The 72,089-nt window shown below is 38.6% G+C and overlaps 1 protein-coding gene across 5 annotated transcripts; it reads right to left on the minus strand.

Moving 5' to 3' along the window:
* Nucleotides 1-5,643: 5,643 nt before the first annotated feature.
* On the minus strand, nucleotides 5,644-33,528 carry VSTM2A (V-set and transmembrane domain containing 2A). Of its 5 annotated transcripts, XM_010357347.2 has the most exons (6): nucleotides 33,040-33,528; nucleotides 31,058-31,224; nucleotides 28,909-28,959; nucleotides 25,757-26,093; nucleotides 21,810-22,019; nucleotides 5,644-7,590 (listed from the first exon to the last, which is right to left on the minus strand). In XM_010357347.2, exons 1-6 carry the CDS (start codon nucleotides 33,116-33,118, stop codon nucleotides 7,502-7,504), a joined length of 933 nt encoding a protein of 310 aa, XP_010355649.1. In that variant the 5' UTR covers nucleotides 33,119-33,528; the 3' UTR covers nucleotides 5,644-7,501. The 5 variants fall into 5 exon arrangements, with proteins under 5 accessions (XP_010355649.1, XP_010355651.1, XP_010355652.1 ...); XM_010357349.2 differs by lacking the exon at nucleotides 21,810-22,019; XM_010357350.2 differs by lacking the exon at nucleotides 21,810-22,019 and having other exon boundaries at nucleotides 5,644-7,712.
* Between the last annotated feature and the right edge of the window lie 38,561 nt (nucleotides 33,529-72,089).

A 72,089-nucleotide genomic window follows, 5' to 3' on the forward strand; every position in this document is an offset into this window, starting at 1 on the left:
AGTCTTCCTTTTGGTGAATATACTACTTGCTTATATATTCTACTGTTAATGATTGTTATTTATGTTCTTCCCAATTGTGGATTAGTAAAATAATTCTAAGAACAGTTTCACATGGGAGATAGATGTGGGGTAATGGGCATCATTGTTTTGTTCCTCATTTCTGATTATAAAAGGAATAATATTCCATGTGTCATAATTAAGAACAATGTTTGCTAACATTTTTAAAAAATACCCTTTACCAGGGTGTAGATGAATGCTTTTCTGTTCCTATAGTTTTCTAATCATGAATGGATAATGAATTTCATCAAATGCCTTTCCCTCATCTACTGAGATCTATGTATGCTTTTTTCTTTTATTCTGTGAATTGAGCATGTCAATATGTAAGCAAGTCTCCAGCTGCCACCATCTGAAATTCTCCTCCTGAAGACTGTCCTGGAAGCTGCAGAAAACTGTTCTCTCTCCTCATAAGGCAGGCTTGAAGTGCCTGGGTATCAACCTCCAACTTTCTTTTTTCCCTCCCAGGGCCAGCACCCTCAACCGATGACTGACAGGAGCTGGTATTTACATATTCCAGATATTCCTTCGGCTGGGGATAACCCTGAGGTGTGTGTTTCATGCTGTCTGAAACCTCTGTGGGAGTAAACTCCAGTTGCATGCAGTGGTAGCGAGTTTGATAACACATTCTGCCTAAATTTTTTTAATCCTATTTCGTCCTCCTCTACTGGTGGTTCCTGAAACTACTAAATAAATTGATTCGACTCATATTCTTATCTTGTGTCTGCTTCTGGGGGAAATCCAATCTAAGATTGTTGAACATTTTATTGTTGGTTTTTCCAACTTTGCATTCCTGAAATGCAAATAACCATGTTTATTTCAAGTGATATATTGTATATTGCTGGGTTTGTTCTACCATTATTCTGTGGATGATTTTTGCTCCTACATCCATGAGTTAGATTAACCTGTAATGGCCTTTTCTCTCTCAGTCATGGTCAGACCCTCTAGCAAGATAATGCTTGCCTTATAAAATGTATTGGAGAGCATTTCTTGTCTTTCTATTGACTGCAATAGTTGGTGAAAGACTGGAATTATTACTTCCTTGAATGTTTAAAGATATGTTTGGAGCCATCCATGGCTTCACATATTTTACAAAGTTTTTCCATCCTGTTGAATGTGTATATAAATACATAAAGGCCTCTAAGGTGCTGCTTCTTCCTAATCTCCAGATCTCATCAATAGGACATCGTAGGGGATGGTCAGGCTGACTAAATTATGGCTTAGATCTGGAAAATCAATGCAACTTGGAGGCAAAATTATAATGTAAAGGTACTTCCATCCCTTCCAGGTAAACAAATAGAAAACAACAAAAAACACGTCAGACACCTTTTTCTAAAATTCTAACTGCAGTAAGGTAGGAAATTACCAAATTATAGACTACAGGACAGGAGCCAGGAACTCTGCTAATTTGCTCCGGTAAGTAGCCCACATGAGGACCAGCAGCAACCACTGTGCTCAGCATGGAAGCAAGTCTGTGGTGGCCCAGAGTGAGGACTCCGCTGCCCCGGGTGCTACCAAAGAAAGAGGGAGAGCCACGTTTCCTCCAGGGACAAGACACTGCTTTTTACTATTTTGGTAAAGAGGAGAAATTCCTGGTCCTTTCATAAAATTACAGCCTTTACAGGACAGAGAACCAATGCAGACTTTCTTCCATCTTTAAGGTATACCTTTCAACTGTATGTTTAGAAGCTGCAGAAATATTACACGTGGGTATAGTGGTCTCCTAGGGCTTAAGGGGGTCTAAGTACTTGCCGCCTAAATCTTTGACTAAGGCACCTTAGTGACCCCAAGATATAGTATTAGTCCTGAGCCACTGTCTGGTCACACGGCGAGGTATGAGTATTTTTTTTTCTCTAATAGTCTCCAAAAGGCCTCTCTCTTTGGGAGGCTGAGAGTAATACTCCCAGTACACACAGGACATATTATCGTTGGGGCCAATGCGCTCTTCAGTTATGGTGCTCTAGGCTTATAAACTCTGCTGGTGGGTTTAGATCAGGGGGTGTGACTTTATTGTGGTGGTCCATAACTCTGCTTTCAAGAACTGAAGAACCATTCTTATGAGCGTATCTTCAAGAAGGTTGTCCTTCTCTTTCTTCCCTAGTAGCCCCATGGGCCATGTACCATTCAAAGTTGGTCAGACTAGTGATTACTCAGAACTTCATCAAAGTCTGCTCACTCTCTGGGTACTGGGGATAGCACAGGTGGACTCACGGGCTGGCATGCTATTCTCCAGTGCGTTCCTCAAGCTTTGAAGAAGGAAATGTCTTCTGGAAGACCCCATGAGTTGTCACTAGGGGTTGGGGATAACTCAAAATAGGAAGGAGTTCAGAGGATGATAAGCCAGAAAAGAAAGAAAGAAACCTGAAACAACAGGCAAAGACCACAGACATGAAAATCAGCCCCATCGCCTCCCAATGCCAACAAGAGTCACAACCACTTATAGCAGGGGGCAAATAATGCATTTTTTTTTTCTTTGAATCATTTCTGACTTCCTGGCTTTTAATAACATAATAAGAGTGTAAAACTAAAGTTATCATTTTCTATGATATATTCTCAATTATGTTTGCTATTGGTATTCTATTTTGGAATAAATACATCTGTGACTTTTATTTCAAATTGTAGGTTGCAAAACCAATTTAATGTTTTGTGTCAAGCATGAACAAAAAAAGAGACAGAACAAAATAGAAAATATGATAATGCACTGCATATACAAAATAAGGGTATTATTTTATGAAACTTTTGTTTCTTTTCACATACAGTGAGATACAATAAAATACTGAACCATTCTTTAGATTTAACACAATCTGGTGGACAGTTTATATTATGCCTATTTATTTTCAACCTCACCTTTGATTCCTATCTTAGCTGGGGCATAAAGCCAACATAGATTTCAAGACGAGTAAATACATGCCATTCTCCTCTGAGCTTCAACTACCTCAAAATGGTCTGTTTATTTCTTTAACAATGAAAACATAGCTAAGTATGCAATGATTTTATCACAATATTTCTCCAAGACTGTAATTTGTCCTCTAGGGTTTGTATTGTGGGGTCTAAGATCTAGTTTTTTGAATATCTGATAACATGTGAGGTGTACATATTGTAGCTTCTTTTCTTTCTTTACCTTTTTAATTACACTGCTTTCTCAGCACCTGTCTAGGAGTCAGTCTCTTCTTTCTGTCCACCTACCCTTTCCATTCATATACTCATGCTTTTATTTTGAATTGCATTTGTAGTTATTACAACGAGTTCAGTGCCACATCCACTCAAAGTGGTCCCAATCTTTCACTCTTTGCTTTGGCCCCTCAAAGTGATCAACTGTAAAGCAGAAGTACCGATTGCCTTCAAGCTTTGGGTTATAGGACCTTAGGCTGGGAGCTGATGGCCCTACATAACTGATCTTCTGGTTTTGTAATGAGAGAACATGGAAGAATCTCTCTGGAAGGAAATTGAACACTTTAATAGTTCTGCCTATCTTTCTTTGCCAGATCAATTGTAAATCAGCATAGAATGTCTCTAGTAATTCGAGAGACACTGTAACTCTAGAAAGTTAGTCTCTACTGCCTCCTGTATCCCTGCAATGTCAATACAAAGGGGCAGCCTGGCTGGAAGACTCAGTGCTGTGCCCCAAGGAGTTTTGCTAACAAGTTAGTTAAGCACCAGAAGAGGTCAGGCTGGGCGGGGAGCCTGTGTCCTGATTTTGCAAGTCATTCATGTTGGAATTTCCACACACTCCTGCTCTGTCCTGTGCCCTCCCCTTGGCGTGGTCTTGTCTAAGGCGCCCTTGCCTGATGATCTTGCCTCTCGCCACTCTCCCCACACTTAATGCTCTTATCCTCTTTCTCGACCTTGAGCAAGCCTAGATGGACTTCGCCTCTGGGGTTTTCCACAAGTCCTTCCCTTTCCCTGGAAGGCTAGGCTCCCAGATCTCTTGCCTGGCTTCCTATCATTCAGATTTGCATAAATGTCACCTCCTGGGAGCAGCCTCCTCTGACCTCCCTGAGATACAGGGTCACACCCCTATGTATCATCCTACTGGGTTTTCTTCTTAGAATGTATCAGTATCTTACATGTTCTTGCTTTTGAATGTTTATTGTCTATCTCTCCCTAGATCTAGGGAAGAGCCTTATCAATTTCATTGCTGAAACCCTGAAGTCTTAACACTTCCTGAAACACTGAGTGCTCCCATAATTAATGAGCAGTTCTGAAAATAAAATTACTTGGGCCTAATGTTTGAAATTATGTGCACACATATTTTTTTAGCTTCATAGTCTCAACTCCAAAATATAATCATCAGAGTTTTATGTGTTACCTCAGACAGGTTGCATTGACCTCCTGCAATTATTTTTTCTTATACAAACTAAGTTATGTTTACTATTTTCACTTTAAAAAAATATAGGATAAATAACAGAACCATTCATTTGAATGGCATCTACGTATCCATTGCAAAATTACATTACTATTCCTGAAAATTCAGCCAACATCCTCCTGTATCATTAGTCCATGCTGTTAACAAATTGCAATAATTTTTTTTCTGAACTTAAAAATGTGTTTTTTTGTCCCCCCTGCACTCACCCACACATATGAGTGCCTTAGCATATCTTCCTAAATTATATATAGGCAAACCAGTTCAAAATGATAATTAGGTTTTCTTAGATGCTCAAAATCATCTAAACATTCTTCTTTTAGGCCAGCAAATCATAATCAAATCATTCAGAATCAATGAATTGATTCTGGCCATATGAAAGACCATCTCCATAAAACAGATTTGCAAAAATATACATGGAATTTCAGTGGGTTCACGAACTCCACTAAGCTTATTTACTAACCCCGTCTAGCGGCTTTTGCTTTAAATAATTTTTATCTTATTTTATTATTTTATCCTCATCTGTTTTCATTTGCATTATTTTATTGCAAGCAATTTATAAGTCTTTAAGAAAGAACAAAAGCATTCAACTTAAGTTCAAGTAAGCAATTTTAATATTTTAGGATTCTCTCATGATAAACATTACATAATCTTGGAAACAAGGTTGAGAATGCTAACTTATTTTTAAATCTTTATTCATATTCATAGTTATGGTTATTTACAAAGTTATAGTTGCAGAGACAAAATATAAGGTTAAAATCTCTGAAAGATCTCCTTAATTTGTTTTAGTTTCTGTTCCAGTTTTTAAGGTTCCATATTAACTTTTTAAGTTTGAAGCAAATAGTGCACCATGTTCTTTCTCAAAATGGCCAGTGAGTTGGACTCTTGGTGGCACAGTGACAGATAAATCTTCATTATTTTGGACACTGATACAATGAGCCAGTAGCTCATTCCAAACTAGCATATGTCTTTGATTATGAGCATGGCAAACATTGCTGATACAGGTACAAGTCTTTGTTGCTTTAGAAATGACCAATCTCATGACCTAAATTTTGAGTAAAAGTACATTACATGTAGATTTTTCCCAATTTGACTGAATTTGAAACAGTATACTTATGCTTTAATATATGCAATCTTTAAGGCCCAGATAAACTTAATAGATGGTATATATCTTACCATTATTTTATGCATTTTTAAGTATTAAACTTTGAAAGAAAATACATTTCTAGATTAATAAAATAGCGCAATCAAAACTTTTATTAATTTTTCTCATTAAACTGAAATGATAAACCAAATGAATGAGAAAAATGGCAGTAAAAGATTTAGCATGAAATATTATTTCTCAGGTAATGTCAAGAATATTATGGAAATATATACTTGCTTATAACTGAATCAAAGAAAATGAATTTACCTTTGAAAAGCAGAGGTACTGATTGCCTTCAAGCTTCGGGTTATAGGACCTTAGGCTGGGAGCTGATGGCCCCACATGGCTGATCTTCTGGTTTTGTAATGAGAGAAAATGGAAGAATCTCTCTGGAAGGAAAACTTAGGTCATTTATCTCTCAAGCTATATCTATTCCATAATGTATATGGAACACTTTAATAGTTCTGCCTATCTTTCTTTGCCAGAGTAGAAAACAGGTTCAAAATAAAATAGTCTGAATTATCATAAAGCCAAAAATAAGAATGGAATATTTAAAATTATAATTCACTTAACCAGTGAAAACTGAACACATTAATCTTATTTAGTCAGGGACCTGCCATCATCTTTTGCATATTGTATTTAGCCAACAACCAAATTTTAATTTTTAATTAGGCGACATTAAAATATAATTAGCAGCAAATAACAGAATGACAAAGGTACAGAAATTCATAAAGGTCAAAGGAAGCAGCATTTTTAGCCATAGCAAGAAATGTTCTAACATGAATATTGGGAATTATGGTGAGAGCTTCACCTTCCCCACATTCACCTCCAAGGCAAATTTTCTAGAAGTAACATTTCTATTTGACAAGAGTATAATGATGATAATACAGAAATAGCTGTCAAAACCAGAGAGTGTACATTCTTCCGAGTCAAGAGACTCTCAAACCTCAATAAACCTTTATCCCATGTATAAAGGAACATAGCAAATTCCAACTTAGCACAGACGTAACAAAATTAATTAATCGATCAGAGACTGATACAATTTTGAATATGCACTTTCCAGAATGAAGCAGAGGACAACAGAGACCATCTGCAGCTGTCAAACCTGTGGAAGTGAAACAATGGATTACAAAATTCACGCAGTGTATGAATTATCAACGAAAAACAAACACTTGGTCAAAAAAAGTTGGTCAGTGGCCCAACACGTAGATATTCTTAAGTATATATTTATATATATAATGATAAAAATTAGCTTGCATGAGGGTCGCAGTACATCTACTTTGAAGTTATAGCACATATACTATAAGCAATTTACAGAATTTGTCAGGTTTGCATATACAGGGATTGCAAAATGAATTAAAATACATTGAAATATAGAACACTCAAAATGTAGTTCTATAAACCTCCTAGGATTGACGGAGATTGGCCATAACCAGCACTTGCCACCATTGAACAAGAACTGTAATCAAGGAAAAGAAGAAAAATCCAAGAAAAAAGGGGAAAATAAAAAAAAAAAATTCTCTCTTGTGTTACTCCTTATTTAAAGTAATGTCCTCCTTGTTGACTTGCAGTGTTGATAGTTTTGTTCCTGCCCTAAAAAAGGGGGTTTTGTTTGATGATAGCTTCTGTTCTGTAGCCTTTCGATCTCTGTTTGCTTCCTGAAGATACTGGATCCTTTAGTAGGAAATCAGTGATATCCATAGTAAATATTCCCTATCCTGATGACATTCAGGCCAACCCTCGAGCAGTCAGTGAGATGATTTTAGTCGCCGAAAGAAAAGGGAAAAAAATAGATCTTGCTATTAAAAAACGTTCTATCGCTTCACACTAATTCTCTTAAAATAAAAGATCAGTGTTTTGCCAAAGAAAATATGATCAACAAAGCATGTGATAGCCTCTTCATTTATGCTTCCGGAAGCAGGCGCTCCTTGTGTAGTGAATTAGAGTACAGTGGGTGCAGGGTGGTGCTTGGAGTTTAGGGTCAACTTTGCTGTCCGCTCCGTAGATTTTACAGGCGATTTGCTCTTTGCTTTAAGAAGAGAAAGTGATATTGGAAAAAAGTCAGCACTTTAGATTAAAGCAAAGCACCCTTCACAAAGCCACAAACAAGAAGCAGGACAGAAAGTCCATGGCTTGTAGCTATCCTCGCACCTGCGGAAGAAGTTATAAGATATTCGCTCATCTTGAAGATTTCCAACGCTCCTTATTAGGCTGTTTTAAACACATACATATATATATTTAATTAGCTCGCCAGCTTGGCTCTGGTGCTCATGAATGTCTTGGCATGCACTGCAAACAACAACACATACAAAGGATTTCAGTCCCAGGAAGTTGGTGTTGTTTGTTTTGTCTGTTTTCAAACAATGCCATCCCATGGCTGGGAACACTGAGAGGGGCAAATCCAGATACTTTTCCCTCAAGTAATTCCTTGAGGATCATTCCCTAAAGTCATCTGGTTCTTCCTATAATGGTACCTTAAAACACATCCCTTTTTTTTCCTACTGCGTGAGCATAAATCCACAGGGCATATGACACAACCTGAGAACAGCAGGTTCCTCAACGAAGGGGGAACTTGTTCTAGGGTGGGTGCATTTGGGCATTTACTTTTAGAGTGAGTTTTTTTTTCCTCGAAATCTTGGAGAAAGTTAGTGCTATCAAGAATTGGAAACTCCCGAAAGAGCTCCAAGATTATCTCAGGGAAGAAATTGTAGTTTTGCATTTTTTTCTTCATATATTTTATTCAATAAGCTTCTAGCTACAAATGACATATTGAATACATTTATTAGTAAAGAACAAAAATGTGATGAGGATCAAAGCATTACCTTCTTTCATCTTTAACTGGACAAAGATTAAATGTGTGTGAAGGGGGTAAGCGTGGGGAAATGCAATCTTTTGAATACTTCATCTAAATCATGTTTGTGTCCACATTAGCAATGATAAAAATTGTGGCAGAACCCCTTTTTCTCTAAAAGTCACTGTATGTAGAATAAATATTTGGGGCTTCCAAAGTAGCCATTTAGTAAACTCACATTACTATATTTCTGCTAGGTTACCTTAGTGTTGTCATTGATTTGCCTTACTGGTAGGAGGGCTATGTATTTACCAGTATACAGTATCTGCTCACAGAAACCTAGTGACTGGAGGAAGACTCAGAGGTTAGTAGTGGGGCTCTGCAGAATGGTCCTCTATTCAAGTTGGGTGACAAGTTTCAAAAAATGCAACTGTGATAGCTCAGTTCACATGCAGTTCTAAGTACAGAGATTTTACAAGGAAAATGTACACAATCTATGTAGAACCAATAACATCAGAGCTTTCCAAAATTAAACACGTATTCTCATTATCTTTTGAAGAGAAACTCTTTGACAGGGATTCATTTAATGAAAAAAAAAAAGAAAGAAAAATAAATTATTAAATGCTTCCCCAAATAGGTAATGGTTCTTGATTTCACACAAAGTATGTCTGGTATTGAATACAAGTTTTAAAATGATGAAAACAAATATAACTTGGTAAAATAATTCACTATTTAAAATGTATTTTGTGAAATAATGGTTTTCTTTTCAACATGGGCGTTGCAGATTGGCTCGAATTTGTTGAAACTGCACCATAACTTATGTCGTCCCTTTTCTTAATTAATCAACCCTTCATAGGACATGCCCGATCCCATTAGCCCAGTGAGATATTATGGAAACAACTGCTTCATTTTGACCCACCATTTCCTATCATACTATATCCAGCATGTGCAAGTTAAAGCGTAATTTACATGAGTATTATAACTAAAAAGAAACCCAATGATGTAGTGTAAAGAATATTTTGAGCCTACTAAAATTTTGAACTTCCATCAGACATGTAATAAACTATTGAAGCATGGTACTTTTGTTTTCAGATTGTAATCATTCAGCCACTCTAGGTGCATAGCATATTTTTAATTAAATGCAATTCATTTTCACTAGGAAAATTACAAAGATTTTTTCCTATATAGTGAATTCTAAAGCAAATGTGTATTGTCATCAAATCACTGACTGTGTTTCTCTCCTTTCTGTTTTTTATGTCTTGAATGAAAAGATATGTACTTCTTTATCTTTGTATGCCCAAAGACTTTTAGAAGTGACATCTGAGAATATAAAATGCTATAATTTGTCCTGTGTAATTTTAACAAATAATCATCATAGTCATTTTCATTCAGATTTATGCTAATTACATAATGCCATTACTTCTTATCAAACATGCTATGGTTTATTGTATGGAAATATTAACTTTTATGTAACAAGTAAACTTTGGCCACTCTGTGCTCATTTTACAGATAGAAATGCTTTACTTTTGTGAAATACTCAGAGCCAGGGTTGCCATCAGGACCCCTGAGTTCTGATTTCCTCTGCTGCCACTCACTTTTGAGATCTTAAATGAGATACTATTTCCCCATGTTTCCTAAAGTGAGCATAATAACTGTGTAGAATTGTCTTATTCTCATCATATTAGTATGCCAGGTATTGTGTTGTGATAGGACTGCCTGTTTTGTTTTATTTGATTTCTTTTGTTCTCTGCTGAGGCCAAGCAGGATAATCTGTTATCCCCTTAATACAGTCACACGTTTAAGCAACTATTGCCCTCAGATAATTGCCTGTCCATTTGTCTGTTCCTAGTAGCTAGTTGTAATCTCTCCCTCCTCTGAACTTCAGCAGTATTTTCTTTTGCTAGGTTCTTTACCAGGCCTACACTGTGTGTAATTAATCATATTTGTCTTACCTCACTGATTATGCTATTAGCTCATTAAAAGCAAGGAGTAAAATTTTTTGCAATTTTAAAAATTACTTATGTGTAAAGCAAGGCCTTGAGAGTTTTCAAACTTTACCCCCAACATAAAATGCTCTGTGAAGAAGAAAGGAAGATGCTATTATCTAAATTATGTGAAGAAAATTTACAGGCAGTAGGCTTAGATGAAGATAGGCCTAATAGGACCTAGAGGTTTCTCTTGGACACAGACTGCCATTTCATAATGTCCTTCGACATCTGTTTAATCATGATGCCTTTCATTTGCTTTGTTTCTATGCTTAAAGATTTTCATAGTGCTCTCGCAAGTGTAATTCCCCCATCTTTGTAAGGCGGAGGAGGTGTTTTCTTCATTTTGTAAACGGAAGAGTCTGAGAAGTCTTAGAAGTCTAAGCAGGGCAGAAACTTGGCTTCCATTTCTCATCCTTTTCTCTTCCTCATGCAAGAGTGGTGTGGGCCTTGCCTCTCCTGAGATGCAGTAGGCAAGCATTTCTCAAGAGAGTGTGACAAACGAAAGCCCGACCGAGGAGAAACATGGAAAAAACCTTCCAGGTATTAACTTCACTATGGTTATGATTTCAGAGAATAACAGAAATTCCATATATTTCATTACCAAAAGAAAGTAAAATTAAAAACAATCAAAGCATAGTAGTTGAGACCTTGGCAGCCTCAGCAGTCCGGCGGAAACGGTGTGGGGCTGCTCCCCTCAAGTGGACTGCCTGTTGCCAGCCAGAGAGGGTCACTGCCTGGAGAGGTCAGGGTCTGCTTCTGCGTCACTGCCTGAGTGCCACCAGCTCCTGTTCTCATGCCTCTTGCCCTTCCATGCCCCCTCATATGTCCGCCAGGTAGAAGTGCGTGGCTGCCTTTCAGCACCTTCCTTTTCAGTTTAGACCTCCGTCTGTGCTACCATTTTTTCCCTGCGTCTGCAGTCACCAGGCTGGGAGACAGTGGGCAGGCTGAACGGTGCTGCATCTCTCCACGTGCCCACATCTTACCCTCCAAAACGGCTGAAACTATTGGGGACCCGCTAGGTGCCAGGCAACATGCAGGTAGGCACTGTGCCTCCATCATATTGGTTAATCCTCACAACAACCCTGTGTGACAAATATGCAGATCAGGAATATGTAACCCAGCAATGTGAAATAACTCATCCTAGCAGGGAGCGATGCAAAGACACAGAAATGAAGAAACAGCAGTGTGGTCCATCAGCACAGAGCAGAAATCTACCGCTTTCTGAAACCCCCTGGGGCAAGCAACCTTGCTCCAATATCCCGCATTTGTTAAATTGAGATGCGCAGCTGTCATTTGAATGTATACTCATCTTTTCAGAGGAAATGCACCGCATATAACATAGTTTGCATATAACATACTTCATACTTGATATAAAACTTAACTTTTCCCCAACTCTGAACTGATAAATATTGAATATGAAAACATTACCAGCCTCTTGGTTTTTCTATGCATTAATAAAACGTAAAGCTTGTTTGTTCTTCGCAATGTACCAAATTTCTTATGATATAACAATATTTTGAACTTTTCATAGCATAGACTTTTACAGCTTACAAAGGTTCCTCTGAATTTATTTAAATATTCATTTAATACCTGGCTCCACTATTATTCTAGCATTCCTTCTTCTTTTCAGAAACCTCTTTTCCAAGCTTTTTATTCAAATTTGGTAGTCTGGGCCCAGGAAAGGTTACATTGATGGATCAAAGTACTATCATTAGTTAGTGGCAGGTGGGGGATGAGAACCAGACTTCTGGGCTCCAAGAAAGATCCCAGAAGGGGATGTGGGTATTTAATTCAAAGTGCTGAGTGAAGAAAATGAAATAAACAACTTATTCCATGTACATTTGACCAGTTCTCCAAATATCCACTTTCTCTTGGCTTTGAATATTTTCTGATGGATTAATTTCCTATGTAAATACAAGTTTAGTTGGCTTAGATATGGGGTACCATAAGTATTTTCAGGGCATTGTTCTGCAGAGTTAGGCCTGATTCCTGATTGGCTTTTCTTTTCTTTCTCTTCTTGTTTGGGTATCTAATGGAATCCAAAGGAGCAAGGAAAAAGAAAGAAAACATTTTCTACTCCCACCCGCCACCCCACTGTGACTGCGTGGTCTGACTCCAGAATCCTTGTTTTGTAAAAGTGAATATGAGTGAGGGTCATAACAACAAACTTAAAAATAGAAATCCTCCAACAGTAAAAGTAGCAACAGTCAAATACTTTTCTGTCTGTGAAGAAGTCCAGCTTATGAGGAACTGAGTGTCCATTACAGCTCTTCGAGTACACAGGCCCCTTCAACATATTTCTCATTTATTACAGGTGCCAGCTTCAGAAATGAAAATCGCTGTGTGAGAAAAACTGAGCTAGCTTCTAATGCAATTTTTATTCAGGTTTGAACATACTAAATCGCTGTTTAAGGGGAAAGGTCAAACAATAGAATGATTTTATCCCATAATTTTTTGAGAAGAATATCTTTTTATTAGAATGCTTATGCGTCCGGTGCCAATTTCTTCCAGAAATCTGTTTTTTAAAAGAAATGTGCTTCACTTTGACCTAATACATAAATTGCCTATTTAATGTGCTCCGGCATGCTGGTAGCAGCTGTTTAAATTTCCTTTCTTGCTTTCCTTTAGTCAGCAAATTTACAGCTCTGTTCTAGTTATGAGGGCTCTTACTGTAGCTGAGGGAGAGTGCAGTTGCCCATGAATGCAGGTCTACAGGACAGGGTGCATGGGTGCCACTCCATTCACCAAAGACCATTCTCTTCTGTTGCTTAGAATCCTCCTCTGCAGCTGGCAGGCCTTTCTACCTCCTGCAGCAACTGAAGAGTGGATGTGTGCAAGCAATGCTGCCTTCTTCCTGCTGGGGACACGGCACATCTGAAAACAGTACATTTTCATGGTAGCACACCCATACAAGCAAGAACTGATTTTGTGCAGATGGGATGATGGTTATGATAGAAGCTGCCAATAATTTTGAACACTTATGATTTCTTTACCTCTGGCTATGATCCCAGGAGTTAACCATAATCATTTTACTGATAGGGAACTGAAGCCGAAGGAGATTATGTAACTTACTGGAGTTTATTCAACTAGTAGGTGGTACAGGTGAGACTCAAATCCGGATTTTGTTTGACTATAGAGCTAAGATGGTACAAATATTTGCATCATAATTTCATATGGCAATTCCTCACATCTGAAAACTTTATACTTTTCCAATTCTGCCTATTAAAAATATATAGAGATATGAATGGCTTTGGCAAAATGTAAAGGAGAACAATATAAATTGGTGGAAAAACAAACAGAAACCTTTCCAAGAATGAAATTCTAATACTGCATATATTTAATAACTGCTTTAATGCGTAAATAAGAATGATTTATAATTAGCGCTCTATTTACTGGTATATAGACAAATGTTGCTAAAATGCTTGAAACTATTTAGTCACAGAGTTTAAAAATGCTTCCTGCCTGTCTGCTTTCATTATTCATTAGCATTCTCTTTATTAATCATGTATAGGTAGCTATTAATCCAGGATTTATTTGAAAAATCACAAATTTCATATTAGGAATTCCACATGTGGTTTTGTTGCCCTGATCATGAATGGTGCTAAATTTGACTAAGGGTTTCAGAAAGTATATTCAAGATGGGGAATGCAATAGAGACAAATGGCATCCATGTGCACTGGCATCCTTTCAGCGATTGTGCACCCAGAGCCCTTCCCTGGCTCAGTGAGGACAGCTTGCCCTGAATTAGGAAGCCAACAGAAGTGCATCACAGCTAGTATTGTTGACTACTAACTGAAAAGTTCAGAGAAAAGAATAACTCGTGAGTTGAGGAAACAGGGATCAGTTTGGCTGAATATCTGAGAAATCGCTCATCAGTTGGTGAAATAAAGAATACCTCTCCTTATCCACGTCCTCTTTGAATGTTGCTATAGACCTCCACCGCCAATATTGTCAGAGAAAAATCTCTCATCAAAGCAGGAAAAACATTTCATATTTTTAAAGAAATGGCAACTGAGGAACTCAGAGTGAAAAAAATAGAAGAAAAAGAAAGAAGGAAAGAAACATAGCTGCAAATATGTGATTTTGTTTCCCATATATCTTCTTAGATAAATTGAAAAATAAAGATATAGCCATGATTTATAAATATAAAAACTAAAGACCAGGAGCGGTAGCTCACCCTTGTAATCCCAGCACTTTGGGAGGCCGAGGCAGGCAGATCACGAGGTCTAGAGATCAAGAACATCCTGGCCAACATGGTGAAACCCCGTCTCTACTAAAAATACAAAAATTAGCTGGGCACATGCCTGTAGTCCCAGCTACTTGGGAGGCTGACACAAGAGAATTGTTTGAACCCGGGAGGTGGAGGTTGCAGTGAGCTGAGATCATGCCACTGCACTCCAGCCTGGGTGACAGAGTGAGACTCTGTCTCAAAAACAAAAAAACAAACCAAAAAACTAAAAAACGAATTTTTATGGTTCATTAATGTCTGACTTTGAGGAAGGAATTATTGGAGGACCTAATGTCAATAGGACCTAAAAAAGCATAAATTATATGGCTTCAGAAAACATACCTGTTTTAACACAAGGAAAATGTCTTAAGATTTTACCCATATTTTTTCGAAGTTTGAGCCAGTGGCTTTACCCTTTTCCTTAGTCTAGCCATTTCAAGTTTTCTTAATTAGAATGCTTTATTAATTGCCTTCATTAGTAGAAGTTATCTTCTTAGCTATCAGCATTAAGTAATTAGAAATATTTGAAGCAAGATTTTAAAAATTCACATCTCATTTGTCAAGATATACAAATAAAAGGACAGAAGTAAGCCATTGCCTGGGATTTGTTCATCAAACTTCCCAGACATAATTTGTCATTAAATATCATTTTAAATAAATTAATATTATCATCATGAATATGTAATGAAGGATAGTCCAAGGGATGTTTTTTAATCTTTTCTGATCACTGCTACATAGGCAGTCTTGAGTTGTTTTCTTAAACATTCACCAAATTACATTAAACTTCAAGTATATTCTTAGCAGTGGTATTATCCTCAGAAGTGTTTTGCACTATACATAAACCAAAACGTAATTTTCTATCCCTAAACATTTAACTCTAAGTACATGCTAAACATAATGCTAGATGCTGCAATAACACCTAAAGTTCAAGACACAATTCCTATCTTCACAACCTTTATAATATTTTCAGATAGTTTGAAATAGAGTGGGGTTTTAAATTCTAAAGTTTTTTTTTCTATTTAGTGGTTGTGATTCTATTGCTCAATCCCTAAATGTTGGATTTTTCAACTTAACTATTTACAATGCTAGAAGTTAGAAAATTGCCTTCATAGCATATGAATTTGTTTAATCAGAAAAACTAAAGGTAAAAGATTATATGCATGGCTGAAGAACAGGCTCCTCAGGGTGTGTCTGTAACAGAAGCATCAAAATGAAGCAAGAAAAACACTGATCTCATAACAGAGCCCTTCACTGCACAGTGCTTGATACCTTTACATTTGAACATTTGAAGTATTTCACTGCATTATTTAACTTCATTAAAATGTTTCTCTTTGAAGATAATAATAAAATTGCTAGACTCAATTTCATCTTTAAAATTTTCTCTACAGCTTCATATTTGTCAGCTTCAGGGACTAAGAAACCACAACTCCTAGATTTTACTATTTGCTTTAATTCAAGCACTGTTTAACCTATATCAGGTATGTTTTATACCTATAGGATTCTGAATTCATGCAAAAATGCTCTCTCAGAGTCTGTTTTGAAGCAGTTGCATTAAGTAAAACATAATACTCATTTATAAATCTTCCTGTGTCCAATTTCCCTTGATACTCCCAATGACAATGCATTGCTCCTCACTTTGATCTTCCTTGGAATTGGGGGCTGTGTGAATCATCTCATTGACAGGAAAAACGATTGCATGATATTTTATTTACTTGTATGTGTTTGATTTATTTAATCAATATGAATTCATCAAGATCACACCTATTTGCTTAGAAAAACAAGACTAACTTGATGGTCAGATTCTCCACCCAGATTCCAGGAAATAAGATATAATAAAATACAAAGTTCCTAATTTCAATGCGTTTTCTGAGTAGACCATTTTCACAACAGTACTTTAGGTACATATATGTACATGTCTAGATATTTTTAAGATTTTTGTCATGAACTCTATAATTATACACCATTATTTTACTTTGCTTCACTTTGTTGAAATATTTTATGTGTTTGCTAATTTATTTTCTCTCTCATGAGACAACTGTTTACCATTTTTTAATTGGAAAAAATTTAAATTTTCTTTTTCTACTTATAACAAAGTAATATGTTATCATTGTACAATGTTATAAACAAGCAAAACAATAAAAAATTAAAAATAATAACATATTGACTGCTGTACATTTTCTTTTTTTCTTTTATTTTTCTGTGCACATGGCTCAGACTGATTTAAAGCTTTGTACGCTACATTTTTTCACTTTAAAGTTTTGTATCCTATATTTTTTCATGTGATGTTATGTACTGAGTCCTTTCTAATGTCTCTAAACATTCTTTGAGAATATGATTCTCGAAACTGCTTAATGTTCAATGTATGCTTTAACACATTCAGTAGGTAACTTGCCTTTTGGTCATCTGTGTATTTTCAGGTGTATGAAAAACTCCGTGATAAGCATTGCACTTCATGACTCACTATGATATCCTTGGAATTTCCTCCTGGAAGTATAATTTCAGGGACATATGGGCTGCATAATCTAAAGCCTCGTGACGACTCTTCCCTGACAAATTTTCCCTCACAAGGGAAGTACTGATTCACCACGCCAATGGCAATGTAGCAGAATGTCTGATTCACTGTAACCTTTATGATGCTTGTTGATTTAGAAAACTTTTGCCAAGATTATATCTGTCAATTTTTTTTAATGACAAAGGGTTTTGACTGGGACTGCATCAAATCTATAAATACTTCTGAAAAACCTGAGATGCTTGCAATTCTGAGATGGGCCATCCAAAAACAAAGCATTGTAACTCATTTATTCAAACCTAAACTCTCTCAATGAAGTGTTTTAGTGGTCATCATATTCATACTACTGATTTGCAGCCATACTTTTTCAAAAAATGATTATATATTTTATATCTTTTACTTGTTGCTACTATTGAGGATTCAATATTATTCCTAAAATTATTTTCTACTTTGGTGTTGGAGTTATGTAGAAGGTTGACCTAAGTTTATACTTTTATCTTAATTTTATTCATATTATATGATCACTTTTAATATCTCTAAGTGACTAAGAGTGGGTTATAAAATCATAGCATCTGTAAATATTGACATTTATTATTTTCCTAAGTATGACACAAATATTTCCTTGTTTGATGCTTTACTTTTTAGTTACATATTATTTAGTTAAATAAAAATTTAAAGTTATAGCTAAATATTTTCACTTGCAAATTATTTTGTAACTTTTAACCTCCAAAGTCACAAGTATCTTATTTTATGTTAATCTTCCTATATTTGATTTTTATTTTCTGCTTACCTTTTTAACTGGTGTTCATTTGGATATATATTGTAAACTGTGATTATATGTCTCCTTTTGGCATTATTAATTAAATAAATCCTTCATTAATTGTTACATTTTAAAATTCATTAGATATTATTTTGTATAATTTCCGAGCTTTCCAAGTTTGTTTTTATTTGCTTTAATCTCTATTCATATTTCTGTTTCTTTATTGTCCTCTTAAATAATAGTTATTTTGTAGCATATTTTCCTATCTGGTAGGTAAAGAGATAGAGAACTAGGGCATTGCTGAGCTCACTCACGTGCTAGGTTTACTCTGCTAGATTTTTAAAATTCAATATTTCATTTAATGCTAAAAATGATCCTTGGCAGATAAGTATTACCATATCAGTTTTATACATAAGATTTTGAGGTTCAGAGAGATTTTGTGAGCAGCTCACCCAAAGTAACATGCTGGCAGATAGCAAATCTAGGAATCAAATCTATAGCTACCTGGTACCATAAACTATGAAATTTTTATTATTAATTTATATTCCTATTTCATTTTTGTCTCTTTTTAAGTCTTTAAATAATACTCTAACTTGTTTATGTTTTCAGATGTATTACTAATTACTTTGTGATTTTAAAAACTCAGAAAACCTTTTTTGAAAACTTGAATTTAATTAAGATGAGCACCAGTTTGTATAATTATGGCTTTAGAATACTTGTTATTTTTTCAGGTTGCAGTTTAAATTCTTAAAAATACTTTGGAATTTTATCATGTTTTATAATAAAGATCTAGTTACAACCTTGGGCAAGACAGCTGGTGGCTAATATGTTGTGTTTCTTTAGAGGAAAATTTATCATCAATTAATGGCATTGTGACAGAAGAAAAAAAAGAAAGCTCTGAAATTATAAACCACAAAACATAAGCCAGAAATGGAGATCTAGTCTTCCTTCCTTAACCCATCACTTCCACACACTCAGGAAGGAAAATATTTGCCTAGAAGAACCAGGTGGTAAAAACCATTAACTCTAATAATTTCATTGCTGATAATGGTACATAAGCATATGCAATAATAGTCATATTTTTACAGCAACTAGCCACCGTTTATTCAGGGATTATTAAATGCCAATCTTCATATGTACATTGGCAAATTCTGTTTCATGTCTCCTTAACTACAGAGGAACTAGTAGTCACAAGCAAGCCTTCTTGTGGCCAGTTATGAATGGAAAAGCCCATCCAACCTACAGCTAGGCCTTGATATTCTAGGCCCAAATAGTTCTGAACTTCAATGAGTAAAATTAAATATGGTTTGCAGGAGAATTTAACCAGTATAGAATCTTAATCTACATAATTCTGGTTCAAATACAGCCCTAGCAGATTCTTTGGCCTGTATTATCCAAATCATTCCCTCATATCTATTTTTCGTCTTATTCATAGACACTTGATTTACATAGTTGCCATTTATATGATAGAATTACAATGATCAAATTAATTTAACCTGTGTAAGCAGCCAAGTTGGATCATTTAAACAAAAATCAGCAGTAAGGGCTGAATTATATGACTGACTCTACCTCAAAGCAGTGCATCATTTACTCACATATTAAATGAGACAAGCAATCTTCCTGCAAAGACCCTCAGCCCCTCATCTCCCTCCTCCCAATGGCGTTGACATCCCGTGTTAAGATGAATCCTGCTGAATGTGGCCACTCTGGGCTCCTTAACAGTCAGGTTCATATCACGGTGAACACACAATAATTGTATTTCGGAGTTCAGAGAATCAGCATTCCTGCTGAACTACTACAGACTCCACACATGGAGACACAAGTACCACCTTCACTGCAGCCAGTTTCCTTACAAATATCAGCTGTTGATCACAGGAGTGAACAGATTCACAAAAGTCCACCCCAACACTGGAAACAATAAGAGCAACAGAGCAGAGCCTCTAAAAAAAGAATTTTGTAGCATGACACAGATAGATATACAGATATATATCTCATAGTAAATGATAAGAAGAAATATTTTTTACTCTGAAAAACTTCAAAAAGCCAATGATTCTTTTAACTTTTGGAACATAGCATGCTTATTTCTGGTTCTACAATGATGCTGGTTCAGTAGGCACTGGGTGGAGTCCTGGAATATGAATTTTTAATAAGGTCCCTGACAAGTCTGGCATAGGTAGGCTGCACGACTCACTTTCAGAAACACTGTTTGGGAGTCTTGATCAGTTCTGGAGTAGTGGCAAAATTATCTAATTTCGAAAACATAATTATACAAAAAAAAAAAAAAAAAAGAACATCAGCCCCACTTGTTCAGGGCACATAGAGGAACTGCAAAAGCAAGTCACGATGTTTGTAGCCAAGAAGTTATAGTTAGGGTGATCAACTGTCCCGGTTTGCTTAAAACTAAGAGGTTTTCCAGAATGTGTGACTTTCAGCACTAAAGGTTCAACAATATAAGGCACAGTGAGGGCTTCAAAGTAAGTATAAACAAATTGCTGAGAACTTGATGAGTAACCAATTCTGACAAAGAGAAAAGGGGAAAGCTTTAATAAAGGAGTTTTCATTTTTGTAGGAACTCAGCAAATAGGGAAAGGAAACAGCATTTGCAAAGCCGTAGAGGTAACAAAATATCTGAAAACATTCCTGCAATACCAAATGGAAAGACTGAATGAGATTAGTAACCCAGAAGAAACAAGGCTGGAGTTAGACTACAAAAACTAATGTTGGCACTTTGAAAATAATAATCATTTCATACATGCTCTGTTGTGATATGTCCCTTGTATTAGAGTTAAAACAAGAAATTCTTATTGGAATAGATTGGATTAGATTAGGAAAATGAAAAGAGCCTGTGTTGACAATAGACCAGTATTGGTTAGAACAGAAAAGATGCAGTTTCTCAAGGATGTTTTAGGGAGACAATTACTAGGACAATTCAGTGTGTCAACTGACAGAAGAGATGAGAACATTTTCAAGGCTTCCTCAAGACCAATGACTGTGATGAATGCTATTAAAACAGTTTGGGGTCATAGGAGGAAGAACATTTCTTTTTAGTGAGAAAGCTAAGATAAATTCAGTTTTGAATATTTGAGTTTTAGATGTCTTATCTGAGTATCTACCAAGAAACAAACCTCACTACAACCTAGTGCCTTAAAATGACAGGAGATCATCATCTGTCTCTGTTCTGCGTATTGTCTGTGCTTAGCTGGGCAATGCTCACTTGGGCTCCCTCATGCTGCAATGAGACAGTCACTGGAGCTGTGACTGGAGGAAGGCTGGAATGGCTGGATACCCAAGGTTGCTTCCAGGCTTGCACACCAAGGGCCATGGCTGAGCTTCACTCAGTAAGGTGGCTGCACTGCCTCCACAGTGGCTGGCCTCCAGGAGGGCTCAGCAGGTACTGCCTGCCCCTGTAAAGGATAGGTCTATAATTGGCACAGCTCACTTCTTCATACTTTATTGGGCAGAGTGGTCACAGGCCAGCCAATGCTCAGGGGAAGGAAAATAGGCTTCATTGGGTGAGATGGAGACAAGTGTGCAGACATTCTTACTCTGCCACAGTTCTTGCAGGACATATATGTAGATGCTTTGGGGTCAAGAGTGAATATGAGTCTGGATCTACAGAAATGAGTCAGAAGTACAAAGGTGAATGGAACAATTTTCTAAGAAAATTTAGCAGTCAAAACCATGGAAGTGGATGAGAACATCAGGGAGTTGACAATGGGAAAAGAACTATATTTAAGAGAGGAATTTAGTGGGGGAGGCCAGTAAAGGAGAGAGGGCAATGCTAGGAGCCAGTAAATAGGGGACCAGCCAGCAAAGAGAAGAGAGGTAAGAGTGTCAGGAAAGAGTGATCAAGGGAGAAAGGTCACCTAGAGACTGGGAAGGCTGAGATGTGAGAGGGCGGGGAATTGGAAGCAGGAGACACCAGTGACTTGCATGACAGCGTTGGGAGTACAAGTGACCTGGGCAATTGACCTGGAGGAGTCAGCATGCAGCTCTGCACGCCAGGGGTTGATCCACGGCCAGGTTGGGGAGGAGGAGCAGGAAGCTGCTTCACAGTTCTGTGTGACCTTGGGAAGGTGGGGAAGGGGTCAGTAGAAAAAAATGAAGACAGAGAGAAGAAAGGAAGGACTGGTAGAGGTGGTCTGTGGAGGAGATGTTTGACTTCTGGAAGGATTGGAGACACTGGATGAGACAGGAAGAAACAAGTAGAGAATGGCTTAGTATATTGGGGTATTTGGGGGCACAGTGGAGTGGCATTGAGTCCTCTGTGCTCTGCAAAGAGGAACCTAAACCACCCCATCCTGGTCAAGATCCTGGGACTTCCACAGTCAGTTATGCTTGGTGCCACCCTCCTCTCCGAAAGGTCTTTCTTCACCATATTTGCTTGTGTGAGCTCTCCCTGTTCTCCAAGCCCCTTCATCCAGGTTGCCCTCCCTGACTCCTCCAGCAAGAAGCAAGAATTCACCTTCTCAGAACATCTATAGAACATTTCTTCTGCTTCTAACTTTATGTATTGCTTTCCTGATAACATCATATTTATTGGCATCCTCTCTTGATAAGCTTCTTGCAAATAGAGCCAAAAAAAGTGGGCAGAGGGGAATAGGTTTGATATGATCTAAGTTGGTCATGGTACACAAAACCAGAGAGTGTTCAGAACAATTGAAGACGGCAAACTTTAAAGGGATTGCAACAGCCAAGTTTTGTTTATCTGTTTGCCTAACCATTTTGCTTCAATATTTTGTTTTAACTGTTGATCACAAAGTGGAGGTAGAATTCAAATAATTTTACAAGTAAAGGATTCACAAAGATAAAAAAGAAATAATTTTAAGTGGGAGGGGAAAGTCACATGCTCAAAAACTGTTGGAAAATACCTTAAATAATAGTTAGCTTTATCTTGTGATAGGTAGGTAGACATAGACTATCTTTTCCATCTTCCTCTATTCATGTAAATCTCTGCTCTAGAAAAACTGGTTAAATTAATTGTATGAAAATTTGAAGATTTTATATAAAATTATTTTCAGCTAATATGTTTTCCTTCATAAAACAGAAATTCGACAGAAAAATAGTATCAATTAAGAGGTAAGTGCTTCAGTTTAAATAATTTAGTCAACTAAGTCAAAGATTATGATGAAAAATAAAGGGTCAAACAGGCCAGCTTTTTGTGACAGAGGTTGACTATGACAGTGTCCCATATACCATAGATGAAGGATGCCTCTTTGTGTCAAACAATAAAAGATAAAAGGCTAGTACAATATAGCTATTGACTTCCAAAAGTAAGATTTTGATTTTTGTGCCTTCACCACATCTTGCCTTTCACAGAATAATGAAATAAAGATGCATGATAAATGGAATGTACAAATATTTTGTTTTCTTGCAAACTAAAATACAAACTCCTTGAGGAGAAGAAGTGTGTCTTCCATGTTTGCGTCCCTATGCTTGGTATGTGAGTTCCTGGGAGGGATGGAAAGTGAATAAATGAATGAATAAATGAAACATGGGTATTGAAATAAGCTTTATTTGAATATAATCTGAAAATTTTAAGGCAAAAATCATAAATCAGGATGTGGGTATTACAGTGAATATAATATATAAATATCCACCTCAGATACTGAATTATATATAATAATTGTGCAAGTATAGGAACTTACACATAAGTCAGTGGCTGGGCTGCCCCAGCTTCTGAAATAGAAATTAGAAAATGTCGATAGAAGTATATAAAAATATTATCCAGTATTCACTGGTTGGAAATATTGAAATTAAATATTTTGAGATATTTCAGGTTACTCTTTGATACAAGCAGATACTTTTAGTGAACAGGACTTTTAATGAATATAAACTTCATGAGTCATTTGTTTCTCTCCTTCTATCTTTAACTCTGGAAAAAGCAATTTTGTATCTAACAGCAAGGCTGGTAATGGGATGAGAAAAGAGCAGTAATTTTCATTTGAAAATTGTTAGAAGAGATCTAGAGTTTATCATTTAGCACTAATCACAGCGCTAAGAGATATTAAAATAAAATAAATAGATAGTTTTAGATTGCATTATTAAACCCCAAAAGCTAAGAAAATATTCTAGAAATAGATAAAGCATTTCACTGTACCCTTGGAATTCTTCACTTGGAATAGATAAGCTGTTTGATTTTATTCTGCCGAACAGATTGATGACATCTAACTTGGAACAGTCTATGTAGGGTAATATTAATAATTTCACTTCCATGATTGGAGTTCTTGCTAATTAGGTTGTAAACTGTCTGCTTAGTCTACTCTGTAATTTTGCCTGTAGTGTCTAACTTCTTTTCTGATAATGTGAAGAAATCTTCCTGAAATAATAGTCACAAAGTTGTAACCATCATTTGGTTACCATTATAATTTAGCATATACCTGTGTGTTTTGTGTGTATGGATACACACACATATGTTCCAGCTATATTAGTTTGTCCTTTAATTTGGGAAAGAGAAAAGATGATAAAGAAAAAAAATTAGACAAATCCACACACATTGGGCTTCACAGAGGCTAAGCCATCTATTCATCAGACTGACATAAATTGCAATGACCAAGGCATGCCAGGAGAGTTGCTCATCTACATTATAAGGCAGGGCAAACTCAGAGAACCCTAATCCAAGTGCCCTACAAATATGCAAATCACATCCATTAGGAAGTAAAGCATTAACAGAAAACCTATTTTGGCATACAGTATTTTAAAAACATTTAAAAGCATTGTTCACAAGCAAGGACTTAAAGATACAAACCTGTATGTATTTCTACATGTATATATATTTGATATATATATTAAAGTCTGTATTTGATTAGGATGATTTCTGAGATGTGTGTGTGTACGTATTCAGGATGATATGAGATGAGATCTCAGAAATCATCCTGGTGAAGTAATGTGTGTGTGTGTGTGTGTGTGTGTGTGTACGTATTCACGATGATATGAGATGAGATCTCAGAAATCATCCTGGTGAAGTAATCAGACTTTTTAATTTAATGACTGAAGAGGTCTTAAATAATACTAGCAATGTAATTTTCCATTACTGATGGTAGCATCAATACTTCTTCAGTGATAAAATATAAAGGGAAAAACCTAAAGAAGGATGAAGTCGGTATGTTTGTGCTCCCTTCATCCCACGTCATGTGTTTGAGGAAAGCGTGATGGCCGCGGGGTTGTGCAGGGTTCTGCTCATTCCACGAAGCCTTTATCCCACATCAAGGTTAAAACTTCTATGCATTTCCATTGGCTGAATGACTGCATACATTAATGCCATTCAGAACAGCTTTAACTTGCACAGCTGCCTTCAGAATCCTGTGACTAAGCTTCTAAATTGGCCTGGAAGGCACATTCACAGGAGTTGCCTTATCTTTGCACCACCTACTGTCTTCAACCCCCCTCTGTCCTTCCATTATCATCATCACAGGCAGCTGAGGTTTCTCCTTCAAAATCAAATAGTCCTGCTTGGAGGACTTGGAGAATAGTCCTGCTTAGAGCTATGGGTCGCTGAAAATGCATGATATGGCATGTCTCTCTCATTTACATTTTGATTAAGTGAAAGCCTCTTAATTTGGGTCATTATCGATACATAAATCTGTAGAGAAAATGAACATGCATTTGTAATGTAACCAACATTACATGATTTATTGTTCTTATAATGTGTAAATACAGAAAGGAAAAAAAACCAGAGTCCAGCTCTCAGATGCCCTGGAAATGCAGCACCACTAGGGGACTCACGGGGCGCACCCACATGCTTTGAGCTCTGAGTGAATCGGTGCAGGCTCAGCAGTCACCTCTCATAATCACTTGCACTGAACTAGGTCTCCGATTTTAAAAACCATCATTCACAAATCTGTCTACTCTATGCAACTGACCTTTCTGTGGAGGGTTTGTGAATGGTAAAATAAAAGGCTCAAAATGGGTTTCCATACCTGATTGTGGACTTTGTTTGGGCATTTTGGCTACCGCTTGAGGGCTGGAGGTGGAGTGCGTTCGTTGGTTGGCAGAGCCATGGATGCTGCTGGGGACAGCTGCGGAGACGTTCTTGCGGGGCTTCATATCCTGCAGCCACATTGGAGAGGCTTCGAAGGCCTGCATTCTGCGGGCATGGCTGTTGGCATTGACTTTCAGATAGGCCTGGGCCTTGTGTTCCTGAAGCTCCCCGTAGTTGGCATCAGTCACCCTGCACTCGTATAAGCCTTCATCCTTTTTCCTCACTTTGGAAATCTGAAGCTTGTGGGAGATGTCATTGCCTTGGACTTTCACTGTCTGAAAAATTGCAGGTAAAAAAAAAATAAAGTGCTGCATCAAATGATTTTGTTCCCATTTTTTTCCCCTGAGCTTGCTAACATTGGAAAGCTAAAGGGTCTTAATGGCCCCATAGCCATAGTGAAGGAACTTTTTATTTCCTTAACATCACATCCGAAGGCCTTGGTTATCCTATTCCACCAACCACTGCACTTGCAGACTCAGGGGATAATTAGTTCAATGCAGCCAGTGCCAGATTCTGTCAGCCATATGCCCCCCATTGTCCACATGCCAATAGCAGCTCTGTCATTTTTCCATCATGGGATTGGCCTTTCCCTGCTTAACTCAGTTCAATGAAGCACAAACCGGTAAGGCCAACTCTATAGGTGAAACAACCTCTTTCCTTCCCTGTGGGCTATAAACTAACCCCCTCAACTCTGAGACATCAAAAAAATATTTTGTTGGTCATGGGTTTGAATGAGAATGCACTTGTATCCCCATACTGGGATGACTACTAAAGGTGTTGTTAATGAACTTGGATATTAATATTTTTTCTTCTTAAATTTTATATGCAGTCTTGCCTCTAGTCATGGGGTGGCATGACTTGGGGATACAGCTTCCTATTACCTGAAGTCTTGTTGCTCAAAGTATGTATCCCATGCCATTATAGGGACTTTATGCTACAGAGACTTGGGATGCCATCGATAAAACATTGGCTTGATTTTCAAAATTGAAATTGGCTTTCTTATTTCTTCTAATAAGTTTTATTCCAGATTAATAGCAAGATCAGATATCTGGTAGATATACTAGATATAATATATGATTTTCTATTATATATCATATATTATATATATAAGCATCTTTGTCAGAACAGTTAGGTTTAATACATAATCACGTGTTCTTCATAACTGAGACAATTATAGGTTTCATAAGACATTTGGGTTTCAAGAATTTGGTTGATTTTGAAAGATACAGAAAAGAAATGAAGGAGGCTGAAAGTTATTTTTTCTGCTAATGGCCACTACACTACCCTTTCAAACAGCCATAAATTATTAGAAAAACCTGAGAAGCACTCATCTGTTTTTACATATAGAGGTATATATACAAATAATTTCCAACAATTGAACCCTATGGGTTTAAGTGTATATAAAATTACATATAAATACACTAATACTATAAAAATGGAAATGAATACTTCCACATTTATTCTGGGTTAAATCTCCTAATAAAGTTTGAGGTAGCTAGAGTCTTTATATTATTATCCCATTTTATAGTTGAGTAAACTGAGGCTTGGGGTGTTTGGGTCAGTGATTTTCAACACTGAGTGTACATTAGAATCACCTGGGGTGCTGTTAAAAATACTGTCACGTGGAGTAATACAGAAATATTAAGTCTGCACCTCTAGAGGGTGGAGCTTATATCAGTAGTTTATAACAACTCTCCTGGGAATTCAAAGTTAATAACTGTTGGTTGAGAACATATGTTCAAGGTCACACAGTGGGTAAACAGGGAACAAACTACTTTCTGCCTCAGTTTGTGTCTAAAACTCTCTTCCACTCATTAACTTTTATGCACTATTGGCATAGGTAATACCATCAACAGTTGTGTGTGTAATCATGTTTCTCATTGTATGCATCAGAGGTCAGGATGTATGAGCCTATTTTTGTTACTGGCCTTTAGATGATAGGGGGACGGGTGAAGGCTGAAGGAAGAATAGTCACCAAGCAATCTATCTAGTTATATATGTATGTGAAAAATAAAATAATTAAGAAAAAACTAGATTTCACCAATAAAGCTTTTCTAATATTGTAGGAAAACAACAGTTTCTGTGATATAAGAATAATTGAAGTATTCTAAAAAGTCAGTAATTTTATGAGTTTTAAATCAGAGTTTATGGTTGATATTTCATCTTTGTCATTTTTTCTTCCATGTTGAGATTACACATTTAGATCTCAGAATTAGATACTATGTACAATATATTTGTACATTTTTAGTTATGATGCAACTCCAATCTTCTACCACTTTATGCTATTGTAAGAGCCTTAAAATACATTTTCTTTTAAAGATTTCTAAAAACAAATAATAACGATATGTTTATGCTTAACAGATTTCTTCCTTTTGTATTACATAACTATTTCGTTTCTATTTATCAAATGAAGCAGTATTATTAATATTAACTGATGCTATATGGCTTCATTTGAGGTAGAGTAAAAAAATAAGACTTTCATTTTTTAAATTTTACACACACTTATTAAAAGTAATAAGCAATAGAGTGGAACTGTAAGTTTACATTTTCAATAGGTCAAGCTCCTATAATAATGGTTTTACATTTATATTGGCTTTTGGCATTATATTTATATGATTCTGAATAACAGCACTGGAAATACATTCCATACATTAAAGTGACATTCAAAATTTAGTTGCTTAATTTAATCACAATTTCAGTATCCTGTTGGATGCTTTATATTTTTCTCCCTAAAAGTATTTTCCTCTGCTAGTGTTTTACTTTCTACTGAAATATAATTATTTCCATAATTTGAATAGATGTTAGCATTGTATTTACTCTTACTGTTAGGTAAGTTACAAAAAGCAATGAAAGTGTCACACAACTTCTCTGGATAGCAAACGATTCTCTAGAATGTTTAGATATTTACGTGACTAAAATATGTAATTTTCTTTAGGGACTCTAAACGTGCTTCCATTTGTATGTATCTAGTGAGGCAAGCAAGGGGCACCCGGCTGTCCTGCAGCGCTGGCAAGCTGCCTTCTCGGGGACAGGGAAGGGCTGTGCGTCCCGGGCCTGGGCCCGCGGCCCCCGGCGCGCCCCCGCACTCACGCTGATCTTGGTCCCGTCGCTGTCCCGGTCTCTGTCTGGCAAGAGCTCCACCTGCGGGCAAGGAGCGAACGCTCAGTCCCGCGCCAGGCCCGCCTGACCGCCTGCCCCAACGCGAGCACAGCCTTCGCGGCTCCGGGCAGGGCCGTCAGGATGACATGGGGACAGGGGAGCGACCAGGGGCGTGGTCACCCTCGTCCAGGCCCCTACCGCACCGCCCCCACGCTGTCCCCGGCGTGCCCTACGCTGTCCCCGCGCCGTCCCCATGCTGTCCCCTGCGCCCTCCTGGCGCTGTCCCCGGAACCGTCCCGGCGCTGTCCCCGCCGCTCGGAGGCTGCGCTCCGAAGGCTGGGCCGGGAGCCGCAGGGTCTTTTTCGCTGGCTGACCCGTGCGGACGCTGGCCCGGAGGTGGCGCAGGCGCCGGGGGTGGGGCGCCGGCGTGAGTGAGGGTGAAGTGCCCCGGGACGAATTTCCGCGCCTTTGCCCCGGCTGCCATCCCGCTCGCCGTCCCGCCCCGGGGTCCTGGCCGCAGATTCTCTTGCTGGCTCGCAGGGGCTCCGGCTCTCGCTCAACTACGTCTCCCTTCTCGCCCGGACCCCCTTCCCTTCTCCCCTCCTCCCACTATTTTCCTTTTCCTCTTCTCCTCCTTTCTCCCCCTCCTTTCCCACCTCCGCACCCTCTCTCCTGCCTCTTCCCAAGTCACCCTCCCTCCCCTCCATGCTCCCCACTCCAGTAGTCCCTTCTCTCCTGCTTCCTGTCTTCTCTTCTTTCCCTTCTCCACTCTCCTCCTTCTCTCTTCTCTCTGCCCCTTCTCTACTCCCTCTCCCTTCTCTCCCTCTCTTCCTTTCCATCCCTCTCCTTTCCCTCTCCCTCCTTCTGTCCCTTCCCTCTCCCTCCCTCTTTCCCTTTCCTCTCCCGCCCTCTCTCCCTTCCCTCTCCCTCCCTCTCTCCCTTCTGTGCCCTGTCTCCCCCATCTCTCTCCGTCTCTTCCTCCCCGCTTCCACCTCTCATTCTCTCTCCTCTCCCACCCCTTCCCCCTCTCTTACCTTTCTCCCTCTCTCCCCCTTCTTTCTCCCTCTACCCCTTTCTTTCTCTTCTTTCTACCTCAATCCTCTCTCCCTTCCTTTCCCCTCCCCTTCTCTCTCTCCCTCTCCCTCCCCCGCCTCCTTTTCCCCTACCCTCTCTCCCTCTCTTCTTTCTCTCTCCCTCCCCTCTTTCCCTTCCCTCTCCCTTTTCCCCCCTTCCCGTTCTCTTTCCCTTCCCTCTCCCTTTTCCCCCTTCCCTCTCTCTCTTTCCTCTTCACTCTCTCTTCCCGTCTCCCCTTCCGTTTCCCACCCCTTCCCCCTCCCCCCTTTCTTTCTTCCTCTCCTCCTCTCCTTCTCCCCTCCCCACTCCAATTCGCCCTTCCCTCCTTCCCCTTTCCCTTCTCTCTCTCCCTCTCCTCACTCCCTCTCTCCCTCTTTTTCCCCTTCCCTCTCTCCTCTTCTACCTTCTTTCTCCCTCCCTTCTCTTTCCCTTCCCTCTCTTCCCTTTTTCCCCCCTCCCTCTCTCAGTCTCTTTCTCCGTCTCTGTGCTTCTCCCGGTCTCCCCCTTTCTTCTCTCCCTCTCTCCCTCCTCCATTTTCCCCTTTCCTTCTCTCTCCCTCTCTTCCCGACACCCCACGTATCTGTTAGATTTGGAGGTGAGAGGAGCTGGCCGCTCTGGTTCTCTGGTTGTTCAGCCCGGGAACTGGGGTCCCAGATGGTGCCTTGTGCCCCGAGAAGGGAGAGGGGGTGGGGCGGGGGGTGGAGGCCGCCCACCGATTCCCTTCCCCCTCCTTCCGTCCTGGAAAGGGGCTCGCGGATGTCCCAGGAAGTGGCAGCGCGGTAGGGGCAAGGCGGGCATCTTCCTAAGAACCAGAACTTATAGGAGGAGGCGCTTACCAGTTTAACAGGAAGAAAATGGGCAGCAGGACTTCCTTCTGGGTTTTAACTTCGCGTCCCCAGGACAAATTCCCTCTCCCTCCCTGGAAGCCCTGGGGGTCACTCGCTTCCACAGAACCCCGGCGGATCCCCAGGGGTGCCCAGGCAGCACCTCGGCCCTCAGTCCCGGGCCGGACACCCTGAGGACCCGGCAAACGAAGGGGAGACGCGGGGTCGGCGGGCTCCGCTACCTGCGCGCCGGCCCCCTCGGCCCCGGGCTCCATTTCCTCCGGCCCCCGCAGGAACCACCACTGGATCTCCAGATACACCGAGGCGGAGCCGCTCTGGAAGGCGCAGGACATCTCCACATTCTGCCCCTCGGTCGCCGTCACGTTCCGCGGAAACTCGGTAAATTTTGCTGCAAAACAGAAAGGCATCCTTTTGGAATATCCACACCCCTCTTGCCAGAGTCTCTTTCCTTGAGAGCTCGCTGCATTTTTCCTGGACTTAAATAACAACAAAACCCCTCTCTTACATCCTCGGCTTCGTCTGGTTCCCCCAGCCCCCTTCCTTTGCCTCTTTCCTGTCTAACTTTTGGTATCATACCTAAATCACTATGTTGTTGATCAAATCCAGATAATGGAAAGGTTAACAAGCTTGCCAATAACTCTGTTAGCCAAGATCCCCGCAGGTAGATCCAAATACCTTTTGTCAGATTGCAATATTCCGCAAAATTTACTGAGTTAGTGAGATACAATTTAGACAATCTGTCAAGTTGATATATGAGGAGAGTCTCTTGCCTCTAAGTTTCTAAACAATCTACCACTAACTGGATGTTTCATTTAACAGAGTAGATCATGATTATCTGTCAAAATGCACATTCCTGATACAGCAAAGCAGTTATTAGCAATACCAGTGAAACATGCCTGCAGCAGTGAAACAAGTTGCACACTTTATAAACTGTGTATGTTTCCTTCTCTCCAAATTAACCTTTATTTGTTCCCATCAAGTCACTATATTTCGGACTGCCATACATCCTAGGATGTAATGATCACACATCTAGGCTGAGTTCAGATTAAATATTATTTAGAAGTCACTATGGCGATGTTTCTCAGCCTTTTCATTACCAACCTTGACACTGCTAGTTTGCATGATTCATGAAACCATGGTGAAACTCACAAAAATATAATGTTTCCTTCCCCCTAAAGGCATTTCTTGAACATGCATTGCTCTTATCTTGTTACCAACATGGTTGTTCTTATCTTATCTAAGGGGCACTTTGCAAAGAGCTGATGGTTCCCTAAAAGTAGTCTTGGAAAGATTTGTATGGCCAATGGAAATGCACAACCACAATGCACACTTACGGAGAGGAGGGCTGTGAGGACTGCAGAAATGATTTGGGGTGGATGCACTCCTCCCCCCGCTCACCTCACCCCGGTTTTAAAGAGAGACGTGGTCTCTTTTCAACATTTTATGAAATCCCAAAAATAATCTCTAGTGATATGAAACTGTATTTATACCTAAAACAGGGAAGCTATTAAGGAGACATTCTGATCGGAAAAGGACTTTTCTATTCTAGCTGGCAGAAGGAGTATGGCATTTCTGCTTGCAGAAGTGATGCAGTCTTTTGGCAGCAGAGATGTGATCTGTTCATGGTGCTGAAACGACCACTGCAGCCCACGAAGTCCTGAACAATCGGGTTCAGCAGACTGCTGCTGCTTGTCATGCAAGTTGTGGCTTTTTATGGGTCCTCAGAGGAGTCTGTTCTTTGATAAACACACATACAAAAGGAGTCACAGGGACCTAGAAAAGGGAAACTCTAAGCCCAGTCTGACTACACAAGGAAGAGGCACTGGTAATGGAGAGTCCCCATATCCAGCCTTGTGTGTGTTTGTGATGATTATGTATGCATGAGTGGCTACCCTGTGCATGCACACAGATAGAAAGCGCACACACACACGCGCACACACACACACCACATCGACCCTGTGTTTGTGCTCACCGAGGAGCCCACCTCATTGTCAGGCACCAGCTAGATTTTCTCTCCAGCCTGGCTTGTCTACAGTTTAATAAACTTTAAAGAAAATCGTCAAACAGAACACTATTTATACAGCCTAAGCCCACTGTTACTTGCTAGGAAGCTTATTCTATCTGCCTGTCCATTCTTTTTGAGTGTAAGAAACACACACACACACGCGAGCAAATGTATATTTGCCATTGAGCACAGACTTACCGTGAGAAGAAAGCCCTTGTTGTACATATAAAACGGAAAAGAAAACAAATCCAACATACGCCAAAAAGATCCCCATCATTCCAAAAAGGGAGGTGGGGGGGTCACATCAGTGTAGCCAACAGCCGAAAAGCCCTGAAAGAAAGGCGTGCGAGTGGATGGCAGGCTCTGTCTCAGAGCCCTGGGCGAGACACTGCAAACATCCTGCTGCTTGCTCGGCGAGGGCTGGCTGTGGGGAGAAGGGACTGCGATTCTGGAAGGTTAGAACCAGCTGGCTGGGATTCAGCGAGGCTTCCAGCGGAGCCCAGGCTGGAATCGCTGCGAAGTGTCTCGGCTGCCTGGCTGCCTGCTTCCAGCTACCTGGCAGCTCGTCCAACGTCAGCCCGCCGCTCCGGCTTGCGTGATCACTGCCCTCCCTAAACACGGAGCCGGTTTGGGAAGTGGGGAGTGGGCAAGTGGGGCGGGCTGAGGACTTCGCCGGGCTCGCGGCGCCGCAACTTTTCCCTCTAATGGCTGCGATGATGCCTTTAACTCTGTGCGCGCTGGACAGCGCCCCGCCCGGGAGCTCAAGCCGGGCGGCCGCGGAGGGCTCAGGGCACAGCGGCTCCGCCGGGGTCTCCCTTCTGAAGAGCAGGGACGTCGGTTTTTTTCCACTTTGCTTCTCTCCCCCATCGGGTGTCTTTCTGGCTCGGCGGATCAGATCGCTCGGTGCCGAGGAGGACAATACAGTGGCGGGATTGCGGCGCTGGCGGGGGGCTCAGAGAGAGAGGTTCCGGGAGGGAGTTGGGGCATTGCTGAGGACCGGGGAGCAATGGGATGGGGGAGAGACGGCTGGGCCGAGGAAAACAGCCATTTAGGGAAATGCCGCTTAACCAGTTATTAACTGCTCCAACCAGGAGCATCACATGCTACGATTTCACACGAATTTCTTGCTGAACAGCCTTCAGTACAAGCAGCTCATGCAGGAGCCATATCGCTCCAGCTGGCAGACGGAGAAGAGAAAAAGTACAAAAAGTCACGCATTAAGGGAATTTTCTCGAAACAAAAGCCCACCATACTATGTTTACTTTTTAAAAAATTATATACCTCCTGCCTTCGTTTCCTTCATCTTCCATGTATTTTGGAGGGGGGAGGGGTTTTACATACCGTTAAGGTCTTCATTACGTGATTGATTTTGTTTTGTTTATTTGCTTTTCGTTTGCATAGCACAATAATTATGTAATGTTCCCTGGGACTAAGTGAATAAAGAATCTTATTTTAGACACAAAAAATCACAGTAAGTTTCAGAATGTGGAAGAAATCTACTTATCTGCCTTGGTGAAGATTTGAGATGTACATTCTATTTTTTATTAAGAACTGAAACAACAATGTATATTATGTTAACAACTCAACTATTACTGGATTTAAATCTTTTTAGCAAAATTAATAGCATTTACCATCTAAGAAGAGTATACATTTCTTTATTCCCATTATTATTTCTATGCAACTATACCACAAATTTTCAGTATTAGTTGGAAATATGAATTAGTTTTAACAATGCTATCAGGAAGCCAGTGTAGGGTATGTATTTTCATTTTACAGATAAAGAATTTGTAGTTGCCTAATACCTTTACTCGTCAGGAAAAAATTAACATAGTGGTTGCATTTTAAATCACTTATCTTCTATTGCTGAATGCAGCAATAACTTAAAGCTCAGAAAACTAAAGACACAATAACTTCATCACAATATTGTTTATTTTCTGAAAATATATTTATTTTTCACTGTAAGTAGGGTCAGAATATGGGATTTGGAGACAATCATGGGAGATATTTTGTATCTGTTCATGTTTAGGCCAACCAGACTCTGTATCCTCCTTGTATTTAGCAAGGGATTTTGAAGTTTATCATTCTAAGAAAAGGAATCTCTTTATGTTCAAACATTCATGGACAATGAGTTCAGAACACAGAAACATAATCCAAGTTAACACACCTGAACCATACTAAGCACTACTTGGAAAGTAAACAACAAAACCTTGTATATGCTTTAAATGTTATGCCTAACAGGATGTTTTCAATGTGCTAGCATGATTTTGGCTTTATTTCAACCTTTAGCATAAACATGAGTATAATATGTCATGGAAATGACCTGACCTCAAGGTTATCTGCTGTTAAAACAGTTCTCAATATAAAGGGCATTTATTTTAAGTAAGAGGAGTTCTAAATTAATTTAGAAAAGCATTTCAACTATTTTTAAGAAGTACTTGATCAAGAAGTATTTTTATTGAACAATAAAAGTTCAATAAAAATAAGCTTAAGAGTGTGAAAAATAAAGTGTGAGAAAGCTTTTTTAGTAAAATAAACCATTGAATTACTTTAAAAGAAAGTTATAAGCATTTAAGCTATGAAGGAAACAAAGAAGAAAGGAGGGAAGAAAGAAAGGAAGGAGAAAGATGATATTGGAAAAACCTTTTGTTCTCCTTATGAAAAGTGCCTGATAGATATTTTAGTTTTGCCAATGTAGACCAACACTTTTTTCTTAAATATCTGTTATAGCATCTCAAGGACTGTAAATAGTGCTAAAAAGCATGTCATTTGCCTTGTTAACGATAAACTGTCTCTATATTAACAGTTTGAAATGAGAAAATTTAATTAAGAAGTAAATATATTCAATATATCACATGATCACAGTTCTGAGACTAGGTCCAATTCTTTGTACAAGTCCTTGTAAAACACTGTACTCTCCCACAAGATTGGAAGTAAATTATCAGGAAAGAAAATTTGTCTGCATCCAGATAAAAGAGAAATATTTCCTGCCCATTTCTCCTTTGCCAAAATGATTGCTGATGCCTTATCCTATAATAATAATTGCAAATCTCTTCTTAAAAAATACCTATTGATAGTGCTCCAACAATCAAAGTCTGCCATCTCACTTTTTGATTGCTTTCTTGCCCTGTTAATTAGCTTTTGATCATTATTTTGCTTCTTAAAAATTCAGACATTTTCCCCCAAAACCTAAAATAGAAATGTTTATTTGAATATGCTCTTTCCTTGAGCATAATACAATCTGTTGGAGATCATTCCATTGTGTTCCTTTGGCATCATATTTAGATTATATTTATTCCTTTTTTTTTTACATATTCAAACTTGGTTAACTTACTCTTTCAAACACTGTTTCTTTGTGATGTCTGTAGGCTTCTACATAAACTTTCAGAGCAATTGATCCACGTAACAGCTAAACTGGCGAGGGGGAGGGTCTTTATATTTTGTGGCTATGCCCTTTTCTCCTAAGGATTCGGGACATTTTTCCATCTTAAAGTTGAAGGAGATCACTGTATTTCACTCCCATAGGCTCATGATAGAAAGGTTTTCCATATCACACTTTCAAAATTTGTCCTAAGTTGAGGCTTAAGGGCCAAATGTAAACTTTAAAAGTTTTTCATAAGTAACTGGAAGATACAAAATTAGATATTTCCTTTAGAAATAACTTCTAAAATGGCCATCTAAAGAACTGGAAGACAATCCTCACTGGGTTAGATGAGCTGTTCCTGTCCATGCCCTGCGATGTGTATCCTACTGTGTTCTTGAACGCTTTCTTTGCAGATGATCAAAACTGCATAAGAAAGAATATTTCAGGGTATTGAGAAACATTTTCACTCACAATCTCATTCCTGGATTAAATTCTTTTCTCACTTCAGGAAATAAAAGGAAATAGTACAGAGTCTTTAAATGTTGAAGCAATATAAAAAATATCCACAAAGAAATTCTATTTCAGTTGAAGAAAATAAGAGTGCAGGAGAAAGCTGCTAGCTCATACTAACCAAAGATGAGCTTTTCATATTTGCTTTCCACTTAATTATACCAGTCAATGCTTTGGCCTGCTGGATGTATCAGTCTCTCCCTGTTGCAGTTTAAAAGACACAAGAGAGTCTGTCATGTGATAATGACGAAGAAGCAGCATGAATAATGCCTCTTTCCATATGTGTACAGTGTCTTCACAGCATGTGTGAATTTCAGAATTGGAATAGAATTTAATAAGCAATTAATACAAACCACTCATTCTACATATAAGGAACCTGCCATAATTAGTCACTTGTGTCACAGAAGCAAATCAATACTTTATTTCTTCAGGATCCTAAGATCTAAAATGCTTTCAAGGTAGGGTAAAACATTAAGTATTTTGAGGCAAGCAAGTAAAAGTTGTTGTTTACTAAGAAAAGTACCACATAAAACAAAATTAATTACACCCAAACTCTTTTCTAGACACTGGTAAACAAGTCTTTTAAGATTCTAGAATCCTAGATAGTCCCTACATCTCAACACAACTTGTTTTCTCAGAATTTGTGTTTTATAAAGTAGACAATCTGTAGAGAGAGAATAACTGCTGGCCACTGGAGGTGTCAAACATTTTAAAGAGGCAGGTGACCTATGTGGACACTAACTGCCCATTAGGTGGCTACTGTTGGTTTTAATCTTCCAGATGGCACTTCTCCTTTTATCTCTTCCTTTTATACATGACTAAAATGTAAATTACTTACATCTGGCTTTCATTCTGTGGAACTCACTGTAACTTTGTAATTGGAGTTCACGAAGTTAGACCTCAAATTATTCATGAGGTCATGTTATGTCATTTTAAATCGTAATGTCTGGCCTAGAAGCAACATCCAGGAAAGGCAAAGGGAAGCCTCAATATCACAATCTGCTTAGATGCCCTGTACAAAACTCATGGTCACTTATATTCATTTTTCTTTTCTCTTATGAGAAATTAAAATGGGCTCGTGATCAAAACTAAGCTGTGCCTCTGAATTTCTTCATTAGCAGCCCAGTTAGCATCAATATTATGTGTCCATTCCTTTGTGAAAAATATCTTCAGCTGGGGGCCACCAGATAAGAAAAGCTGAGGATGTTGTGGCTGAATGTACTGTCTCAGGAATGCTCCTTCCTGTTTCAGAATTATGCTGTAGTTAAAGCTCAGGATTTGTGATATTTAATAATTTCAATATATGTGTTTCTCATTAAAAATTCTGTTATGGATTTTTAGCATAAATAACCAAGTAACCGCCTTCCTAATCTATTTTTGTGCAGCAGGATAATTATTTAGAGAGAGAAAACAAAACTATGAGAAAAGCAACAATTTTTTATAAAGTCTATAATTTCTAAGTTTGTCTATGGTTCTATACCTTTATTTACAGTTTGAATGAATGTAAATAATGACTTAAAACAATGCTTGTGAAAATCTTTCAAGAAACAAAACAAGTTATAAACATTTAGCTAGCCTTACATTTTTAGGTATACACATTCTCAGTTAAAAGTGGTTTCTGGGCCAGGCATGGTGGCTCACACCTGTAATCTCAGCACTTTGGGAGTCTGAGGCAGGCAGATCATAAGGTCAGGAGTTCGAGACCAGTCTTCCAACATGCAGAAACCCTGTCTCTACTAAAAATACAAAAATTAGCCAGGTGTGGTGGTACATGCCTGTAATCCCAGCTACTCGGGAGGCCGAGGCAGGAGAATCGCTTGAAACTGGAAGGCGGAGGTTGTAGTGACCTGAGAGCATGCCATTGCACTCTAGCCTGGGTGACAGAGCGAGACTCCATCTCTAAAAAAAATTAGTGGTTTCTGAGTTCTAGCAACCTGGGGTTAAATTTCCTCTCAGTATTTATTATCTATATGTTCTTAAGCAAGTGACTTACCCTTCCTAGACCTCACTCTCCCTGTCAATAATAGTTCCTGTTTTATATTTTGTGCAGATCCAGTGAGATAATGCATGCAAATGCTTGATCACACTGTCAGGTATACAGTAGTGTTCAATAAAAGTTAACTTATTTTTATCATCATTTATCCCTATCTTTGACGCATGAACCTGAGGCTTTGTAAAATTCAGATGGAATGAAAAGGGAAGTCTCATTAAACCTTATAGTGATATTTTTAGGAAAATGCATGGGAATATTCTGAGCTCCTGAGGCAAACTGTGGTAAGTATACTCTGTGGATATTGAGGAATTAAGAACTAATATTTAAAAGAAAAGCTGAAATTAGTTCAAAACAAGACTACATAAAAAATATACTAAGGCCTTGAGACTATATTTATGAGATATGCTTGAGAAGAGGGCCAGGGCAACAGTCTGGAGTTCTATATTTGATTTAGCAGTGTTCTAGCAGAGTTATTTTGGGAAAAGAGTTTTGGTATGACTCCAGTATGTATGGAGCTTCCATCCATCCTAAAGTAAACCGAGCCAGATATGTTATTAAATGGTGATGAAGTGATTCTTTATAATAATAAACTTGATTGGAGCTAATTGGGTCACAGTAGGAAGGGCTCAGTGACTTAGGTAAGGGATCCTAGTCATCACAGAGCTCTGTGTAGTCCCTGGACTCTTAGAATCCTGAGAATCAGCGGAGCATCATGGAAATCCTAGGTTGGTTAAAAATGTGACACAACTAGAATGGTCCTAGTTTATGCCAGTTGTCCCATTGTAATTACTAACAGCACACACTTTTATTACACTGTCAAAAGCTGTGCCTTTTGGATGGTAAATGAGAAGACTACCCTAGCTGAAGAGTAACATGAAGGCCTTAGATCTGATATCAAGTTAGGAATCATGACTGGGTAAGTGTCAAGGTACAAGATGAAAGATCATTTAAGAGTCTCACAGGCTGGGTGCGGTAGCTCCTGCCTGTAATCCCAGCACTTTGGGAGGCTGAGGTGGGCGGATCATGACGTCAGGAGTTCGAGACCAGCATGACCAACATGGTGAAACCCTGTCTTTACTAAAAATACAAAAATTAGCTGGGCGTAGTGGCACGCACCTGTAATCCCAGCTACTCAGGAGGCTGAAGCAGGAGAATTGCTTGAACCCAAGAGGTGGAGGTTGCAGTGAGCCGAGATCGCGCCATTGCACTCCAGCCTGGGCAACAGAGCCATACTCCGTCTCAAATAAAATAAAATAAAATAAAATAAAATAAAATAAAATAAAATAAAATAAAATAAAATAAAAGAGTAGTATAATAGTCAGAATTTATTTGGGAGATTATTTGAGGTGGATAAAAGAAAATTTTGATCCCAAGTCAGAGTGTTCTAAATTCAGAGAGTAGGACTCGGCTCACTTTCTCTTTGGAGAGACCTATAGGTCCTGTGGGAGTGACCCCAATGGCTGGGCAGGATCACCAATTAGTCTTGGTAATTGCTAAGACTGGGCAAAGACACTTTAGATGTAAGGAAACGTGGGTACAGGAAACTATACTTTGGAAACTGCACTGCAATTTAAGAAGCAGAAAATAAAAAGATAAAGCAATTCTTCAAAATTTCCTGGGATTTGTGCTATATTCAGAGGGCTTGGTTACTAATTGTGAATATCGTGTTTGCTGCTCCATACTGAGAATGGCGGATGTGTATGTTGTGTGCATGAATGCACGTGCACAGGCATGGTGTGCTGTGACAGTGAATTTCAGGGGTGTGATAGAACTGGGGAGACAATGTAAATGTAAGATTAAAGGGAAAACTAGCTGGCACTCTTAGTTGCAATCTTTTAGCTAGACAATATGATTGGACCACATGTGCTAGATACCCTCATTCTCCAAGCGAAATGTACCAGCCTTCTGTACTCTGCGGGGCCCTCTCTTTTCCATACTGCTCCAGACCTTCTCCAGTTCTCTCCATTGCATCTTAGAGTTATCTCTTCTTCTTCTTTTATTCTTTTTTTTGAGATGATGTCTCACTCTGTGGTCCAGGCTAGAGTGTAGTGGCACGATCTTGGCTCACTGCAACCTCTACCTCCTGGGTTCAAGTGATTCTCCTGCCTCAGCCTCCCGAGTAGCTGGGACTACAGGCATAGTGCCACCACAATCGGCTAATTTTTTTTTTTTCTTTTAATAGAGATGGGGTTTTGCCATGCTGGTCAGGTTGGTCTTGAACTCCTGACCTCAGGTGATCCCCCTGCCTTGGCCTCCCAAAGTGCTAGGATTACAGGCCTAAGCTACCATTCCCAGCCTGGAGTTCTCTCTTCTAAGATTAGAGACATAGAGAAACTTCTCTATGAAGTTTCTAGATCTAAAGTTTCCAGATCTAAAGTCTTTTATGTTTTTTCCCAGTTGCATATATTGAGTAATACTATGTATCAGTAGTTACCTATTTATTTTCTAGGTTCATCGTGATTAATGGGCCACAAACAGAGATCATACAGATTAAATTGGCTTATTACCATACTTTTGTGCTTAGTTAAATGTTTAAGTGCTGCCGTGAAGAAGTCATCCCCATCAAAAAAGGAGCCCATTACAATGCTGCACTACAGAAGGCTGACCCTACAGAGCTGGCTTTATGGAAGCTAGTGATGCTTCACTGATACTTGGTAATGTCTTAGCGAATAGAGTGTCTTCTGAGCCCTCCCAGGGAACAGTGGGAATGTAAACATGTTTCACATAATAAATACATACAGCACTCCTATCTTCCTGAATCTTTGGTATCTTTCTCCATATTATACTATGGAAGTTAATAATTTTAACTTCCTTAAATTTAAACCATCTTTAAATCCAAGTTTCAGTTACCCAGCCAAGCAAACTCTTAGAACCACTTTCAACTTCTAATGCTAGTATGGTAAATCTTGGATCTCATTTAGTGAACCACTTTAAGAAGTTAATGAAAATGTAATAAAATTAAATAACCATTTGTGATTATTATTTTAAAAATTTCTTAACACAAAAATATAAGAACTGTCTTAATATTAAGAAGGACATCTATTACATATCAAAATCAAATATCACATTTAACAGCAAAATGTTGGTGTGTGCCTCTGAGTTTGGGACTTAGAGAGAATGCCCACAACCTTCAGAACCATTCGACATTGTACTGGACGTACTAGCTAACAGCACATTAAGTCAAGAATAATGAATAAAATATGTAAGAATCAAAAAAGCTGAAATAAAACTGATAAAATTTACAGTTGATATGATTATATATGTAGAAAATTCAAAACCTAAAGATAAATTGTCAGAATTTATACATAAATTTAGAAAACATTGTTGCATATAAGGTCAATGTATCAAATCAATTGTATTTCCATATCCTAGCAACAAAGGTTGACTATTAAAGTCATTTAAAAAGATAAAATTTACAAAAGAATAAAGTTATCAAACACTTGTGAATAAATCCAATGAAAAAGTGCAGGATCTCTATATAGAAAACTATTAATGTGTTGAGAGAAATATAAGAATATTTAAATAAAATGAGGGTGTTTTCATCTTCATTGACTGGAAGACACACGAGTTTATGTATTTACACAATCTAATAAAAATCTCAAGAGGTCATTTGTGGTGATTGACAAGCAATTTTACATTTCTTCTGGAAATTTTTGAGGATAAAGAATAGCAATTTTTTTTTTAAAGAAGAGATATTGCCTTAGTCAATATGGGCTGCTACAACAGAATACCACAAGGCTGGGTGGCTTATAAACAACAGAAATTTATTCCCCATAATTCTGGAGGCTGGGAAATCCAAGATGAAGGCACTGGCAGATGGTGAGGGTGCACTTCCCGATTAATAGATTGTTGTCTTCTCACTGTGTCTTTGCCTGAATATATATGGTGAAAGAGCTCTCTGGGGCTTCTTTTATAAGGACACCAATTCCATTCATGAGGTGTTCACTTTCATAACCCCATCATCTTCTCAAAGCCCCACCTCCAAATGCCATCGCATTGGGGATTAGACTGTAACATATGAATTTTGTAGAGGACATAAATATTCAGACTATAGCAGCTATGAAGCCTTGATCTACTAGGTATTAAGACAATATAAAGAATTGCTAGGACATTGTCATATTAGCATGAGGTTAGAGAAATGAACAAATGATATTAAAGGAGAGAATTTAGGCATCTGAAGGTGTATACATGGACTTTTATATATGATAAAGGTGAGATTGGAGGTCAATAATCAAAGGAAGATATTTTCTATAAATAATGGTTGGTCATTTGGATGGCTGCATGGAAACAACGGAAAATATGATTCCTAACTTCAAACTCTGTTCAGAAAAAAATCTAGGTTTAATATGATCGAAATGAGAACACCAAAACATTAAAGTTCCTAACAATAACATAGAGGAAAATACTCTTGATTTTGGTATAGGGAAGTATTGCTTAAACGGGGCTAAAAATACCACCCATAAAGGAAAAAATTGACTAACTGAACTCCATTAAAATTAAGTTCTGTTCACCAAAAGACACTATTAATCAAGAATGAAAGATGTAGAGTAGAATAGAAAAGCTCATATTCAGAATATACTAAAAATTTCTATAGGTCAATAAGAAAAGGCAAACTATTTTTTAAAATCAGCAAAACACTTTACACTCACTTCACAAAAGAGAATATCTAAAAGGTGAATATAAATACATGAAGACATTTCATCTCTTTAGTAGCAACTCAAATGTAAATGAAAGCACAGTGAGATAGTATGCTCCCATTAGAATCGCCAGATTTAGAAGATTGTTATTTTCAAGTATTATTTCAAGTATTGACCTGTGAAGGAATATGTGAAGCAATATAGGAAGGCTCATGCAATGTGGTGGGAATACCACCAAATTAGTACTAGTACTTTGGAACACAGTTTAACATGTCTGCTAAGTGTAGGATGTACTTACACTATGAACTCGAATTCCATTCCTAGGTATATATGCAGTAGGAATTTGTGTATCTGTACACTAAGAAACTTACGCAATAATATCACAATAATTACCTGGCATAATCCATGATAATTATATTTAAGTGGTCAAAACTGTAAGTAACCCTAATGTCTATCTACAGCTTAATAAGTTGTCACATATTCATATAATTAAATATCAGACATCAAAGAAAATCAGTAAGTATACCTATAGACAACAAAATTGGTAAGTCTCATAAATGTATTGAACACAGGAAGTTAGACACAGAAGAGTACATACTCTATGGTACCATTCAATAAAGTTTTAAAACCAGGTAGAGCTATACTATGGTGATAGAAATAAATACTGGAAAAGCGAAAGGGGTGTCATGTGGGTAGAGGCCCAGCAGGTCTCATCATATTCTATTTCTTGACCTGGGAACTTGTTCTATGGGTGTTCTCTGTGTTGATTTGTTGATCTGCACATTTATGTTTTCTTTAATTAAAAAAAAAGAAATTCAAAACCATTACCATTAAACTGATATCATGAAACACTCATTCTTAGTAGTCTCATATGGGCCCGTGGTGTTGCTTGTAACACTATTATTTTCATAGCAATAATTATAAATCTATTAACTATTATTTTCAAAGTAATAATTATAAATCTAATAATCCCTTACTTGGTTCACTCTCCACTCTCCACAGTTACTATTTCATACTCTTGCCAGCTACCTCTTCCTTCAGCCTCAAGAGCTCTCCTTTTGCGATATAAAGACACCCAAGACACCCACTATTGCTGCTCTAAATATTCGATAGACTATGGAAGGAAAGCTCCTTCAGCTTTCTGTCACCAGACACACAAACTTACCTGCAGGAGTGAAGCTAGCACTGTAAGAAAGCAGGTTTATTAGTAAGAATTAAATTATGTTCAAAGTGACGAAACCCCCCAAATAACACCTTAAGCAAGACTGAACTTCATTTCCCTTTCACACGTACAATGTCTGGAGGTCAGAGAGATTCAAGGCTTTTCTGACATTCTGCTCTCTGAAGTCTGAGAGAGGCTGAATGTGGTCCTCGTCTTTGTGGTTCAATGTGGCCACATCTACATTCCAGACAGCAGGCCTGGAGAAGGGAAAGGACAAAGGACCAACCTGACAATGGTCACAGGACTCAAGGCAGCTGATGCAGGTTCCCCAGGGCTGGTTTCCAGCTGTTCTGTTGCCCTGTGGCTCACTCCACACAGACTCTGTTGGTGTCGCCTTATTCCCCAGATGGTCTTTATGGGCCGAATTTAGGCTGGTTCTCAGATGGCTTTCCCTTTTATAATACATCCATTTTCCATTCATGACTTAATCCAGTGTAATCAGGATTGAGCCAACAGAAATTCACTGAAACTTATTTCACCAAGTTGACTAAAAACGTTCTTGCAAAATAAACCAGTGGACATTTTTCATGTCTTACCTAATTGGACCTCTCAACGTAATTTAATTCTGATGACCAACTTATGCATCTAAAACTTTATTTTCTCTTGATTTTTAAGCATCACAATCTTCTATTTCTTTTCCTATTTCCTTGGCTGTCCCCAGTACCTTTTTACCAAGGCCCTCTTTTTCAACCCTTCATTCTATACTAGTACTTCTAAGAACTATGTCCTATGCCATATCCTTTTCATTCTTTACCCAAGTCTTAACAATCTCAGCTATTTCAATTTCAGTTACATCATTGAGAATCTCCAGGCCTACGTCTTTAATTCAAAACTTCTCTTCTGAGATCTAGGACCTTCTGACTATTGAAAATATTCACTTTAATATTTCCCAGGCACATCAAACTCAACATGGCCAGGACTTATCTTGTGATCTTCCCAAATCTGTACTTACTTTGCTGTTTACTAACACAGCAATGGCATTATATTGTAATCATTCTGCAATTAAGAGAGCTTCAAGTCATCTTGCTTTCTTCTTTTTCCCCCAATTTCCAATGAATCAACAAGTCCTGTTGATTTATCCTGTTATTACTACTTGAATTTCAACTCTTAACATCAACACCAGGCTACCTAGATTACCACACAACCTTTGAATGTGATTTTCTGTCTTTACTGTTGCTTTACTCTATATCTTTTCCACCCTGCAGTAATAACGAGTTTCCAAAACTGCAAATCAAATATTGTCTCTCTTCCAACATCATCACTGGAATAATAGCTGTAATATTTTGGGTTGCTATTCCTGCCTAGCTCTTTAGCTTTACCTCTTGCCACTGACACATTTAATTTTATCTTTCATTTTTATCTGGTAAAAAATAATCTATGCTTTGTCAGTACGAAAGATGTTTCTCTCCAAGAACAACGTTTCTACCTCCACCTCTCCCGTTTCAAGTTTTCACAAGGATCACTCTGAATCAACATAAAGATAACACTTGAATATCGCTTCAAAAGATTCTTTCTGATCACTCTATGCTATAGCACACCTTTTCTGCACTTCCAATCACCTGCATTTCTTTTATACAACTTGTCACTCTGTGGTAATTGCTTACTAATATTCTATTTTTCATTACAGACTGTTAGCTCTGTTTGTTCATAATTTGAGTTACTTTGCTCAATATTTTTCCTTTAGTACACAGTTTAGTGTCTGTCAGAAAAAAAAAAAAAAAAAAAACTGTCCCTGAGAAGGAGATGATGTTGGAAGAGAGGTAATATTTGATTTGCAGTTTTGGAAGCTCCTTATTACTGCAGGGTGGAAAAGATGTGGAGTAAAGCAACGGTAAAGATAGAAAATCACATTCAAGGGAGTAGTGAACACAACAAAAATGAATACTTAGAAACTGTATGTACTTTTGTTCAATGCCAAGACCATTGGTGAGATGAACAATTGCTTATTTACAATGACCTGAGATTGCACCACTGCACTCCAGTCTGGGCAATGGAGCAAGGCTCTATCTTAAAAAAAAAAAATTATTTAGGGTGGTGAAACTATTCTGTATTACACTGTAATGGTGGATACATAAATAATGTACCTTTGAAAACCAACTTTACAGCATAAAGACTGAACTTTAGTTATACACATTTCAAAAATTTAATTATGAGTTTCCAGGATGGAAATCAGAATATGAAGAAATATTCTAACTCTACTGCAAATGTTAGAAACAACTTCACTGAATGGGGTGAGGAATAGGTGCTGACTTAAGTTAATTTAGAAATAAATAGTCTATAGGATTAAAAGGAAAGGAAATATGCATAAGGACTATTTTCAACTAAAGACTTGAAAAAGTTGTTTCTATGGGACTTAATGATTTTGAAACCACTACATATATACTGGAATTAAACAAATAAATGGATAGAAGATGGTTGGAAGCTAGGTTTCTCACTGTTAGAGTGGAAAATTGCAAATAAGCAAGAGAGAAAACCAGAATGATCCATGTGATAATGGATTACAGTTGGAAGCATCCAATAAATTTGTTTAAATTGGTACAAAAACAGTTGGTTACACATAGAAATAAATAGATATATGTGTGTAGAAATTGTTAGTATACACTTATATATATGTCTTTGCAGTTGAGAAATCCTAGATGCAAAAGTAACACTGTAGCAATGAGCATAGCTACCTCTCAGAAGTTAGTTTCTAATACCATTCTTCAATAAAATTAATAGGGGCCTCTTGGAGAAATTCTAGGACTGGAGAAAAAGTACGCAAGTTAAGCCTGGAGCGTCTTGTAGTACCAGCAGAGAGTGAAGAAGTGCTTAAAACAGTAAGAACGATGAAGACATGTCAAAGGGACACAGGAGCCAACTGAAATAATTCTCAATTGTCAAAACTGAAAAAATTTAACAAAAATTAAGCAAAGTAGTGTTGTGTTATAACCCTAAGTATAAAATAAGTGTATTTGATTCCATACTTTCATAGATCCTTGATATGGTGTGATGAGAATGTTTTCATACTTCTGTGATCTTCTTCCACTAAGTCTATAACCTAAGTCTATTATGAGAAAATTATCACATTATTGTCTACTGAGAGACATTTTACAATTGCCTGACATTAGTATTCAAAACTGTGAAGGTCATAAAAAATAAGGAAAGTCTGAAAAATTACAACCTAAGAAAATATGATGAATAAATGCATTGTGGTATACTGAATTGGATCCTGAAAAAAAAATAAAATTAGGTAAAAACCAAGGAAATCTGAATAAAATATAAACTCTACCAAAAGATAATTTATCAACATTTGTTTATTAAATGTAACCAAATAATTATACTAATGTAAGATGTTAATTGTAAGATAACTAGGTGTGGGGTATATATATGAGTTTTCTTCACCAACTGCATTTTTTCTGTAAATCTAAATCTGTTTCAAAATTAAAAATGTTTACTTAAAAATATGCAAAGAGTGATGTAAACAAGATGGTGAAACAGGAGTTTCTTGTACTTGTCCCCTCAAAGTAACATCATTTGGAAAAGGCACCCATGCATGAAAATATCTTCAAAAGAGCAAAAGAATTCCAGTGAGTGACTACAGCATCTGGGTGGAGCACGGAAATGAGAAGAGACACATTGAAGAGGGTAGGAAGCACAGTTTCACATTATTCATGTCACCTCTCCCCTACGACCACAAAGCCACAGCACAGAGATCCTTCCATGATTGAGAAGGATAGTGAAGTGAGCCCCCAGTTTCACTGTAGACCCTGGCACCAAGCCAGCCTCTGTGGATCCAAGTTCCAAGCCTGCACCTGTAGACCAAGGCTCTAGGCTTGCCCTAGCATCAGGCTAGCCCCTAAAGAACTGTGGTTTAGGCACACCCTGTACCGTGCTGGCCCCCAATCTAGACTCAAGGACTGCCCCAGCTCCAGGTCAGTTCTCATAGACCCAGGCTTCAGGCAGGTTGGTTCCACAGACCCAGGCCCTACTCCACTCCCACAGACTTAGGGTTCAGAACTTCCCTTGCAGATCCAGGCACCAGGGCCCACCACAGAGAACTCTGGCACCAGATACTTCCTCATGGACTCAGGACCTAGGCCTGTACCCACAGACTCAGGATCAAGGTCTGCCCTCAGGCCAAGCCCTCCTTTCCCTCGACCCAGGAATCAGGAAAACTTATTCAAGGGCTATCTTCTGCAGCAAGCTCAACCATAGGCCTCACTAATCAGCCTGCCAGGAATCTCTGGATTGGCTGACTACTAGAGGGTTTTCCCTGCCAAATTCAGTTGTAAATACTGGAAGAGGTGCCTACTTCTTTAAATGTACAGGAACTGGCACAAAGACATGAGGGGTCATAAATAAACAGGGAAACATGACACCACTAAAGGAACAAAACAGGACTTCCGGTGGATCATGGCATACGGGAGGCAGGACTAGATTGCAGCTGCAACTTGGACTGACAGAGCACTGTGTGGAGACTCCCATCATGAACTTTTGCTCCAGAACAACTGCAGGAATACATGAGGAAACCTGAGAGGAACCACAGATTCCCTGAAGGAAGCAGATTGTTTCTGCAGGACCTGGAAAACACTCCAAATACTGTGAGTGCCCAAACTCTGGAAGGGGGAAGGGGAGATCGTCTGCCCCGGAGCATACACCCCCACTGGGGAAACTGACAGCCTAGATTCTGGGAGAAGATTCTGACCTTACCTGAAGCTGAGTTAATTTAGAAAGCCGAGTGAAATATGGGGGTAGAGGAAGCAGCGTGAAAAGCCCTGAGAGCTTGCTGGGCTCCCTAGCCAGCCGTTTTTGCCTGGCCTCACAGGGGTCCTTTGTGAGGACAGCCAGAGGCACTGGGAAAAGACCACAGGGAGAACAGAATTTCCAGCTGAACTTTGTGACAATTTGAACTGTTGAGAAACCTCCTGGCCAGAACTTGGGTGAGGGTGTGAATCCTGTGTGCAGACTCCACAGGTGGGGGAAGAAGGAAAGTCACAGCTGGGAGGTAGGTGGCCTGGGAAAGTTCTCAGTCCTGCTTGCTCACTGCCTGGAAACAGACTTGGTGCTGCTGTGGGGAGCACGGTAGAAGTAAGACCGACCCTTTGGATTGTGTGAAAGCTAGGTGAGGCCTGTGGTTGCCAGTTTTCACCCACTTCCCTGACAACCTGCATGACAGGGTAGGGGCAGCCTTAATCCTCCAAGGATTATGGAGTTGTGCAACTTCAGTGACCTGAGAACCTCACCACCATCCCCAACAGCAGTTGTAGCAAACCTCACCGAAGGAGAGTCAGAGCTCAGACATGCCTAACCCTGCCCCAGTCTGATGGTCCTTCCCTACCCACCCTGGTAGCTGAAGACAAAGGGCATGTAATCTTGGGAGTTTTAAGGCCCTGCCGATTACCTGTTCCTCCCCATAGCACCACAGCTGATGCTCTCCAGAAAGTGCTGCCTTCTGGCAGGAGGCCAACCAGCACAAAAATACTGAATTAAACCACCAAAGCTAAGAACCCTCACAGAGTCCATTTTACCCGCCTCCACCTCTGCTGGAGCAGGTGCTGGTATTCATGCTGAGAGACACATAGATGGTTCACATCATAGGACTCTGTGCAGACAACCCCCAGTACTGGCCCAGAGCTGGATAGACTTGCTGAGTGGCTAGATCCAGAAGAGAGATGACAATCACTACAGCTCGGCTCCAAGGAAGGCACATCCATAGGAAAAGGGAGGCAAGTACTACATCAAGGAAACACCCTGTGGGACAAAAGAATCTAAACAACAGCCTTCAGCTCTAGACCTTCCCTTTGACAGAGCCCACCCAAATGAGAAGGAACCAGAAAACAAACTCTGGTAATATGACAAAATGAGTTTCTTTAACACCTCCAAAAAATCACATTAGCTCACCAGCAATGAACCCAAACCAAGAAGAAATCCCTGATTTACCCAAAAAAGAATTCAGGAAGTTAGTTATTAAGCTAATCAGGGAGGTACCAGGGAAAAGCGAAGCCCAGTGTAAGGAAATTAGAAATACATATATATAAGAATTGAAGGGAGAAATATTCAAAGAAACAGATAGCATAAATAAGAAACATTCAAAACTTTGGGAAACAATGAACACACTTATAGAAATGCAAAATGCTCTGGAAAGTCTCAGTAATAGAATTGAACAAGAAGAAGAAAGAAATTCAGAGCTCAAAGACAAGGTCTTTGAATTAATCTGATCCAACAAAGACAAGGAAAAAAGAAAAAAATATATGAACAAAGCCTCCAAGAAGTCTGGGATTATGTTAAATGACCAAATGTAGGAATAATCAGTATTCCTGAGGAAAAATAGGAATATAAAAGTTTGGAAAACATATTTGGGAGAATAATCAAGGAAAACTTCCCAGGCCTTGCTAGAGGCCAAGATATCCAAATACAAGAAGCGCAAAGAACACCTGGGAAATTCATCACAAGAAGATCATTGCCTAGAGACATTGTCATCAAGTTATCTAAAGTTAAGATTATGGAAAGCATCTTATGAGTTGTGAGACAAAATCACTAGGTAACCTCTGAAGGAAAATCTATCAGATTAACAGCAGATTTATCAGCAGAAACCCTGCAAGCTAGAAGGGATAGGAGCCTTATCTTCAGCCTCCTCAAACAAAACAATTATCAGCCAAGAATTTTGTATGCAGTGAAAGTGAGTTTCATATAGAAAGAAAAGATACAGTCTTTTTCAGACAAACAAACTCTGAGAGAATTCACTACTACTAAGCCACCACTACAAGAACTGCTAAAAGGAGCTCTAAATCTTGAAACAAATCTTGGAAACACATCAAAACAGAACCTCTTTAAAGCATAAATCTCACAGGACCTATAAAACAAAAATACAGTAAAAAAACAAAGAACACAAAAACCAAAGTATACAGGCAACAAACAGCTCAACGAATGGAATGGTACCTCACATCTCAATACTAACATTGAATGTACATGGCCTAAATGCTCTGCTTAAAAGATACAGAGTAGAAGAATGGGAAGGAATTCACCAAGGAACTCTCTGGTGCCTTCAAGAGACTAAGGACTTGCATAAACTTAAGGTGAAGGAGGGGTGGGGGGCGGTGAGGGAATACATTTCATGCGAATGGACACCAAAAGTGAGCAGGAGTATATCAGACAAAACAAACTTTAAAGCAACAGCAGTTAAAAAAAAGAGAGACATCATATAATGATAGAAAGACCTTGTGCAACAGGAAAATATCACAGTCCTAAACATATATGCACCTAACATTGGAGCTCCCAAATGTATAAAACAATTACTAATAGACCTCAGAAATGAGATAGACAGCAGCACAATAATAGTGTGGGACTTCAATTCACTGACAGCACTAGACAGGTGATCAAGACAGAAAGCCAACAAAGAAAGAATGGATTTAAACTCTACCCTGGAACAAATGGACTTAACAGATATATACACAACATTCCACCCAGAACTGCAGAATATACATTCTATTCAACAGTGCATGGAACTTTCTCCAAGATAGACCATATGATAGGTCACAAAAACGAGCCTCAATAAATTTAAGAAAATTGAAATTATATCAAGCACTCTCTCAGATCATAGTGAAATAAAACTGGAAATCAACTCCAAAAGGAGCCTTCAAATCCATGCAAATACATGGAAATTAAATACCCTGTTCCTGAATGAGCATTGGGTCAAAAATTAAATCAAGATGGAAATAAGAAAATTATTCAACCTGAACAACAATAGTGACACAATCTATCAAAACTTCTGGGACACAGCAAAAGCATTGCTAAGAGGAAAGTTAATAGCCCTAAATGCTTACATCAAAAAGTCTGAAAGAGCACAAACAGACAATCTAAGGTCACACCTCAAGAAACTATCAAACCCAAACTCAGCAGAAGAAAGGAAATAACCAAGATCACAGCAGAACTAAGTGAAATTGAAACAAGAAAATACAAAAGATAAATGAAATAAAAAGCTGGTTCTTTGAAAAGATACAACTGATAAACAATTAGCAAGATTAACCAAGAAAAGAAGATAGAAAATCCAAATAAGCTCAATAAGAAATGAAATGGGAGACATTACAGCTGACATCACAGAAATACAAAAGATCATTCAAGGGTACTATAAACACCTTTATGCACATAAACTAGAAAACCATATTCCAGATAAACACAGATGCTAAAATCCTTAACAAAATACTAGCTAACCAAATCCAACAACAGATCCAAAAGATAATTCACCATGATCAAATGGGTTTTATACCAGGGATGCAGGGATGGTTTAACATATCCAAGTCAATAAAAGCGATACACCACATAAACAGAATTAAAAACAAAAATCACATGATCATCTCAATAGATGCGGAAAAAGCATTCGACAAAATCCAGCATCCCTTTATGATTAAAACTCTCAATAAAATTGGCATACAAGGGATGTACCTCAATATGATAAATGCCATCTATGACAAACCCATAGCTAACATAAAGCTGATTAAGAAAAAGTTGAAAGCGTTCCCTCTGAGAATTGGAACAAGACAAGGATGCCCACTCTCACCACTCTTCTTCAATATAGTGCTGGAATTCCTAGCCCGAGCAATCAGTCAAGAGAAAAAAATAAAAGGCATCCAAACTGATAAAGAGAAAGTCAAACTGTCACTGTTTGTTGATGGTGTGATTGTTTACCTAGAAACCCTACAGAATCCTCCAGAAAGCTCCTAGAAGTGATAAAAAAATTCAGCAAAGTTTCCAGATACAAAATTAATATACACAAATCAGTAGCTCTTCTATATACCAACATCGACCAAGCTGAGAATCAAATCAAGAACTCAATCCCTGTTACAATAGCTGCATTAAAAAATAAAATAGGAATATACCAAACCAAGGAAGTAAAAGACCTCTACAAGGAAAACTAGAAAACGCTGCTGAAAGAAATCGCAGACAATATAAACAAATGGAAACACATCCCATGCTCATGGATAGGTAGATTCAGCATTGTGAAAATGCTCATACTGCCAAAAGCAATCTACAAATTTAATGCAATTCCCATCAAAATACCACCATTATTCTTCACAAAATTAGAAAATAAAATTCTAAAATTCATATGGAACCAAAAAAAGCCCAAAGCAAGACTAAGCAAAAAGAACAAATCTGGAGGTGGAGGCATCACATTACCTGATTTCAAACTATACTAAAAGGCCATAGTCAAAAAACAGAAAGGTACTGGTATAAAAATAGGCACATAGGCCGGGTGCGGTGGCTCACGCCTGTAATCCCAGCACTGTGGGAGGCCGAGACGGGCAGATCACAAGGTCAGGAGATCGAGACCATCCTGGCTAACACAGTGAAACCCCATCTCTACTAAAAATGCAAAAAATTAGCCGGGCGTGGTGGTGAGCGCTTGTAGTCCCAGCTGCTTGGGAGGCTGAGGCAGGAGAATGGCGGGAACCCGGGAGGCGGAGCTTGCAGTGAGCCGGGATCTCACCACTGCACTCCAGCTTGGGCCACAGAGCGAGACTCCGTCTCAAAAAAAAAAAAAAAAAAAAAAAAAAAAAATAGGCACATAAACCAATGGAACAGAGTAGAAAGCCCAGAAATAAACTCAAATACTTACAGCCAACTGATCTCCAACAGAGCAAACAAAAGCATAAAGTGGGAAAAAGACACCCTTTGCAATAAATGGTGCTGGAAAAATTTCATGTGGCTAGTCATAGTCACATGAAATTGGATCCTCATCTCTCATCTTATAAAAAATCAACTCAAGATGGGTTAAGGACTTAAATCTGAGACCCGAAACTAAAAATTCTAGAAGATAACATTGGAAAAACTCCTTCTAGACACTGACTTAAGCAAGGACTTCATGACCAAGAACCCAAAAGCAAATGCAATAAAAACAAAGATGAATAGCTGGGACCTAATTAAACTAAAGACCTTTGCACAGCAAAAGGAACAGTCAACAGAGCAAACGGACAAACCACAGAGTGGGAAAAATTTTCACAATCTAGACATCTGACAATGGACTAATATCCAGAATCTACAGTGAACTCAAACAAATCAACAAGAAAAAAAGTAACAACGCCATCAAAAAGTGGACTAAGGACATGACTAGATAATTCTCAAAAGAAAATATACAAATGGCTAACCAACATATGAAAAAATGTTCAACATCACTAGTGATCAGGGAAATGCAAGTCAAAACCACAATGTGATACCACTTTACTCCTGCAAGAAAGGCCATAATAAAAAAATCAAAAAATAGTAGATGTTGATGTGGATGTGGTGAACAGGAAACACTCCACACTGCTGGTGGGAATATAAACTAGTACAATTACGATGGACAAGAGTGTGGAGATTTCTTAAAGAACTTAAAGTAGAACTATCATTTGACCCAGCAATCCCACTACTGGGTATCTACCCAGAGGAAAACAAGTCATTATTTGAAAAAGATAATTGCACACACATGTTTATAGTAGCACAATTGACAAATGCAAATCGTGGAACCAACCCAAATGCCCAACAATCAATGAATGGATAAAGAAACTGATATGTGTATATATATACACACACACACATATATGTGTGTAAATATATATGAAATAAAATGCTACTCAGCCATAAAAGAGAATGAATTAATGGCTTTTGCAGTGATCTGGATGCGAGATTATTATTCTAAGTGAAGTAACTCAGGAATGGAAAACCAAACACCATTTGTTCTCACTTATAAGTGGGAGTTAAGCTATGAGGATGCAAAGGCATAAGGATGACACAATGGATTTTGGGATAAGACTACAAATAAGGTGCAGTGTATACTGTTCAGCTGATGGGTGCACCAAAATCTTACAAATCACCACTAAAGAACTTACTCATGTAAGCCAATGAAACATGACCTGTTACCCCATGACCTATAAAAATAAAAGAAATTGGAAGAAGAAACAAAAAGGATCAAAGTAAAACACCAGTTACTGACCTAAAGAAATGGAGATCTATGAATTTTCTCACACATAATTCAAAACAATATTTTTAAAGGACTCAGCTAGGTATAATAGAACACACACATACAACAAAACAATATCAAGAAAAGAATACATAAGCAAAATGATAATTTCAACAAAGAGACAGACGTAAAAAAATCCAAGAGCTGAAGAATACAATGACTTAACTTAAAAATTTAACAAGAAAACTTCAGTATCGGACTCAATCAAAATGAAGAATCAGTGACCTGAAAGATAAGTCATTTGAAATTATCCATGCAGAAGAATAAAAAAAAAAAAAAAATAAGAAAACCTGTGACTCTTGTGAAACTCTGTCTAGTAAACCAATATAAAAATCATGAACATTTTGGAAGTAGCAAAGAAAGTAAAGAGTTACAAAACTTATTTTAAAATAATGACAGAAAACTTCTCAAATATGGAAAGGCAAACGCACATTCAGGCCCATGAAGCCCAAATGTCTTATCTTTTAAAGAGATTTTCACTGAGATATACTACAATAAAATTTTCAAAAATCAAAGACAAGGAGAAAATTTTGAAAGCAGCAAGAGAAAATGAGTCATCACATCCAAGAAAAAGCCCCTTCCTCTCCCTGCCACAAGACTATTAGTAGATTTCTCAGCAGACACTTTGCAGGTCAAGAAATAGTAGAATGATACATTCAAAATTCTGGAACAAACAAACAAAGCCTTCCAACTAAGAATACTATACCTAGCAAAGCCATCCTTTATGAATGAATGACACAGTTTCTGGCAAACAAAAGCTGAGGGAGTCTGTCACCACTAGACCTGCCTTAATAGAAATGCTAAAGATAGTGCTTTAAGTTGAAAAAAAAAAAAGCTACTTAAAACATAAAGACATATGCACAGCATAAAATTAACTAAAAGATAAATATATAACCAAATTCAGACTATCCTAATACTATAATGGAGGTGTGCAAATCACTTTTAACTCTAGTATAAAAGCTAAAGAAACAAAAATGTTAAAATAGCTATAGCTACAGTAATTTGTTAATGGATATGCTATACAAATGATGCAAACTGTGACATCAATAACATGAAATGTGGAGGGAGAAGAAGTTAAAGTATAGAGTTTTGTATGCAAAGTTAAGTTGTCACTAGCTTAAAATAATCTGTTAAAATCATATGATCTTTTATGTAAGTCTCATGGTAACCACAAAGAAAATAACCTGTAGTCAATACAGAAAAGATAACAGGCAAAAGAGTCAAAGCATACCAATACAAAAAATCATCTATTCACAAAGGAGACACCAAGAGAGAAAGAATAGAACAAAAGAACTACAACATAATCATAAAACAAATAACCAAATTGTGATAGTAAGTCCTTGCCTATTATTAATTACCCTAAGAAAAATGGATTAAATTTTCCTATCCAAACACATAGAGTGGCTGAATGGATTAAAAAAAAATATGTACTTTCTACAAGATACTCACTTTAGTTTTAAGAACATACACATGCTGAAAGTGAAGAGAGAAAAGTTCAGTGCAAAATGGTATTTACAAGAGAGGTAGGATGGCTTTACTTATATTGACAAAATAGACTTTAATCCAAAAATGGTCACAAGAGATTAAAAAAAAGCGATTATGTAATGATAAAGGGGTCAATTCATCAAGAGGATATAGCATTTGTCAATATACATGTGCCCGATATGGGAGCACCTAAATATATAAAGCAAATTATAACAGAAATTTTAAAAATACAGCAATACAGTAATAGTAAGGGACTCTAGTACCTCATTTCTAGCAAAAGATGGATCATCCAGACTAAAAAAAATTAGAAAACAGTGAACTTGATCAACAATATATACTAAATGTACCTAAGTGATACATACAGATCATTTTCTGTAACAGCAGTAGAAACATTCTTTTCAAGTACATACAGACCTTCTTCATGATAGATTATACAATATGTCACAAAACAGTTCTTAACAAATATAAGATTGAAATCATACCAAGTATCTTTTCTGACCACGATGATATCCATATAGAAATAAATAATAGGAGAAAATTAGAAAATTCCCAATTATATGGAAATTTATGCAACATACTTCTAAAGAACTAATGGTAAAAAAAAAATCAAAAGGTAAATTAACAAAATATTGTGAGACAAATGACATGTGAGATAACAATGAAAACTTATGGAATGCAGAAAAAGCAGTTCTAAGAGGAAAATTTATAGTAGTAAATGCCTGTATTAAAGTAAGCAAAAGATCTAAAATATACAACATAACATTACACCTCAAGGAAACAGAAAAGGAAAAACTAAGCCCAAAGTTGCCAGAAATAAGAAAATAACAGAGAAGAAATAAATAATACAGACAACAGAAAAAATAGATAAGATAAATAAAACTGAGTGTTGATTTTCTGACAGATAGACAAAATTGACAAACCTTTAGCTAGAATAACTAAGACAAAAAGGAAAGACTCACATAAATAAAATTATAAATAAAAAAGGAGACATTACAACGAATACCATAGAAATATAAAGGATTTCTTGAACAAGAAAACTGCTAGGGGCAATTATATGTCAATAAATTGGTTAACCTAAAAGAAATGAACAAATTCCAAAAAACATATAGCCTACCAAGACCAAATCATGAAAATTAGAAAATCTAAGCAGTCCAATAACAAGTAAAAATATTGAATCGGTAATTAAAGACATTCCATAAAAGAAAATCCAAAAACCTGAAGGCTTCACTGGTGGATTTTACCAAATATTTAAAGATGAGTTAATTCCAATCCTCCTCAAACTCTTTCAAAAAATTAAACAGGGACCCCTTCAGTCTTATTTTACAAGGCTAGCATTATCCTCATACCAAAGCCAGACAACAGTACTCCAATGAAAGAGAATTACAGGCCAATATTCCTGAAGAACACAGATGCAAAATTCTTCAAAAAATACTAGCAAACTGAATTAAGCAGCACATTAAAATGTTCATATGCCATAACCTAGCAGGATTTTTTTGGCATGCAAGGATGATTTAACATAAGCAAATCAGTAAGTGTGATATACCATATTCACAAAATGAAGGATAATGATTATATGATCATTTCAATAGATGTAGAAAATTCATTTGACAAAATTCTACATTATTTATTATATTATTATTTTATATATATATATTTTTGAGACAGAGTCTCAGTCTGCCAGTAACATCATATTCAAGGGTCTAAAGTTGAAACTTCTCCTCTAAGATCAGGAAAAAACAAGGTTGCCCACTGGAAGTGTAGTGTTTCTATACAATCCTATACTGAAAAAAATCCTGTTAGATTATGGTGTATGATCATTTTAATGTGTTGTTTAATTCAGTTTGCTAGTATTTTTTGAAGATTTTTGCACATGTGTTCATCAGGAATATTGACTTGTAATTCTCTTTTCTTGGAGTACTGTTGTTTGGCTTTGGTATGAGGATAATACTAGCCTTGTAAAATAAGTTTAAAGAGGTCTCTAGTTTTTTAAATGAGTTTGAGGAGGACTGGCATTAGTTCATCTTTAAATATTTAAATGGAGATCTTATGCAAGAAGAAGAAATAAAGGCACTTGAAATAGAAAAACTTACATTGTCTGTGTTTGCAGGTGATACAATCTTATATATGGAAAACCATAAAGACTCCACAAAAAAAACTGTTAGGACTAACAAATCAATTAAATAATGTTGCAAGATACAAAGTCACTATACAGAAATCAGTTGCATTTCTCTATATTAATAACAAATTATCTGAAGAGAAATCAAGAAAATAATTTCACTTATAATAGCATCAAGAAGAATAAATCATTTAAGAATAAATGGAAGTAAAAGTTAGGTACACTGAAAATGATAAGACATTTGTGAAAACTAAAGAAGACACAAACAAATGTAAAGATATTCTATATTTATGAATTAGAAGAACTGATATTGTTAAAATTTCCATACTATTGAAGGCAATCCACAGATTCAATAGAATCCCTATCAAAATTGCAGTGGCATTTTACACAGAAATAAATGGAAAAAGAATCCTAAAATGTATACAGAAGCAGACAATGCCCATGCTAGCCAAAGCAATCTTGAGCAAGATCAAAGTTAGAGGTATCACACTGCCTGACTTCAAAATACTACAAAAGTATCATAATTAAAACAGACATATAGACCAGTTACAGAATACAGAGTTCAGGAACAAATCTGCATTTGTTCTCAATTCATCTTTAACACAGGTGCAAAGAACACCCAACAAGTAAAGGATAGTCTCTTCAACAAATAATGCTGAGAAAACTGAATATCCACACGCAGAAAAAATTAGACCTTATATTACTATAATTTCATTGATAAATCTATACAATAAATTGGTATTAATATAATTCACTTTGACTTGTAAACATTTGACTTTATTTTCCTTTCACTTGGTTTTAAGTAAGTCACATACAATGTGGTAATTTTTGACAAAATTGATCATCATGGTGGATGGGAGGCAACTTGTGGAGACAGAGCAACTTGCGGAGGCTCACATTGTGAATTTTAGCTCCAGATTGACTGCAAGAAGAAACCAGAAATCCTGAGAGGACCCACAGACCCTCTGAAGGAAGCAGAGTCTCCTGCAGGACCCAGGAGACACCCCAAATGCTGTGAGTACCCCAACTGCAGAAGTAGGAAAGGAAGACCCTCCTCTCCCAAACACACACCCACAGTAGAGAAGCTATAGGTCTGTTTGTGGGAGAAATTTCCGACTTTACCTGGAGCTGAGTCAAATTGGAGAGCCAAGTGGAATACAGGGGTAGAGGAAGCAATGGAAAGGTCCTGGGAGCTCGCTGAGTCCACTAGCAGGCCATTCATGCTGGCACCATAGAGACGTATCTAGAGGATGGCCAGAGAAGCCAGGGGTGAAACTCCATAGGGAGAAGGATGTTTCTAGATGAACACTGAAACAATTTGAATGGGATGAGAAGCCTCCTGGCCAGAACCCCGGGGGAGGGCACAAATCTGGTGTGCAGACTCCACAGGCAGGGGAAGGGAACCAAGTCCTTTTCTTTCGTAGCTGGGAGGCGGGTGGCCTGGAGCAAGTTTTCAAGCCCACCTTGTTTTCTACCTGGAAATGGATTTGGGGCTGTTGTGGGGGCATGGTGGGAGTGAGACCGGCCCTTGGGTTTGTGTGTGAAATGGGTGATGCCTGTGACTGTCAGCATTCTCCCACTTCCCTGACAACCTGCATGTCTAGGTACACAACTCCATTGACCTGGGAACTTCACCCCCATCTCCCACAGCAGCTGCAGCAAGACCTGCCCAAGGAGAGTCTGAGCTCAGACATGCCAAGCCCCGCCCCCACCTGATGGTGCCTCCCTATCTACCCTGGTAACTGAAGACAAAGGGCATGTAGTCTTGGGCGTTCTAGGGCCCCTCCCACAACTGGTTCCTCTCCATACTACCACAGGTGATGCTCTCTGGAAAGTGCCACCTCCTGGCAGAAGGCCACTGAGCACAAAAACAGTGCATTAAACCGCCAAAGCTAAGAATGCTCACAGAGCCCATTTTACCCTCCTGCCCCCTCCATTGGAACAGGTGCTAGTATCCATGGCTGAGAGACCCGTAGATGGTTCACATCACAGGACTCTGTGCAGACAACCTCTAGTACCAGCTCGGAGCTGGGTAGACTTGCTGGGGAGCTAGACCCAGAAGAGAGACAATTGCTGCAGTCTGGCTCACAGGAAACCACATCCATAGGAAAAGGGGGAGAGCAATACATCAAAGGAACACCCCACGGGATGAAAGAATCTGAACAACAACCTTCAGCTCTAGACCTTCCCTCTGACAGAGCCTACCCTAATAAGAAGGAACCAGAAAACCAACCCTTATAATATGGCAAAACAAGGCTCTTTAACACCCCCCAAAAGGCACACTAGTTCACCAGCAATGGATCCAAACCAAGAAGAAATCCCTGATTTACCTGAAAAAGAATTCAGGAGGTTAGTTATTAAGCTAATTAGAGAGGTACCAGAAAGACGAAGCCCAATGCAAGAAAATCCAAAAAATGATACAGGAAGTGAAGGGAGAAATATTCAAGGAAGTAGACAGCTTAAAGAAAAAATAAAAAAATTTAGGAAACTTTGGACACACCTTTAGAAATGCAAAATGCTCTAGAAAGTCTCAGCAATAGAATTGAACAAGTAGAATAAAGAAATTCAGAGCTCGAAGACAAGGTCTTTGAATTAGCTGAATCCAACAAAGACAAAGAAAAAAGAATAAGAAAATATGAACAAAGCCTCCAAGAAGTCTGGGATTATGTTAAATGACTAAACCTGAGAATAATTGTTGTTCCTGAAGAAGAGAATTCTAAAAGCTTGGAAAACATATCTTGGGGATTAATCAAGGAAAACTTCCCCTGCCTTGCTAAAGACCTGGACATTCAAATACAAGAAGCACAAAGAACACCTGGGAAATTCATTGCAAAAAGATCTTAGCCTAGGCAGATTGTTATCAGGTTATCCAAAGTTAAAATGAAGGAAAGAATCTTATCAGCTGTGAGACAGAAGCACCAGGTAACCTCTAAAGGAAAACCTATCCGGTTAACAGCAGATTTATTAGCAGGAACCCTACAAGCTAGAAGTAGGGGCCCTTTCTTCACCCTCCTCAAGCAAAACAATTAGCCAAGAATTTTGTATCCAATGAAGCTAAGCATCATATATGAAGGAAAGATACAGTCTTTTCCAGACAAGCAAATGATGAGAGAATTTGCCATTACCAAGACACCACTACAAGAACTGCTAAAAAAGATTTAAATCTTGACACAAATCCTGGGAACATAACAAAACAGAACCTCTTTAAAGCATAAATCACAGAGGACCTATAAAACAAAAATACAACTTAAAAAGCAAAAACAAAAAACAACAACAAAAAAATCAAAGTACACAGGCAACAAAGAGCATGATGAATGCAATGGTACCTCACATTTCAATACTAACATTGAAGATAAACGGCTTAAATGCTCCACTTGAAAGATACAGAACCACAGAATGGGTAAGAACTCACCAACCAACTATCTGCTGCCTTCAGGAGACTCACCTAACACATAAGGACACACATAAACTTAAGATAAAGACCTGAAAAAGGCATTTCATGCAAATGGACACCAAAAGTGAGCAGGGGTAGCTATTCTTATATCAGAAAACAAAAACTTTAAAGCAACAGCAGTTAAAAGAGACAAAGAGGGACATTATATAATGGTAAAAAGTCTTGTCCAACAGGCAAATAACACAATCCTAAACATATGTGCACCTAACATTGGAGTTCCCAAATTTATAAAACAATTACTAATAGACCTCAGAAATGAGATAGCAGCACAATAATAGTGGGGAACTTCAATACTCCACTGACAGCACTAGACAGGTCATCAAGTCAAAAAGTCAACAAAGAAACAATGAATTTAAACTATACCCTGGAACAAATTGACTTAAAAGATGTATACAGAGAATTTCATGCAACAACCACAGAATACACATTCTATTCAACAGCATATGGAATTTCCTCCAAAATAGACCATATAATAGGCCATAAAACGAGCCTTAATAAGTTTAAGAAAATTGAAATTACATCAGGTACTTTCTCAGACCACAGTGGAATAAACCTGGAAATAACTCTAAAAGGAACCTTCAAAACCATGCAAATACATGAAAATTAAATAACCTGCTCCTGAATGAGCACTGGGTCAAAAACAAAATCAAGATGGAAATAAAAAAATTCTTTGAACTGAAGGACAATAATGGCACAACCTATCAAAACCTCTGGGATTACAGCAAAGGCGGTGCTAAGAGGAAAGTTCATAGCCTTAAACACCTACATCAAAAAGACTGAAAGAGCACAAATTGACATTGTAAGGTCACATCTCAAGGAACTAGAGAAACAAGAAAAAAATCAAACTCAAACACAGCAGAAGAAAGGAAATAATGAATATCAGAGTAGAACTACATGTAATTAAAACAAACAAAATACAAAAGATAAACAAGACAAAAGCCTTGTTCTTTGAAAAGATAAATAAAATTAATAGACCATTAGTAAGATTAACAAATAAAAGAAGAGAGCAAATCCAAATAATCTTACTAAGAAAGAGGAGATATTACAACTGACACCACTGAAATACAAAAGATAATTCAAGGCTACTGTTTACACCTTCATGCACTTATCTAGAAAACCTAGAAGAGACTGATAAATTCCTGGAAAAATACAACCCTACTAGCTTAAATCAAGAATTAGAGACCCCAAACTGATGAATAACAAGCAGCGAGATTGAAATGGTAATTAAAATTACCAGCACATTCCAGGACCAGATGGATTCATAGCCGAATTATATCAGACATTCATGAAGAATTGGTACTGATCCCTTTGACACGTATCCACAAGATAGAGAAAGGAGGAACCCTCCCCCATTCATTCTATGAAGCCAGCATCACCTATTGAGGACCGCGCTGGGGGTGCTGAAGAATGAACAGATACAAGAGACAAAGACAAACAGAGAACATGGCGGCCGTGCGCAGAGCCTCCGCCTTACTTTATTTTATACTCCATAAACCTCACGTCAGCAGAAATAACATAATGCAAAACAAACTTTCTCTACCCAGATGTAACCTTCTGCTTAGTTCCTTGTCTCTAGGCTCTTCCTTATTTGTCTGCCTTCTTGGTGCCTACTGGAGTTCATTAAAAGTTCAACTGGAGATACTGTCCTTGAGCCCTATCTATTCTTAGCATATTGTTTTCAATGGCCCTTGCATTTCCCCCTTTTTGTTTTGCCTAAATCTTAGAAAGGTAGCCCATACTTGTTCCTGTTTTTTCCTTTGTTTTTGGATGCGATGGAGGGAGCATCAGATTACCAGGAGAAGTAGACTCAATCCAAGTGCCCAAAGCAATATACTTCCAGAGATTGTAGAAATCCATGTTTTCATCTGGGTCCATGGATTAAGAGCAGCAAGGCGTTGACCCAGCTCCTGCATAGTAGCTGCTCTGGACAATACATGTAATTGTTGTTGAAATGCTTCAGAAATGTTTTGAGTGAGTTTTTGGATGTCCATACTAATATTTTTATGGCCTATTAATAGTTTTCAGATTTCGGTCCAATTTTGAGAGATATTAAAAGGCACAGGTGTTACGCAAAGTTGAGTAGAGTTCCAATCACATTGCAGTGTTATCCGAGTACTGAGGACAGTGAGCTGATCTCCAAGCCACGTTAAGGCTTGTTCCACGTTGTCCAATCTTTCAGTGAGTTGGGAATCAATGTTCCGTTGTTGCAGCCACAACCGGTGAGATTGTTCGTGCCATTGCTGTACAAATTCAGCATTTTGTATGCTTTGATGTAGCGCGAGCCCTGCCACAGCCGCAGTGGAGGCAATGGCAACAAGGCTCATCACCAAGGCAATTATAAGTCCAAGGGCATGACGGGTCCACTGAAGGAAAGTCCAAATATAAGTCTCAAGAGGTGATGCCCCCCATGGTCGCATAAGGTTGACAGGTAGCCAAATTTCCTTACGAGCCCTGAGGATATAAATATCCCCCATAAAACTGTGCCACCAGGAATGATTGAGGCAAGACAAAAATGTACATGTATCTTTACAATTAACAATCCCTGTATCATTATCCCACGTCAAGTTCCTCGCTAATAATAGGTAAGGCTTTCGGACACAAGCAATAATATATCGGGAGTTATTCCAATGTAAGTGAATACGAAAGGAGCTCTTCGGGTTAGAAAGATGAAGGGACATATTTCCCACAGAAGTACTAATAGCATCACCTGCAGCTAATAACTTCCAAAGATGACTCTGTACTTGTAAAGAGTGTTTAAGATGAGGCATAGGTGGCAACAAGCCTCCTTCATGCCATACCAAGGTCTCATTACCATCAGCGGCAATACTTTTATTTACCCGTTGCCATTTCAAAGGTATGTGACTAAATTTTGTTTGAAAATCACCGTGCACACTCCAATCAGTTACTTGCAGCCCACTGTACTCTATTGAAATCCGGGGCTTAGTTCCCCGACAGTGCTGCCACTCCAGCACCTCAATATTAGGGGAAACCTCTGGGATAGGACAAAAAGGTAAGGAACTAGGAATAGTCTCATTACTATATACAGTATGGTTATACTGAAAGCTTCTAGTTACAATAATAACAGTGTTAGCAGCCACATGGCTATGATTATAGTGAACAGCCCAAGCTTCATGTGATTTCCAGAGACAATGAGGACTAATTCCCATGCAAATCAGAAGTCCTTCCACTCCAAATTGGTATGTGCTATTTATTATTCCCGTTTCCCATTCTATGTTGTCATTATCCATATAGGGGGACGGCATCCAAGTAGTGTCATTGGTGAAAACCTTAATTTCCACCTCCCCCCAGGTGACTACCTGATACAAGGGTGGAAAGGGAATATAAGTCCAATATTCATACAAAGCCTCACTAAGGGAAATAAGTCCCCTGCCGAGGCACATCCAACAAAAGAAGAGGTGCATGCTGAGTCCAGTTTTCTTTTCAACAGGGTTTCAATTGCCTTGTAGGAAACCACTCAGGTCCGCTCCTGTAAGGATAAGAGCATAGCCCCGTCCCTGTTTTAGAACTTGCCCTTGAGCATGCTTACACTCTTCATTAGGATACCAAACCTTTAAATTGTCGGTGGGGACTATCACCAAGGGAGGTGAGAAAAGATGAGTTACAGCAGCGGAGTCCTGCAATTGTCTCCATTGATTCAAAAAATTTAAGGTAAAAAGAACCTTCAGTATCTGGTTTCTGGGGGACTCATTTCCCCCTTTTTGTTTTTGCAGCTGTGTTTTTAAGATTAAATTTGCGTGCTCAATAATGGCTTGACCTTGACTGTTGCCCAGGATACCGGTGAGATGTCTAATATTGTATTTCTGTAAGAAAATTTGTAATTTACAAGAGACATAGGCAGGGGCATTATCAGTTTTAAGTATAAGAGGAATGCCCATGATGGTAAAACAAGCTAAGAGATGAGTAATAACAGAGTCAGCTTTTTCAGATGGCAAAGGAGTTGCCCATTGAAAATGAGAGAAAGTATCAATGGTATGATGAACATATTTTAATCGTCCGAAAGAAGGGACATGTGTGACATCCATTTGTCAGAGCTGATTAACTTGTGTACCTTGTGGATTAACCCCAGGATGGAAAGATGGAATGCTTAAAGGAGCACAAGAAGGACAAGCTCGGATAAGAGAACAAGCTTGTTTATGAGTTAAATGAAACCGTCATTGAAGGCCAGAACTATTAGTGTGATGTAGAGTATGTTCTTGTTCTGCAGTCTGCAGGTGGCCGATTAAAAGCGAATCAATTTGAGTATTACCATGAACTAGGGGTCCAGGAAGTTGAGAATGAGAACGAAGATGAGTAATGAATAAAGGAGCTCGACATTGGCTCAAAGTGGACCTTGAACAGGAAATACAGATATTGGTGAGAAAGGTAACACAGAATGCTGCCTGAAAAATGAAAAGATCAGAGACTTAGGATATTGGGTAGAAAATTGTCCAACAAATGAGGCGCAAGCAACTTGCCAAGAATCAGAAGTGGCAAGGAGATAAGTAATCTGACTATGAGTGAATTGAGAGATAATTAAGGAAGGATCTCCTCCCCAGAGTTGTCGACAGCGATGTCGTCCTTTGATGATTAATTTAGCTAAATGATCAACATAAGTAGTCAAGTGTTTAGATGTTTTGTTGGACAAAAAGATCCATTGTAACGGCCGATTTGTTTGATGAATCATTCCTGTGGGAGAATGTAAAGTGTGAAATAAACACAAGGAAAGGGGAACGTCAGGAAAGATATAATGTAAATGGGCTTTTTGAAGCTGCTCTTCTACCAGCTGGAGTTCCTGTAAAGCCAAAGGAGTTAAATGACATGGGCTGCCCAAGTGACTGTCTCCTTCTAGAATAGAAAAAAGATGTTGCAACTGATACGTTGGTATTCCTAGAACAGGACACATCCAGTTAATGTCTCCTAAAAGCTTTTGAAAGTCATTTAATGTTTTTAAATGGTTGCGTCGAATTTGAATTTTTTGGGGTCAAATATTTCATGCCTCTAAGATATAACCTAAATATTGAATAGGAAAATTCATTTGAATTTTTTCTGGGGCAATATTAAGTGAGTAAAAAGAAAGCTGAGTTTGTAATGATGCAAAAGCATCTTGCTGCTTTTCTTTGGTGGGTGCAGCAAGAAGAATGTCATCCATATAATGATATAAAAGAACAGAAGGATGACACTTTTGAACAGGATCCAGGGCCCAATGAACAAATTCTAGACACAAAGTAGGGCTGTTTAACATACCTTAAGGTAAAACTTTCCACTGATATCACGAAAGTAGCTGAGAATTATTAAAAACAGGGACAGAGAAGGCAAAACGCTCACAATCCTTTTGATGCAAAGGAATAGAGAAAAAGCAATCCTTTAAATCAATAATCATGAGTAACCAATCTTGAGGAATCATAGAAGGATTAGGAAGGCCAGGTTGTAAAGATCCCATGGGTTGAATACATGCATTAATAGCACGAAGATCTGTTAATAGTCTCCATTTACCATTTTTTTTTTTCTTTATTACAAAGACAGGGGAATTCCATGGAGAAGTACTAGGCTCTATATGACCTAAGGATAATTGTTCCTGAACTAAGTTTTCCAAGGCCTCAAGCTTTTTACCTGTTAAAGGCCACTGTTCAATCCATATAGGAACATTAGTTTTCCACGTCAAAGGAAGGGCTTGAGGCTGCTGAACAGTGGCTACATGTTTAAAGATATTTTAAGGGGATTGTAGCCCATGTGGAACATCATATTCTTGGCAGAATTAGAGACATGAGGAATAGAAACAAAAGCTCCAAATTGTTGTAATAAATCTCGCCCGCATAAGTTTAGGGCAATAGGAACAATATAAAACTGGACTTGGGCCGTTTGACCATCCGGCCCTCGACAACTCAAGAATTGAGAACTTTGATACACCTCAGAGGCAGAACCTAATCTGGTAAGAGAAACAGCAACAGGCTGTTTAGGCCACTGTAAAGGCCATTGGTTGGAGGCAATAATAGAAACGTCTGCTCCAGTGTCGACCAAACCCTGAAAAATTTGTCCCTCTACTTTGAGGGGAAACAAAGGTTTTTGTTGAGTTACTAAAGTTTCCCAAAAAATATGTTTACCCGTGCTTCCAAAACCTCCGGTTCTTTTTTGTCCCCGTGAAGGAAACTGAAAATAGGGTAATAAAAGAAGTTGTGCAATCCGCTGCCCCCCTTTAAGGGATATGGGTTTATGAGCCTGAGCCATAATTTGAATTTCCTCTTTGTAATCAGAATCTATAACTTCCAAATGAACTTGTAAACCCTGTAGAATGCTACTGCTGCATCCTATAAGCAGTCCAACAGTATGTGACGGTAATGGCCCAAAAACACCTGTAGGCAATTTAACAATCCCCATTTCTGAGGTAAGTTCGATGGCCTGCAAAATCACCACATCAGCAGCAGCGCTACCAGAAGTAGCAGAGAAAAGCTGAGCTACTGAAAATTGGGGGTTAACATTGACTGACTGGCCTGCTGATGCTGGACCCCTGAACTGACTGGAAATTGCAAATGAAGAGGGCTTGTATTGTTGTTGGGGTCCCAAGCTGAAGGGCCCCTTTGCAAGTTTCCTGATCCGGAGGTTAAAAGATTACCATCTTTGTCTACCTTAGAGTGACATTCATTAGTCCGGTGTCGCCCTTTGCCGCAACGACGACAGGGCTCAGTGGGAAGCTTTTTAGATCCTACTCTTTTTTTTTTTTTTTTTCGAGACGGAGTCTCGCTCTGTCACCCAGGCTGGAGTGCAGTGGCCGGATCTCAGCTCACTGCAAGCTCCGCCTCCCGGGTTTACGCCATTCTCCTGCCTCAGCCTCCCGAGTAGCTGGGACTACAAGCGCCCGCCACCTCGCCTGGCTAGTTTTTATATTTTTTAGTAGACACGGGGTTTCACCGGGTTAGCCAGGATGGTCTTGATCTCCTGACCTTGTGATCCGCCCGTCTCGGCCTCCCAAAGTGCTGGGATTACAGGCTTGAGCCACCGTGCCCGGCCTAGATCCTACTCTTGAGGAGTCACTCTTATTAGACAGTTTACAGCACTCCTTTTTAAAATGACCAGTCTTTCCACATTGGAAGCAAACTCCCTTTTTTCCCATGAGTGCCTTAGATAAAGCTCCAGCAAACAATTGTGCATTATAGGCAGCCCCTCCCACTCCTGCACAGGCTCTAATAAAATCTTCTATTTATAAGTTTCCAGCAGCCTTGAGAGGATGCAACAACCTCTGACATTCCTGATTAGCATTCTCGAAGGCTAGTGTGGTTATCAGGATTTTGCCTGCAGCCCCACTACCCACAGTCTTTATTACAGCATCTTGGAGCCGAGCAACAAAATCAGGATAAGGTTCATTGGCACCCTGCAAAACCTTAACAAAAGACAAGACAGTTTTCCCCGATGGTTCTACTTTACACCAAGCCTTTAAAAACAGTCCTTTAACTTGTGATAATGCCACGTCATCGAGTCCAGATTGAGCCGCTACTGTAGCAAACTGACCAGTACCTGTTAATTTCTCCTCTGTTGGCCCTGGAGGATTTCTAGTGGCATTACGGTGAGCCTGTTCTTTGGCATCTTCCAGCCACCAACTGCGTAGCTGAAGCCACTGAGAGCGGTCCAAAACAGCCTTCCCCAAGGTCTCCCAATCAAAGAGGCAAAAACAAATTCTCAGAAGAGAAAGAATCTAAAAGCCCCATGACAAAGGGGGATTGAGGGCCATAATTAGCAACAGCTGCCTTCATTTCTTTAAGGAACTTAAATTGAAGGACATTATACTGTACATTTATACCTCCTTGAGGAAATTGATCATTAGGACCAAAAGGTTGCCTAGTAATGGGAAACAATTGTAGAGGATCTTCATCCTCTTGAGAATCCAATACCTCAATTACAGCTTTAGCAGTAGAAGCAGGGACAGCAAAAACCATGCCTGAACGAGGCAACATTTCCACCGGCGGTGGCAGTGGGGGAAAACTGTCCTCCTCCTTCACCTTGGGTGCCAATGGGGGTGGATGGACCACAGGAAAAGTAAAAACAGGAGTGGGTGGAGGAGAAGGCTGAGGGGGAGATAACTGTAATTGTAAAATTTGTTGTAGCAATTGGACAACTGGCTGAAGCTCCTTTTGAATTTCTGATTCCTTTTCATGAGACACATCATCAGACAAAGGACCGTTTCCACCAGCTACAGGATTATCTAAAGAAGGGGAAATGGCTATTGGAGACTTCGAAGACTCCTCATCCCCATTTTCACCTTTTTCAGAGTCTGTCTCTAAGAGCTCCAAAGCTTGGGTAATAGAAGCACAAAGGGCCCATAAAGGTGCCAACATTACATCACCGCACTGGTGTGCTTGACGAAGGGTCTTAACAACCTGTTGCCAATCTCATTTATTTAATTGCACTTTAGTTTGATATTGAAACCAATAGCAATGTTGTTCCACATGAGCAAACAATTTTTGCAGAGTTCTCTCTTTTGTATCAACCCAAATCGAAAGTAAAAGCCCTTGTAATAATCTTAAATATTCTGAGGCCAAGGAACTGGAATTCCCCATAATGAAAGCTTAAGAAGGTTCGCCTTAACAATCCCTGGGTTTTACCTGCTCCTAGGGGGTTCCCCTTCTTGTTCCCCACTACTCACCCGTGTGGACCCTGCTCGCTGCACCACTTATTGAGGACCGCGCTGGGGGTGGTGAAGAATGAACAGACACAAGAGACAAAGACAAACAGAGAACATGGCGGCCGCGCGCAGAGCCTCTGCCTCACTTTATTTATACTCCATAAACCTCACGTCAGCAGAAATAACACAATGCAAAACAAACTTTCTCTACCCAGATGTAACCTTCTGCTTAGTTCCTTGTCTCTAGGCTCTTCCTTATTTGTCTGCCTTCTTGGCGCCTACTGGAGTTCATTAAAAGTTCAACTGGAGATACTGTCCTTGAGCCCTATCTATTCTTAGCATATTGTTTTCAATGGCCCCTGCATCACCCTAATACCATAACCAGAAAAGGACGTAACTAAAAAAGAAAACTATAGACTGATATCCTTGATAAACATAAATGCTAAAATCCTTAACACATTAGGTTAATACTAATTAACCTAATCGAACAACATATTAAAAAGATGATCCACCATGATCAAATGGGTTTCATACCAGGGATACAGGGATGGTTTAACATATGAAAGCCAATAAATAGGATACACCACATAAACAGAATTAATAACAAAAATCACATGGTCATGTCAATAGATGCAGAAAAAGGGTTAGACAAAATCCAGCATCCCTTTATGATTACAACTACCAGCAAAATTGGCATACAAGGGCATACCTTAATGTAATAAAAGCCATTTATGAGAAACCCACAGTCAACATAAAACTGAATAAGAAAAAGTTGAAAGCATTTCCTCTGAGTACTGTAACAAGACAAGGTTGCCCAATCTCATCTCTCCTCATCAAAATAGCACTGGAAGTTCTAGCCAGAGCAATCAGACAAGAGAAAGAAA

This window comes from Rhinopithecus roxellana, chromosome 6, assembly GCF_007565055.1.
Source record: "Rhinopithecus roxellana isolate Shanxi Qingling chromosome 6, ASM756505v1, whole genome shotgun sequence".
Taxonomy (NCBI): Eukaryota; Metazoa; Chordata; class Mammalia; order Primates; family Cercopithecidae; genus Rhinopithecus; species Rhinopithecus roxellana.

What these genes read in the sequence shown, in the direction of transcription:
- VSTM2A (XM_010357347.2), bottom strand. Translation starts at nt 33,118, where the DNA reads ATGATGGGGATCTTTTTGGCGTATGTTGGATTTGTTTTCTTTTCCGTT. An exon ending in CAAACAAAGTCCACAATCAG is followed by an intron (nt 22,020 to 25,756) that starts GTATGGAAACCC and finishes TGTCTCATCCAG; the next exon opens with TGTCTCCAATCCTTCCAGAA. An exon ending in CTGCATGCTGACTCCTCCAG is followed by an intron (nt 7,591 to 21,809) that starts GTCAATTGCCCA and finishes CTCTTCTTAAAG; the next exon opens with CAAAGAGCAAATCGCCTGTA.